Source organism: Arachis hypogaea, chromosome 4, assembly GCF_003086295.3.
Source record: "Arachis hypogaea cultivar Tifrunner chromosome 4, arahy.Tifrunner.gnm2.J5K5, whole genome shotgun sequence".
Classification (NCBI taxonomy): Eukaryota; Viridiplantae; Streptophyta; class Magnoliopsida; order Fabales; family Fabaceae; genus Arachis; species Arachis hypogaea.
The window spans coordinates 79,946,235-80,018,323 of NC_092039.1; the positions used below are offsets into that span (position 1 = coordinate 79,946,235).

Here is a 72,089-nt window from a genome sequence, read left to right on the forward strand (position 1 = left end):
TTATTTGGTAATGAGACTTGGGAGGATGAACCCCCTTTGCTCACCAAAGAATTGGATGACTTGACTAGGCAGAGATTACCTCAAAAGAGACAGGATCCTAGGAAGTTCTCAATACCTTGTACCATAGGCACCATGACCTTTAAGAAGGCTCTGTGTGACCTAGGGTCAAGCATAAACCTCATACCTCTCTCTGTAATGGAGAAGCTAGGGATCTTTGAGGTGCAAGCTGTAAGAATCTCACTAGAGATGGCAGACAATTCAAGAAAACAAGCTTATGGACTTGTAGAGGATGTTCTGGTAAAGATTGAAGACCATTACATCCCTGCTGATTTCATAGTCCTAGAGACTAGGAAGTGCATGGATGAATCCATCATCCTTGGCAGACCCTTCCTAGCCACAGCAAAGGCTGTGATTGATGTTGACAGAGGAGAATTGATCATTCAAGTGAATGAAGAATCCCTTGTGTTTAAGGCTCAAGGATATCCCTCTGTAACCATGGAGAGGAAGCATGAAGAGCTTCTCTCAAAACAGAGTCAAATAGAGCCCCCACAGTCAAACTCTAAGTTTGGTGTTGGGAGGCCACAACCAAATTTTAAGTTTGGTGTTGAACCCCCACAGTCAAACTCTAAGTTTGGTGTTGGGAGGTTCCAACATTGCTCTGAGTATCTGTGAGGCTCCATGAGAGCCCACTGTCAAGCTACTGACATTAAAGAAGCGCTTGTTGGGAGGCAACCCAATGTTATATTTATCTATTTTCCATTGTTATTTTATGTTTTCTATAGGATGATGATCATGGAAAGTCACAAAATCAATTGAAAAAGTGAAAATAGAATGAAAAACAAAAGAAAAATAGCACACCCTGGAGGAAAATTTGCTGGCGTTTAAACGCCAGTGAAGATAGCAAAATGGGCGTTTAACGCCCAGTCTAGCACCATTCTAGGAGTTTAACGCCAGAAAGGGGCACCAGACTGGCGTTTAACGCAAGGAATGGGCAAGAAGCTGGCGTTAAACGCCAGAAATGGGCACCAGCCCGGCGTTTAACGCCAGGATTGGCAGAATGAGCAGTTTTGCTCGCCGCTTGGTGCAGGGATGAATTATCCTTGACACCTCAGGATCTGTGGACCCCATAGGATCCCCACCTATCCCACCAATCTCTCTCTTCTTCACCCATTCACCAATCACCTCACCACCTCTTTCCCAAAAACCCCTCACCTATCAAATCCCACCATTCTCTTCACCACTCACATCTATCCTTCATAAAACCCCACCTACCTCACCATTCAAATTCAAACCACTTTTCCTCCCAAACCCACCCATATTGGCCGAACCCTATCCCTCTCTCCACCCCTATATAAACCCATCTTCACCCCTTCATTTTCACACAACCTACACACTACTTCTCCCCCTTGGCCGAAAAATAAAGCCACTTCTATCTCCTCTATTTCTTCTTCTTCTACTCCCTTCTTTCTTCTTTTGCTCGAGGACGAGCAAACCTTCTAAGTTTGGTGTGGTAAAAGCATTGCTTTTTATTTTTCCATAACCATTTATGGTATCTAAGGCCGGAGAAACATCTAGAAAGAGGAAAGGGAAGGAAAAAGCTTCCACCTTCGAGTCATGGGAGATGGAGAGATTCATCTCAAGGGTGCATCAAGACCACTTCTATGAAGTTGTGGCCATGAAGAAGGTGATCCCCGAGGTCCCTTTCAAACTCAAAAAGAGTGAATATCGGGAGATCCGACATGAGATCCAAAGAAGAGGTTGGGAAGTTCTTACCAACCCCATTTAACAAGTCAGAATCTTAATGGTTCAAGAGTTCTATGCCAATGCATGGATCACCAAGAACCATGATCAAAGTGTGAACCCGGACCCAAAGAATTGGCTTACAATGGTTTAGGGGAAATGCTTAGATTTTAGTCTGGAAAATGTAAGGTTGGCATTCAACTTGCCCATGATGCAAGGAGATGAACACCCCCACACTAGAAGGGTCAACTTTGATCAAAGGTTGGACCAAGTCCTCATAGACATTTGTGAAGAGGGCGCTCAATAGAATAGAGATTCAAGAGGGAAGCCGGTTCAACTGAGAAGGCATGACCTCAAGCCTGTGGCTAGGGGATGGTTAGAGTTTATCCAACGCTCAATCATTCCCACTAGCAACCGGTCCGAAGTTACTATAGATCGGGCTATCATGATTCATAGCATCATGATTGGAGAGGAAGTAGAAGTTCATGAGGTTATATCCCAAGAACTTTATAAGGTGGCGGACAAGTCCTCTACCTTTTGTTAGCCTTCCCTCATCTCATTTGTCACCTCTGTAATTCAGTTGGAGTTAACATAGAAGGAGACATCCTCATTGATGAGGACAAGCCCATCTCTAAGAAAAGGATAGAGCAAACAAGAGATCCCACTCATCATGAAATCCCTGAGATGCCTCAAGGGATGCACTTTCCTCCACAAAACTATTGGGAGCAAATCAACACCACCCTATGAGAATTAAGTTCCAACATGGGACAACTAAGGGTGGAGCACCAAGAACATTCCATTCTCCTCCATGAAATTAGAGAAGATCAAAGAATCATGAGAGAGGAGCAACAAAGGCAAGGAAGAGACATTGAGGAGCTCAAGCACTTTATAAGATCTTCAAGAGGAAGAACAAGCCGCCATCACTAAGGTGGACCCGTTCTTTAATCTCCTTGTCCTTTATTTTTCTATTTTTCGAAATTTTTATGCTTATGTTTATCTATGTTTGTGTCTTATGATCATTAGTGTCTTAGTGTCTATGCCTTAAAGTTATGAATGTCCTATGAATTCATCACCTTTCTTAAATGAAAAATGTTCTTAATTGAAAAAGAGAAGAATTGCATGAATTTCGAATTTTATAACAGATTAATTATTTTGATGTGGTGGCAATACTTTGACTTCTGAATGTATGCTTGAACAGTGCATATGTCTTTTGAATTTGTTGTTCATGAATGTTGGCTCTTGAAAGAATGATAAAAAAGGAGACATGTTACTGAGGATCTGAAAAATCATAAAAGTGATTCTTGAAACAAGAAAAAGCAGTGAATTCAAAAAAAAAAGAGATTGTGTGCGAAAAAAAAAGAGAGAAAGCAAGTAAGAAAAAGGCAATAGCCCTTTAAACCAAAAGGCAAGGGTAAAAATAAAGTCGTGATCCAAGGCAAAAAGAGTGTGCTTAAGAACCATGGACACCTCTAATTGGGGACTCTAGCAAAGCTGAGTCACAATCAGAAAAGGTTCACCCAGTTATGTGTCTGTGGCATGTATGTATCCGGTGGTAATACTGGAAGACAGAGTGCTTTGGGCCACGGCCAAGACTCATAAAGTAGCTGTGTTCAAGAATCATCATACTTAACTAGGAGAATCAATAACACTATCTGGATTCTGAGTTCCTATAGAAGCCAATCATTCTGAATTTTAAAGGATAAAGTGAGATGCCAAAACTGTTCAGAGGCAAAAAGCTAAAAGCCCCGCTCATCTAATTAATACTGATCTTCATAGATGTTTTTGGAATTCATTGTATATTCTCTTCTTTTTATCTTATTTGATTTTCAGTTGCTTGGGGACAAGCAACAATTTAAGTTTGGTCTTGTGATGAGCGGATAATTTATACGCTTTTTGGCATTGTTTTTAGTATGTTTTTAGTATGTTTTAGTTAGTTTTTATTATATTTTTATTAGTTTTATTTAAAATTCACTTTTCTGGACTTTACTATGAGTTTGTGTGTTTTTTCTATGATTTCAGGTATTTTCTGGCTGAAATTGAGGGACCTGAGCAAAAATCTGATTCAGAGGCTAAAAAGGACTGCAGATGCTGCTGGATTCTGACCTCTCTGCACTCGAAGTGGATTTTCTGGAGCTACAGAAGCCCAATTGGCGCGCTCTCAATTGCGTTGAAAAGTAGACATCATGGGCTTTCCAGCAATATATAATAGTCCATACTTTGCCCGATATTTGATGGCTCAAATCGGCGTTTCAAACCAGCTCAAGAATTCTGGCGTTTAACGCCGGAACTGGCACAAGAATGGGAGTTAAACGCCCAAACTGGCACAAAAGCTGACGTTTAACTCCAAGAAAAGTCTCTACACATTAAAGCTTCAATGCTCAGTCCAAGCACACACCAAGTGGGCCCGGAAGTGGATTTTTATGTCATTTACTCATCCTTGTAAACCCTAAGCTACTAGTTCTCTATAAATAGGACCTTTTGCTATTGTATTAGACATCTTTTGATCACTTTAGATCTTAGGATCATCTTTGGATGTCTAGTTCTTAGATTATGGGAGGCTGGCCATTCGGCCATGCCTAGACCTTGTTCTTATGTATTTTCAACGGTGGAGTTTCTACACACCATAGATTAAGGTGTGGAGCTTTGTTGTACCTCGAGTATTAATGCAATTACTATTGTTCTTCTATTCAATTCAGCTTATTCTTGTTCTAAGATATTCATTTGCACCCAAGAACATGATGAATGTGATGATTATGTGACGCTCATCATCATTCTCACTCATGAACGCGTGCTTGACAACCACTTCCGTTCTACATGCAAACAAGGCTTGAGTGGATATCTCTTGGATTCCTTAATCAGAATCTTCGTGGTATAAGCTAGAATTGATGGCGGCATTCTTGAGAATCCGGAAGGTCTAAACCTTGTCTGTGGTATTCTGAGTAGGATTCAAGGATTGAATGACTGTGACGAGCTTCAAACTCGCGATTGTGGGGCGTTAGTGACAGACGCAAAAGAATCACTGGATTCTATTCCGATATGATCGAGAACCGACAGATGAATAGCCGTGCTGTGACAGAGCGCGTTAAACATTTTCACTGAGAGGACGAGACTGTAGCCATTGACAACTGTGATGCCCAACATACAACTTGCTATAGAAAGGAGTAAGAAGGATTGGATGAAGACAGTAGGAAAGCAGAGAGACGGAAGGGACAAAGCATCTCCATACGCTTATCTGAAATTCTCACGAATGAATTGCATAAGTATCTCTATCTTTACTTTATGTTTTATTTATCTTTTAATCATTAATCCTCCATAACCATTTGAATCCACCTGACTGAGATTTACAAGATGACCATAGCTTGCTTCATACCAACAATCTCCGTGGGATCGACCCTTACTCGCGTAAGGTTTATTACTTGGACGACCCAGTGCACTTGATGGTTAGTTGTGCGAAGTTGTGATAAAGTTGAGATTGCAATTGAGCGTACCATGTTGATGGCACCATTGATGATCACAATTTCGTGCACCATCTTACAGGTGTAGCTCTTTCTAGCTGATTTATGTTAAGATAAACCTCTGTAAGCAATCTCGTTTTACAGGTGCAGCTTTCTATGACTGATGTATCCCTGGAAAGTAATTTTTTTAGAGGAATTACCACCATATCTCTGCTCGTTCTCAGTAGCAAACAATCATCTCAGCCTGCTCTCAGCGACAAACTTCTCTGCTCATTTTCTTTTTGTTTCCATTTTTTCTCTTTCTTCAATCTTTTGCTTTAATATTCTTAATATATCAAAAAATGTTTGCACTATTCACTTACCTTTTTCCTAAATATTTTATGAAAAAAAAATTATAAAAATAATTCTACAAAAAATAATGGCTTATTATTTTACTTTTCTTTCCTCACTTAATAAAAATAATGACTTTAATAAAAATATGTTACCTAAATAGGTATAAACACAATAATATTAAAGAAGCATTAATATTCTCATATATCTATTTTTAATATCCAAAAACTAATTTTGTTAAAGTTTTAGTCTTAAACTTTTAGAAATTTATACTTTAAACGTCAAACTTTTAAATATTTTATTCTTAACCCAATATTTTTTAGAAAATTACTAATATATAATATTTTAAAATACATAAATAATAATCATAATACTAGTAATAGTATTGTTTTTTTCATTGTCCAAAACTTATTAATTTAAACTTTAAATAATCTTATTACTCAAAATTTTATAAACTTAAGCTTTATTATCAAACCTTTATAAATTATTCTGTATCTTTGAGTGTTTTAAAAACATTTATATTTTTATCCAACATAGTTTATAAATTACTAAAATATTCTTACATATAATATAATTACCAAAATAACCTTGCACCTTTTATAAAATACCCAAAAACCCAAAATTTATATAATTACAAAACTAACTTTAATTTTTATTAAATTACTATTTAAATCTCAAAAATAAATTTTATTTCCATGATTATAGTTTCACCAAAGGATCGAACCCCATTCCCAAAATGTTTCAAGTTTTCTGCTTAATTTTAAATCTATTTTTGAGCTTTATGTTTACTGATTTTTTTACCGCTTTTAATTTAATTTTTTAGTCACCAAACCTCATCAATTCTTATCAATTAATTTCATCACAACAGCCCTAAAAATCATCAAAATACTCCAGCTGGATTGTTCTTACCTGACTGAACTAAAATCTCAAGCAAACAACAATAATTCAACATAAACTCAGTCAAACTCAAACAATAATAAACCAAACCAATATTAACATAGCATATTCACATTTAATCGCTAGAAAATTACCAACCCCTACCTCTAGCTTGCTGTCCTCACAACCGAAATACCAAAAAAACTTTCTGATTGAGAAATCTGAGAAGAAAACGTCAAAGATCGGCTACTCTGCTTCTGGGCTCACTACACCAAACATGCAAGGTGTAAGAACCGCAACTAATTAACCGATAGTTAAGTGATTATATTGTCCAAATTAGATTTTGAAAAGTTAGAGTAAGAATTTGAGGATTTAAATATGATTTTTGGACTCAGTAGGTCTTGAGAAAATGTGTTTTCTACGAAAAAACCGTGAAAAATTATGAACCGGCAGTAGAACCAGTTAAACTGGTTCAAGTCTGCCCAGTACTGTGCGAGAAAAAGTGAAAATAGCCAAAACCCTTAGATAAATATTAGAAATGGAAAATCGGGCGTTAATTTTAAAGGTTTGGCCCAAAGTTGGACCAAACGGGCTAAAAATGCTAACGGATTGGACCAGGCCTAAGTTGGGCCCAAGCCCAACATATATAAGGTTCATTTAATGAACCAATCAGCACAAACCACACTGAAACACACACACACCCAGCTGAAAGAGAAGGGGAAGAAGAGAACCCTTGAGCACTATTCATCATCTTCTTCCCAAGCTCATATCTTGAGCTATAGAGCTCCGATCGCTGCATCATTTACGGCTACACGTTCCTTGTGAAGAGCTCTACAAAATTCATCCAAGAAACTGGTAAGGAAAGCTCGAATCCCTCTTAGTTCTTTTCTTCAAAATTTTGAGTTCCTACGGCTGGGGATTAAGTGAGTTTTTGTGATTTTGGATGTTTAGGTTCACTCTAATCCTTGCTTAGCATTGTGTTTTGGCTTGCAAAGCTATTGGGAAAGGTAAGAGCTATTGAACCTTTGTGATATTATGTTTATGTTGAGACCTAGGTTGATTTGTGATGATTTATGTATATATAGCTTGATTATTGTGAGTTTGGGAGCTATTGGAACTTTTTGGTGGCTTGGATTGTGTTGGAAAGCTTGTTGGGGATTATAGTTGTGCTCATTTTGGGTTAAGGGAATATTGGGAATCGGCCAAGGTATGGTTTCGGTTTACTCTATGTAGTATATAATATTCATGGACACTTAGGCTAGTAACCTATAGGATAGGTTTGAATTATAATGGTTTATGAGTTGTGAATATTGATGTATGACAATTTATTATGAATTGATGATGATTGATTGTGTGAATTTGAAAAGTGAATTGTGATAATATATGTGATGTTGAGATTGATGAAATGGTAATGTGGTTGGAAAAAATGTGAAAGAAGATTGATTAGAATGTGATATATGTGATATATTGATGTTGAGATGGAGGAGGATGAAATGTGAAGGAAAATATGGTAAGATTGGTGTAATATGACACAAAGGGTAGATTTTGATGAGAAATGGAGTTTGAAATGGTTTGGTATGGCTTTGGTTATGTTTTACAAGAAATTGTGGAAATTGTGAAATTGGGTAAAAGTTGGTTTTTGGTGAACTTTGTCTGATCATAACTTTTGCATCGGTTTTCAAAATTGGTTTAAATTTGTTTAGAATTAAAGTTCATTGAAAACACTTTAAATCGAGCACTATATCTCGGGGGTTCCCTTATGATGATTTCAAAGGGCGACATTTCCATGGAGGTGTGTCGGGTTGGCAGTTGAACCGACAATGTGATATCACAGTCAGTAGGACAGGCATTTATCATGTGCATTTTTTATCTATTTGTATGCTTTGCCGACTTAATATTGTTTGCCTATATGTATAACATGTCTAATTACTACTCAAGTTACTTGCTTTATATGCTTCTACTTGTGATTTACTTGCATTGTATATACTTATGATTTCTACTGTGATTGAGGAGGTTTGGAAGGCGATGGCGATGGGATCACATGGAGGATAGGTTGGTGAAGGCTGTGGGACAGCAGTGTTTGGTTAGAATAGAAATTCCTTAAGATAGAGTACCCTATTTAGTTATGTTAAGGTTTTCTATAGTTATGCTTATTTGATTTAAAATGCTTTAAGTTTGAGTTCTTGTAATGGATATGGAGTCTAGGATTGCCTTTGGTGTCCCGGGGTCTTATATCCTACATCACTGGGCACTATTACCGTACTGAGAACCTCCGGTTCTCATACTATATTTCTGTTGTATTTTTCAGATGCAGGTCACAACCTACCTCGGTGAGTTGTCTAGTTGGTGACAGAAGCGGAGGATCCGGATACTTATTTATTTTGTATATGTCTCTCACTTTTGTATTTTGTTTTGCCTAGAGGCTTGTATTTGAGAGAACAAAACTTGTATGAGCTGTTTTTACTATCTGGTTTCATGTATGGTCTGTATATGGCTAGCCGGCTTAAACTCCGTGAGTCATGGCTAGTTTCTTATGATATTATATACTTATCTTTTGTTATCTTATACCTGTTTCTTGTGTCTTAAGTTAGAAGCTTCGTTAGTACGTTTTGCGCTTTTAAATCATATTTTTGAGCTATATCCTTCATCGAGCTTCTAGATTATATCAATTCTTTCTATATATTGCATGTATGAGCTTAGAACTGTTGTAATCCTTGATTAAGCTTTGCTTTACGACGTGAGGTAAAGCTTAGGCTAATTAGGGTGTTACATTTAGTGGTATCAGAGCGGTTCATCTTTGTGAGCCTGTGAAATGGACTGATTGTGCTTCATTGCATACTCTATGTGTCTTTTCTTTGATGCTATTAGGTTATCTGGTTGATATTACATAGCATGCTTGTTTGTGAGTGCCTGTTTGAGATAATTGAAGCACTAGGCTTTTGGTATTGAGACTGATCACCTTGATATCGATTGTTTGGTGTATAAAGGAACCTTACATGACCACTCGTGGGCGAGGTCGAGCACGTTCACGAGAAAGTAGGAATGAGCAACCTGCTGATAATCATGCCGAATTCATGGCTGCAATGGCAAATCCCGCTTATACCATGAAGGCTAATGCTGTTGCGACTCTTCAAGCAATGCAGAGATTAGGCCAACTGGCCGAAAACAGAAACATGAATGGCAAAGGGAATGCTCATGATAATGCTAAGGGAAATGGCGATAATACGGGAGGTGTTCCGATGACCTTGGTGACGTTCCACAAGGTTCATCCGCCAATTTTCCGAAGGTCAACTAACCCTACAGAAGCGGACAACTGGTTTCAGGCTATGGAGCGTGCTTTATAGGCACAGCATGTTCCAAATAATCAATATGTCGAGTTTGCCGTTTATCAGCTTGCGAGGGAGGCCCAGCACTGGTGGCAGGCAGAGTGTCGCTTGCTACAGCTCCAAAATGCCGATGTTCTGTGGGACGTATTCCAGACGGCCTTTTACAAGAAATATTTCCCTGAGTTTGCAAGAGAAGCAAAGGAAATGGAATTGATGTAGTTAAAGCAAGGTTCCTTGTCAGTGGCAGACTATACTAGCAAGTTTGAGGAGCTTTGTAGGTTCTCTAGGGTGTGTCAAGGTGCCCCGGAGACCTACGAGAGCTGGAAGCGTATCAAGTACCAGAGGGGGTTGAAGGACAACATAATGATTGCTGTGGCTCCTATGGAGATTCATACCTTCTCCGATTTGGTAAACAAGGTGAGGGTGGTTGAGGAGTATGCCAAGATAGTAGCAGCATCTAAGGACACTCATGGAGGGAACACTAGTAAGGGCCGTGGCAAATATTTCCATCTTAGAGGTCAGAGTTTCAAGAGAGGAGCATATGCATCCCAAAGGCAAGGAGGCTTCAGGAGGATCAGTTTTAGCGTGGCAAAGGAAGAGGAAATCAGAGTAAGAATTCTTCGGATTTGACTTGTGTGCATTGTGGACATTTTCATCCATATGACTCTTGCAAGATTGGTTTAGGTAGATGTTTCAACTGTGGCTTGCCTGGTCATATTGCGAGGGATTGCACTTGTGGGAGGAACCTGAATACGGGTCAAGGTCAGCATCAAGGTCGAGTCTTTGTTGTGAACGCCAAGGATGCTTCCAAGGTGGATTCGTTGATGAGAGGTATTTGTTTAATTGGTGATAAGACCTTAATTGCATTATATGATACTGGAGCATCACATTCGTTTATTTCGTTTGCTAAAGTTGAGGAACTAGGCTTGAAAGTGTAAGAGTTAGCTTTTGATCTACATGTACATACTTTGCATCAGACGGTTATGATTAGGTCAGAGTGTAGGCAAGTAGGTTTCAAGCTTGAGGGTAGAGACTTCATGCATGATTTGATCTGTTTACCAATGGTTGGGTTGGAGATGATTTTGGGGTTTAATTGGTTGTCGAAGAATTAGGTTTTGTTGGATTGCTTTAAATGGACAATTTGGTTTATGCCGGAAGGAGAAAGTGGGATAGTGATAGCTGAAGGTTATTATCTGAACTCTATAATGGTGCACTGTAGTGGGAAAGAGTGTTAGGGTTACATCTTGCTAACTGCTAATGCTTCGGGGGATGCCTAGAACTTGTATTAGATTCCGGTGGTTAGAGATTTTTCGGAGGTATTCCTGGAGGATATTCCTAAATTCCCACCTTAAAGAGAGATTGAATTTACAATTGAATTGGTGCCGGGAGCCAGACCAGTGTCAATGGCGCCTTATAAGATGGCTTCGATAGAGCTGGCCGAGTTAAAGGCTTAGTTGGAGGAGCTTCTGAACAAGAGGTTCATTCGACCGAGTGTATCCCCGTGGGGAGCGCCAATTTTATTGGTGAAGAAGAATGATAGAGGAATTCGATTGTGTGTGGATTACCGACAATTGAATAAAGTGACGGTAAAGAACAAGTACCCGCTGCCAAGGATAGATAATTTGATGGATCAGTTGCAAGGAGCTGGAGTGCTTTCCAAGATCGATTTGAGATCCAGTTACCCTCAGATAAGGGTGAAGGAGGATGATATCCCTAAGACAGCGTTTAGGACGCACTAAGGACACTACGAGTTTGCGGTGATATCCTTTGGGTTAATGAATGCACCTGCTGTTTTCATGGATTACATGAATAGAGTGTTTTATCCCTTTTTGGACAAATTCATGGTGGTTTTCATAAATGACATCTTGGTTTATTCTAAGACGGCAAAGGAACATGAGGAACACTTAAGGACTGTGTTGCAAATCCTAAAGGAGCGAAAGTTGTATGCTAAGCTGTCGAAGTGTGAGTTCTGGAAGGAGGAAGTGAAGTTCTTCGGTCACGTGGTGAGCAAAGGAGGAATAGCCGTAGATCCTCGGTGATGGAATGGTAAGGACTGACGACGGTAACGGAAGTTAGGAGCTTCTTGGGTTTAGCCAGATATTACTGGAGATTTATTGAAGGATTCTCTCGGATTGCGCTACCGATGACTAAATTGACAAGGAAAGAAGCGTCTTTTGTTTGGACGTCAGAGTGTGAAGAGAATTTTCAGAATTTGAAGCACAAGTTAACTTCAGCACCTGTTTTAATCTTACCGGAACCGCATGAACCATTTGAAGTGTACTGTGATACTTCCTTGAAGGGTTTGGATTGTGTGTTGATGCAACACCGGAATGTGGTGGCTTATGCATCACATCAGCTGAGACCACATGAGGCAAATTACCCAACTCATGACTTGGAATTAGTAGCGATTGTGTTTGCATTGAAGATTTGGAGACATCACTTGTACGGAGTAAGGTTTAGTGTCTTTTATGATCATAAGAGTCTCAAGTATATCTTTGATCATAAGGAGCTTAATATGCGTCAGAGGAGATGGATGTAGTTGCTTAAGGACTACAATTTTGAACTGAGTTATCACCCTGGAAAGGTGAATGTAGTAGTAGACGCATTGAGTCGAAAATCCTTAATAATATCTTGGATGAAAATCAAGGAAGAGGAGCTAGTGGAAAAGTTTGTGGATCTTAAGTTGGATATTGGTGAAGTTTCCGGAAGAGCTTGCCTAAATAAGTTACAGATCTCAAGTGACTTTAAATCCGAACTCCTAAAGGCTCATCAAAACGATGATGTGTTACCTAAGGTGTTGCCATTTATCAAGCAAGGGAAGCAATGGAGAGTGTCATGGGATCAAGATGGATTGTGGAGATTCAAGGGTAGGATCATTGTGCCGGATGTTGGAAATTTGCGGCAAGATATATTGAAAGAAGCGCACAAGAGCGGATTTTCTATTCACCCTGGGAGTACTAAGATGTACCATGATCTGAAGGCTATATTCTGGTGACCTGGTATGAAGAAAAATGTGGCAGAACATGTCTCAAAGTGCTTGACGTGTCAGAAGGTGAAGATAGAACATCAGAAATCGTCAGGAATGCTACAGCCACTTTAAACTCCTCAGTGGAAGGAGGAAGGAATTGCGATGGATTTTGTGACCGGGTTACCGAGGACTAGGTCGGGATTTGATGCGATTTGGGTGATCGTGGAACGCTTAACCAAATCTGCTCATTTTCTGCCTATCCGAATAAGTTGCTCAATGGATGAGCTAGCAAGGTTGTATATAAAGGAGATAGTAAGGTTGCATGGTGTGCCGTCGAGCATAGTATCAGACCGTGATCCCCGATTCACTTCAAGGTTTTGGGGAGCTTTCCAAAGATCTTTCGGTACGAAGCTATGTCTCAGTACTGCATATCATCCACAGACAGATGGACAGTCGGAGAGGACTATTCAGACATTGAAAGATATGCTGAGAGCATGTGTATTGGATCAACTCGGAAGGGGGACTGCTACATGCCATTGGTGGAGTTTGCGTACAACAACAGCTTTCATGCGAGCATAGGGATGGCTCCGTATGAGGCCTTGTATGGACGAAAGTGCCAGTCTCCACTTTGTTCATATGAATCTGGTGAAGCAAGTGTTTTGGGTCCAGATTTAGTAGCAGAGACTGCTGAGAACATTAAGAAGATTCGTGCAAGGATGTTAACTGCTCAGAGTCGACAGAAGAGTTATGCGGACCAGAGAAGGAAACCATTAGAGTTTGAAGTGGGAGAACATGTATTTCTGCGGGTTACACTGACAACTGGGATTAGAAGAGCGATTAAGACCAAGAAATTGAATCTGAGGTATATAGGACCATTTGAAATTTTGAGGCGATTCGGGCCAGTGGCATATCAAGTAGCTTTGCCACTTCATCTGTCTAACTTGCATGACATATTCCACGTGTCACAACTTCGTAAGTACACGTCGGATGTGGCTCATGTGTTGGAGCCTGAGTTGGTTGAGTTGAGGGAAAACTTAACTTTCCAATTAACGCAAGTGAGGATCGATGACACTAGTGTGAAGAAGCTGCGAGGAAAGGAAGTCTCATTGGTTAAAGTTACTTGTGAGCGAGCAGGAGTTGAAGAGCATACTTGGGAATTGGAGTCTGAGATGCGAAAGGATTACCCCGAGCTCTTCTCAGGTAATTCAAATTTTGAGGACAAAATTTCTTATTTGGTGGGGAGAATGTAAGAACCACAACTAATCAACCGGTTAATTAAGTGATTATATTGCCCAAATTAGATTCCAAAAAGTTAGAGTGAGAATTTGAGGATTTAAATATAATTTTTGGACTCATCAGGTCTTTCTGAGTCAGAAAATGTGTTTTCTGTGAAAAACTGTGAAAAACCACAAACCGACAGTTGAACCGGTTCAAGTCTGTCCGGTACTATGCGAGAAAAAGTGAAAACAGCCAAAAACCTTAGAAAAATATTATAAATGGAAAACCGGGCATTAATTTTAAAGTTTTGGCCCAAAGTTGAGCCAAACAGGCTAAAAATGCTAACGGGTTGGACCGGGCCCAAGTTGGGCCCAAGCCCAACATATATAAGGTTCATTTAATGAACTAATCAGCACAAACCACACTCAAACACACACACACCCAGCTGAAAGAGAAGGGGAAGAAGAGAACCCTTGAGCACTATTCATCATCTTCTTTCCAAGCTTATATCTTGAGCTACAGAGCTCCGATCGCCGCACCGTTTACGGCTACACATTCCTTGTGAAGAGCTTTACAAAAACCACCCAAGAAACTGGTAAGGAAAGCTCGATTCCCTCTCAGTTCTTCTCTTTAAAATTTTGAGTTCCTAGGGCTTGGGATTAAGTGAGTTTTTGTGATTTTGGATGTTTAGGTTCACTCTCATCTTTGCTTAGCATTGGGTCTTGGCTTCCAAAGCTATTGGGAAAGGTAAGAGCTCTTGAACCTTTGTGAGATTATATTTATGTTGAGCCCTAGGTTGATTTGTGATTATTTATGTATATATAGCTTGATTATTGTGAGTTTTGGAGCTATTGGAACTTGTTGGTGGCTTGGATTGTGTTGGAAAGCTTGTTGGGGATTATAGTTGTGCTCATTTTGGGTTAAGGGCATATTGAAAATCGGTCAATGTATGGTTTTGATTTTCTCTATGTAGTATATAATATTCATGGACACTTAGGCTAGTGACCTATAGGCTAAGTTTGAATTATAATGGTTGATGAGTTATGAATATTGATGTATGATGATTTATAATGAATTGATGATGATATGGTGATGATGATTGATTGTGTGAATTTGAAAAGTGTATTGTGATAATATGTGTGATGTTGAGATTGATGAAATGGTAATGTGGTTGGAAAAAAATGTGAAAGAAGATTGATTAGAATGTGATATATGTGATATATTGATGTTGAGATGGAGGAGGATGAATTGTGAAGGAAAATGTGGTAAGATTGGTGTAATATGACACAAAGGGTAGATTTTAATGAGAAATGGAGTTTGAAATGGTTTGGTATAGCTTTGGTTGTGTTTACAAGAAATTGTGGAAATTGTGAAATTGGGTAAAGTTGGTTTTTGGTGAACTTTGTCTGATCATAACTTTTTCCTCGATTTTCAAAATTGGTTGAAATTTATTTAGAATTAAAGTTCATTGAAAACCCTTTAAATCGATATAAAGTTTACAAAATTTAGAATTTTGTAGAGGAAGTTATGATCATTCAAAATTGGTGTTGAAAATCTGAAATTCTACAAAGTTGTAGAATTTTGTGATTTCTGGTATGTGCGCACACCTCTGCGAAAATTTCAACCTGTGCGTACGCACACACAGAGGCAGGCAGTCTGCTTGCAATGCTAGCACAGCTTGTGCACGCACACACCAATGAGAAATTGCAACCTGTGCGTACGCACGGCCTTGTGCGCACACACACGTTGGGAAGGCTAGTCTGTTGAGGGCGCTGACACAGGTTGTGTGAGCGAACAGACGTTGTGAATTTTGGCACCTGTGCGTACGCACACGCCCTGTTTCTCAAATTTTCTTTTGTTTTCAACTATTCTACCTTCCTAACAAGGTTGTAAGCTTCCATAACACTATTTTAAGACTCTTGAGCCTTGTTTTGGATATTTAAAACAAGAGAAAGAATTTTAGGGTTTTAAATGATATTATTCGGAGAAATTAGAAAACAGAGGCCTATGTTTCTGTTGTACTGAGGATGGTTCGATGGTTTGTGATGAATGGTTGATGTATGAGATGAGAATTGAGGAACTGTTGAGTTCGAAATAAAAATGTGAATTGAAAGTGGTTGAGTTGAGTCGAGGACTCGAATGTGTAATGAGGAATCACTGATGTATTGCAACTGTTTTCTGAAAAACCACTGAACTACTATTTTATGTTAGGATTATGAGACACTATCCGCCTGGCAGGCACAATGGTTGGATCCCGCCTGTCGAGGTAGCGGCGGCGTGATGAGCGGATAATTTATACGCTTTTTGGCATCGTTTTTATAGAGTTTTTAGTATGATTTAGTTAGTTTTTTGTATATTTTTATTAGTTTTTAAGCAAAATTCACATTTCTGGACTTTACTATGAGTTTGTGTGTTTTTCTTTGATTTCAAGTATTTTCTGGCTGAAATTGAGGGACCTGAGCAAAAATCTTATTCAGAGGCAGAAAAAGGATTGATGATGCTGTTGGATTCTGACCTCCCTACACTCGAAAATGAATTTTTCGGGCTACAGAAGTCCAAATGGCGCGATCTCAATTGCGTTGGAAAGTAGACATCCAGAGCTTTTCAGCAATATATAATAGTCCATATTTTTCCCGAGTTTAGATGACGCAAACGGGTGTTTAATGCCAGCTTTCTACCCTATTCTGGCGTTAAACGCCAGAAACAAGTTGCAAAGCAGAGTTAAACGCCAGAAACAAGTTACAAACTGGCGTTTAACTCCAAGGAAGACCTCTACACATGAAAGCTTCAATGCTCAGCCCAAGCACAGTCCAAGTGGGCTCGGAAGTGGATTTCTGCATCATTTACTCATTTCTGTAACCCTAGTAACTAGTTTAGTATAAATAGAACTTTCTATTATTGTACTAGGGGTCTTTTTCCCTATTTTCAAATTCATATGCCATTTGGGGAGGATGGCCATTTGGCCATGCCTAGACCTTGTTCTTTTGTATTTTCAACGGTAGAGTTTCTACATACCATAGATTAAGGTGTGGAGCTCTGCTGTTCCTCGAGTATTAATGCAATTACTACTGTTTTCTATTCAATTCATGCTTATTCTTATTCTAAGATATTCATTCTCACACAAGAACATGATGAATGTGATGATTATGTGACACTCATCACTATTCTCACTTATGAATGCGTGATCGACAACCACTTCTGTTCTATATGAAGACAAGCTTGAATGTATATCTCTTGGGTTTCTAATCAACGATTCACATCAACTCCCTTCTGACAATGGGGCATCTGAATCTGAGATTGGAACCTCCGTGGTATAAGCTAGAATCAATTGGCAGCATTCTTGAGATCCAGAAAGTCTAAACCTGTCTGTGGTATTCCGAGTAGGATCTGGGAAGGGATTACTGTGACGAGCTTCAAACTCGCAACTGTAGGGCATGGTGACAGACGCAAAAGTATAGTAAATCCTATACCTACACGATCGAGAACCAACAGGTAATTAGCCATACGATATCTGTGCATGGTATTTTTCATCCGAGACGAGAAATCTGACAGTTGATTAGCCATACAGAAACCGTAGAGGACCATTTTCACTGAGAGGACGGGAGGTAGCCATTGACAATGGTGACACCCAAAATACAGCTTGCCATAGAAAGGAGTATAAAGGATTGGATGAAGGCAGTAGGAAAGTAGAGATTCAGAAGGGATGAGACATCTCCATACACTAATCTGAAATTCCCACGAATAAATTACATAAGTATCTCTATCTTTATTTTACGTTTTATTTATATTTTAATTATTAAAACTCCCATAACCATTTGAATCCGCCTGACTGAGATTTATAAGATGACCATAGCTTGCTTCAAGTCGACAATCTCCGTGGGATTGACCCTTACTCACGTAAGGTTTATTACTTGGACGACCCAGTGGACTTGCTGGTTAGTTGTGCGAAGTTGTGAAAAAGAGTGATATTACAATTGTGCGTACCAAGTTGTTGGCGCCATTAAGATCACAATTTCGTGCACTAAGTTTTTGGCGCCGTTGTCGGGAATTGTTTGAGTTTGGACAACTGACAGTTCATCTTGTTGCTCAGATTAGGTAATTTTCTTTTCAAAAAGTTTTCAAAAATCTTTCAAAATTTTTCTTCTTTTTCGTTTTTCCAAAATTATTTTCGAAAAATCCAAAAAATTAGTAAAATCATAAAATCAAAAATATTTTGTGTTTCTTGTTTGAGTCTAGAGTCAATTTGTAAGTTTGGTGTCAATTGCATCTTTTTAATTTTCAAAATTTTTTTTTCAAAAATAAGTTCTTGATGTTTATCATGATCTTCAAAGTGTTCTTGGTGTTCATCTTGACATTCATAGTGTTCTTGCATGCATCATTCGTTTTAATCCAAAATTTTTATGTCTTGAGTCATTTTGTTGTTTTTCTCTTTCCACATTAAAATTCAAAAAATCAAAAAAATATCTTTTCCTTATTTTACTCATAAATTTCGAAATCTTTGGGTTGACTTTGTCAAAAATTTTTAAAATTAGTTGTTTCTTGTTAGTCAAGTCAAGATTTCAATTTTAAAAATCTTATCTTTTCAAAACTTTTTCAAAAATCAATTTTTTCAGTTTTCTTTTATATTTCCAAAAATTTTTTAAAATTGATTTTTAAAATCTTTTTCTTATTTTATTTCAAATTTTCGAAAAACTTTACTAACAATTAATATGATTGATTCAAAAATTTAAAGGTTGTTACTTTCTTGTTAAGAAAGGTTCAATCTTTAAATTCTAGAATCTTATCTTTTAGTTTCTTGTTAGTCAAGTAATCAATTTTAATTTTAAAAATCAAATCTTTTTAATTTGCTTTTCAAATCTTTTTCAAAATAAATTTCAATCATATCTTTTCAATCATATCTTTTTCAAATTATATCTTTTTCAAACTTTAATTTCAAAATATCTTTTCTAACTTCTTATCTTTTCAAAATTGATTTTTAAATCTTTTTCAACTAACTAATTGACTTTTGTTTGATTTTTAAAATTCTTATCTTTTTCAAAACTACCTAACTAATTTTCTCTCTCTAATTTTTGAAAATTCCTCACCCTTTTTCAAAATTCTTTTTTTATCAACTAATTATTTTAAATTTTAATTTTAATTTTATTCCTTCTCCCAATTTTTGAATTCTAACTATATTTTAAAATAAAAAACAAAAATATTTTCTTTTTCCTTTTAATTATTTTCGAAAACTCCTCTCTCTCATCTCCTTCTATTTATTTATTTATTTACTAACACTTCTCTTCTACTCATACTTCGAACCCTCTTCTCTTCTCTCTCTGTGTTCGAATTTTTCCTCTTCTATTATTCTTCTCTTCTACTCACATAAAGGAATCTCTATACTGTGACATAGAGGATTCTTCTTCTTTTCTGTTCTCTTCTTTTTCATATGAGCAGGAGCAAGGAAAAGGATATTCTTGTTGAAGCAGACCCTGAACCTGAAAGGACTTTGAAGAAGAAGCTAAAGCACAACAATCCAGAGAAAACTTTACAGAGAATCTCAAAAAAGAAGGAGACATGGCCGAACCCAACAACAATGCAAGGAAGATGCTTGGTGACTTTACTGCACTAAATTCCAACTTCCATGGAAGAAGCATCTCAATCCCTGCCATTGGAGCAAACAATTTTTAGCTAAAGCCTCAATTAGTTTCTCTGATGCAACAGAATTACAAGTTTCATGGACTTCTATCAGAAGATCCTTTTTAGTTCTTAACTGAATTCTTGCAAATCTGTGATACTATTAAGACCAATGGGGTTGATCTCGAGGTCTACAGGCTTATGCTTTCCCTTTTGCTGTAAGAGACAGAGGTAGAATATGGTTGGACTTTTAACCTAAAGATAGCCTGAACTCTTGGGATAAGCTGGTCACGGCTTTCTTGGTTAAGTTCTTTCCTCCTCAAAAGCTTAGCAAGCTTAGAGTGGATGTTCAAACCTTCAGACAGAAAGATGGTAAATCCCTCTATGAAGCTTGGGAAAGATACAAGTAACTGACCAAAAAGTGTCCTTCTGACATGCTTTCAGAATGGACCATCCTGGATATATTCTATGATGGTCTGTCTGAATTGTCTAAGATGTCATTGGACCATTCCGTAGGTAGATTTATTCACCTAAAGAAGACACCTGCAGAAGCTTAGAAACTCATTAAAATGGTTGCAAATAACCAGTTCATGTACACTTCTGAAAGGAATCCTGTGAGTAATGTGATGCCTAAGAGGAAGGGAGTTCTTGAAATTGATGCTCTGAATACCATATTGGCTCAGAACAAAATGTTGACTCAGCAAGTCAATATGATTTCTCAGAGTCTGAATGGATTGCAAAAAGTATCCAATAGCACTAAAGAGGCATCTTCTGAAGAAGAAGCCTATGATCCTGAGAACCTTGTAATGGCAGAGGTGAATTACATCGGTGAAGCCTATGGAAACACCTATAATCCCTCATAGAGAAATCATCTAAATTTCTCATGGAAGGATCAACAAAAGCCTCAACAAGGCTTTAATAATGATGGAAGAAACAGGTTTAGCAATAACAAGCGTTTTCTATCATCCTCTCAACAACAGACAGAGAATTCTGAGCAGAGCCCCTCTAGCTTAGCAAACATAGTCTCTGATCTATCTAAGGCCACTCTAAGTTTCATGAATGAAACACGGTCCTCCATTAGAAATTTAGAGGCACAAGTGGGCCAGCTGAGTAAAAGAGTCACTGAAACTCTTCCTAGTACTCTCCCAAGCAATACAGAAGAGAATCCAACAAGAGAGTGCAAGGCCATAACCTTACTTGGTGTGGCCGAACCTAGAGAAGAGGAGGAGGACGTGAATCCTAGTGAGGAAGACCTCATGGGACGTCCTCTGGATAAAAAGGGGTTCCCATTTGAGGAACTTAAGGAATCTGAGGCTCATCTAGAGACCATAGAGATTCTATTGAACCTACTTCTGCCATTCATGAGCTCTGATGAATATTCTTCCTCTGAAGAGGATGAAGATATCACTGGAGAGCAAGTTGCTAAATACCTTGGAATAATCATGAAGCTAAATGCCAAGTTATTTGGTAATGAGATTTGGGAGGATGAACCTCCATTGCTCATTAATGAACTGAATGACTTGGTTAGGCAAACATTACCTCAAAAGAAACAGGATCCTAGTAAATTTCTAATTCCCTGTACCATAGGCACCATGACCTTTGAAAAGACTCTGTGTGACTTGGGGTCATGCATAAACTTAATGTGGCTCTCTGTAATGGAGAAACTGGGAATCTTTGAGGTACAGGCTGCCAAATTCTCATTAGAGATAGCAGACAAATCCATGAAAAAGGCTTATGGACAGGTAGAGGATGTGCTAGTAAAGGTCAAAGGCCTTTACATCCCTACTGATTTCATAATCCTAGACACTGGGAAGGATGAGGACGAATCCATTATCCTTAGAAGACCCTTCCTAGCCACAGCAAAAATTGTGATTGATGTGGACAGAGGAGAGTTGATCCTTCAATTGAACGAGGACCACCTTGTGTTTAAAACTCAAGGATCTCCCTCTGTAACCATGGAGAGGAAGCAAGAAAAGCTTCTCTCAATGCAGAGTCAAAAAAGCCCCCACAGTCAAACTCTATGTTTGGTGTTGGGAGGCCACAACTAAACTCTAAGTTTGGTATTGAATCCCCACATCCAAACTCTAAGTTTGGTGTTGGGAGGTCCCAACAATGCTTTGAATATCTGTGAGGCTCCATGAGAGCCCACTGTCAAGCTATTGACATTAAAGAAGTGCTTATTGGGAGGCAACCCAATTTGTATTTATCTATGTTATTTCATGTTATTTTCTTTTTTTAGGTTGATGATCATGTGGAGTCACAAAAACAACTACAAAAATTTAAGAAAAATAAAAAATAGCATTAAAAATAGCACACCTTGGAGGAGAGACTTACTGGCGTTTAAACGCCAGTAAGGATAGCAGAATGGGCGTTTAACGCCCAGTTTAGCAGCATTCTGGGCATTAAACGCCAGAAACAAGCACCAGACTGGCGTTAAACGCCAGAAACAGGCTACAATCTGGCGTTAAATGCCAGAAACAGGTTGCAGCCTGGCGTTTAACGCCAAGAAAGGAATAAAAGCTGGCGTTTAACGCCAGAAACAAGCAGCAATCTGGCGTTAAACGCCAGGATTGCACTGTAAGGGTGTTTACACGCCTAATAGGAGCAGGGATGATAAATCCTTGACCCCTCAGGATCTGTGGACCCCACAGGATCCCTACCTATCCTCCCACAACACTCTTCCCCATCACCTCTTCACCAATCACCTCCAAATTTCTTCCCCAAAACCCCACCTACCTCACTTTCAAATTCAAACACTTTTCTCTCCCAAACCCAACCCTAATGACTGAATCCTAACCCTCCCCTCACCCCTATATAAACCCCTCACTACTCCTTCATATTCACACAACACATCCACCTTTCCACTTTCTTGGCCGAATTCACTTCTCCTTCCATCTCCTCTATTTTCTTCTTCTTCTCCTTCTTTCTTTCTTCTTTTGCTCGAGGACGAGCAAACCTTTTAAGTTTAGTGTGGTAAAAGCATTACTTTTTGTTTTTTCATAACCATTTATGGCACCTAAGGCCAGAGAAACCTCTAGAAAGAGGAAAGGGAAGGCAAAAGCTTCCACCCCCGAGTCATGGGAGATGGAGATATTCATCTCAAAGGTCCATCAAGACCACTTCTATGAAGTTGCGGCCAAGAAGAAGGTAATCCCTGAGGTCCTTTTCATGCTCAAGAAAAATGAGTATCCAGAGATCCGACATGAGATCCGAAGAAGAGGTTAGGAAGTTCTTACCAATCCCATTCAACAAGTCGGAATCTTAATGGTTCAAGAGTTTTATGCCAATGCATGGATCACTAGGAACCATGATCAAAGTATGAACCCGAATCCAAAGAATTGGCTTACAATGGTTTGGGGAAAATACTTAGATTTCAGTCCGAAAAATGTAAGGTTGGCGTTCTACTTGCCAATAATACAAGAAAACGCACGCCCCTACACTAGAAGTGTCAACTTTGATCAAAGGTTGGACCAAGTCCTCATGGACATATGTGTAGAAGGAGCTCAATGGAAAAGAGACTCAAGAGGCAATCCGGTTCAATTGAGAAGACCGGACCTTAAGCCTGTGGCTAGAGGATGGTTGGAGTTCATCCAACGCTCCATCATTCCTACTAGCAACCGATCTGAAGTGACTGTGGATCGGGCCATCATGATCCATAGTATCATGATTGGGGAGGAAGTGGAAGTTCATGAGATCATACCTCTAGAACTCTACAAGGTGGCTGACAAGTCATCCTCCTTGGCAAGGTTAGCCTTTCCTCATTTCATTTGTCATCTATGCAATTTAGCTGGGATTGACATAGAAGAAGACATCCTCATTGAAGAGGACAAGCCCATCACTAAGAAAAGGATGGAGCAAATAAGAGAGCCCATTCATGGACCTCAACAAGAGCATGAGGAAGATCCTCATCAAGAATTCCCTGAGATGCCTCAAAGGATGCAATTTTCTCCACACAACTATTGGGAGCAACTCAACACATCTTTGGAAGGCTTGAGTTACAACATGGACCAACTAAGGGTGGAGCACTAAGAGCACTCTATCATTCTCCATGAGATTAGAGAAGATCAAAGAGCTATGAGGGAGGAGCAACAAAGACAAGGAAGAGACATAGAGGAGCTTAGGCGTTCCATTGGTTCTTCAAGAGGAAGACGCTACCCTCACTAAGGTGGACTCATTCCTTAATCTCCTTGTCTATTTATTTTTTTTGTTTTTGGTTTTATGCTTATTGTGTCATCTACGTTTGTGTCTTCATTACATGATCATTAGTGTCTAGTGTCTATGTCTTAAAGCTATGAATAACTCCATGAATCCTTCACCTCTCTTAAATGAAAAATGTGCTTAATTACAAAAGAACAAGAAGTACTTGGATTTTAAATTTTATCTTGAAATTAGTTTAATTATTTTGATGTGGTGGCAATACTTTTTGTTTTCTAAATGAATGCTTGAACAGTGCATATTTTTTATAGTGAAGTTTATGAATGTTAAAATTTTTGGCTCTTGAAAGAATGACGAACAAAGAGAAATGTTATTGATAATCTGAAAAATCATGAAATTGATTCTTGAAGCAAGAAAAAGCAGTGAAAAAAATAGAGAAAGAAAGAAAAAAAAGCAAGCAGAAAAAGTCAATAGCCCTTTAAACCAAAAGGCAAGGGTAAAAAGGATCCAAGGCTTTGAGCATTAATGGATATGAGGGCCCAAGAAAATAAAATCCAGGCCTAAGTGGCTCAATCAAGCTGTCCTTAACCATGTGCTTGTGGCATGCAGGTCCAAGTGAAAAGCTTGAGACTGAGCGGTTAAAGTCATTATCCAAAGCAAAAAGAGTGTGTTTAAGAACACTGGACACCTCTAACTGGGACTAAGTTTCATTGATATTGTGAGATTCATTGTATATTCTCTTCTTTTTATCCTATTTTGTTTTCATTTGCTTGGGGACAAGCAACAATTTAAGTTTGGTGTTGTGATGAGCGAATAATTTATACGCTTTTTGGCATCGTTTTTATATAGTTTTTAGTATGATTTAGTTAGTTTTTAGTATATTTTTATTAGTTTTTAAGAAAAATTCACATTTCTAGACTTTACTATGAGTTTGTGTGTTTTTCTGTGATTTCAGGTATTTTCTGGCTAAAATTGAGGAACTTGAGCAAAAATCTGATTCAGAGGCAGAAAAAGGACTGCTGATGCTGTTGGATTCTAACCTCCCTGCACTCAAAATAGAATTTTTAGAGATACAGGAGTTCAAATGGCGCGCTCTCAATTGCGTTAAAAAGTAGACATTTAGGGCTTTCCAGAAATATATAATAGTTCATACTTTGCCCAAGTTTAGATGACGCAAACTGGCATTTAACGCCAACTTTTTGCCCTATTCTGGCGTTAAACTCCAGAAACAAGTTGCAAAGCAGAGTTAAACGCCAGAAACAAGTTACAAACCAAGTGAGCCCAGAAGTGGATTTCTGCATTATTTACTCATTTCTGTAACCCTAGTAACTAGTTTAGTATAAATAGAACTTTTTACTATTGTACTAAGGGTCTTTTTTCCCTATTTTCAAATTCATATGCCATTTGGGGAAGCTGGCCATTTGGCCATGCCTAGACATTGTTCTTATGTATTTTCAACGGTGGAGTTTCTACACACCATAGATTAAGGTGTAGAGCTCTGCTGTTCCTCGAGTATTAATACAATTACTACTATTTTCTATTCAATTCATGCTTATTCTTATTCTAAGATATTCATTCGCACACAAGAACATGATGAATTTGATGATTATGTGACACTCATTACCATTCTCACTTATGAATGCGTGATTGACAACCACTTCCATTCTACATGAAGACAAGCTTAAATGTATATCTCTTGGGTTTCTAATCAACGATTCACATTGACTCCCCTCTGACAATGGGGCATCTGAATCTGAGATTGGAACCTCCGTGGTATAAGCTAGAATCAATTGGCAGCATTCTTGAGATCCAGAAAGTCTAAACCTTGTCTGTGGTATTCCGAGTAGGATCTGGGAAGGGAAGACTGTGACGAACTTCAAACTCGCGACTGTAGGGCGTGATGACAGACACAAAAGGATAGTAAATCCTATTCCTACACGATCGAGAACCAACAACTGATTAGCCAAACGATATCTGTGCATGGTATTTTTCATCCGAGACGAGAAATCCGACAGTTGATTAGTCGTACAAAAACTGTAGAGGACCATTTTCAGTGAGAGGACGGGAAGTAGCCATTGACAACGGTGACACCCAACATACAGCTTGCCATAGCAAGGAGTATAAAGGATTGGATGAGGGCAGTAGGAAAGCAGAGATTCAGAAGGGATGAGGCATCTCCATACACTTATCTAAAATTCCCACCAATGAATTACATAAGTATCTCAATCTTTATTTTACGTTTTATTTATATTTTAATTATTAAAACTCCATAACCATTTGAATCCGTCTGACTGAGATTTATGGTGGACGAAATTGTGATCACTACAACTTCACACAACTAACCAGCAAGTGTACTGGGTCGTCCAAGTAATAAACCTTACGCGAGTAAGGGTCGATCCCACAGAGATTGTTGGTATGAAGCAAGCTATGGTCACCTTGTAAATCTTAGTCAGGCAAACTCAAATGGATAATGGTGATATACGAATAAAACATAAAGATAAAGATAGAGATACTTATGTAATTCATTGGTAGGAATTTTAGATAAGCGTATGAAGATGCTTGTCCCTTCCGTCTCTCTGCTTTCCTACTGTCTTCATCCAATCCTTCTTACTCCTTTCCATGGCAAGCTTATGCAAGGGTTTCACCGTTGTCAGTGGCTACCTCCCATCCTCTCAGTGGAAATGTTCAACGCACCCTGTCACGGCACGGCTATCCATCTGTCGGTTCTCAATCAAGCCGGAATAGAATCCAGTGATTCTTTTGCGTCTGTCACTAACGCCCCGCCCTCAGGAGTTTGAAGCTCGTCACAGTCATTCAATCATTGAATCCTACTCAGAATACCACAGACAAGGTTAGACCTTCCGGATTCTCTTGAATGCCGCCATCAGTTCTAGCCTATACCACGAAGACTCTGATCTCACGGAATGGCTGGCTCGGTTGTCAGGTGAGCACTCGGTTGTCAGGCGATCAACCATGCATCGTGTATCAGGAATCCAAGAGATATTCACCCAATCTAAGGTAGAACGGAGGTGGTTGTCAGGCACACGTTCATAGGTGAGAATGATGATGAGTGTCACGGATCATCACATTCATCAAGTTGAAGAACAAGTGATATCTTGGAACAAGAACAAGCAGAATTGAATAGAAGAACAATAGTAATTGTATTAATACTCGAGGTACAGCAGAGCTCCACACCTTAATCTATGGTGTGTAGAAACTCCACTGTTGAAAATACATAAGAACAAGGTCTAGGCATGGCCGAATGGCCAGCCTCCCAAAGAGAGTTCAATCATAAAAACATGATCAAAAGCTCTCCAAGATTTTTAAAGATACAATAGTAAAAGGTCCTACTTATAGAGAACTAGTAGCCTAGGGTTTACAGAGATGAGTAAATGACATAAAAATCCACTTCCGGGCCCACTTGGTGTGTGCTTGGGCTGAGCATTGAAGCATTTTCGTGTAGAGACTCTTCTTGGAGTTAAACGCCAGCTTTTATGCCAGTTTGGGCGTTTAACTCCCACTTTGGTGCCAGTTCCGGCGTTTAACACTGGGAATTCTGAGGGTGACTTTGAACGCCGGTTTGGGCCATCAAATCTTGGGCAAAGTATGGACTATCATATATTTCTGGAAAGCCCAGGATGTCTACTTTCCAACGCCGTTGAGAGCGCGCCAATTGGGCTTCTGTAGCTCCAGAAAATCCACTTCGAGTGCAGGGAGGTCAGAATCCAACAGCATCTGCAGTCCTTTTTAGTCTCTGAATCAGATTTTTGCTCAGGTCCCTCAATTTCAGCCAAAAAATACCTGAAATCACAGAAAAACACACAAACTCATGGTAAAGTCCAGAAAAGTGAATTTTAACTAAAAACTAATAAAAATATACTAAAAACTAACTAGATCATACTAAAAACAATGCCAAAAAGCGTACAAATTATCTGCTCATCACAACACCAAACTTAAATTGTTGCTTGTCCTCAAGCAACTGAAAATCAAACAAGATAAAAAGAAGAGAATATGTAATGAATTCCAAAAACATCTATGAAGATCAGTATTAATTAGATGAGCGGGGCTTTTAGCTTTTTGCCTCTGAATAGTTTTGGCATCTCACTCTATCCTTTGAAATTCAGAATGGTTGGCTTCTTTAGGAACTCAGAGTCCAGATAGTGTCATTGATTCTCCTAGTTAAGTATGATGATTCTTGAACACAGCTACTTATTGAGTCTTGACCGTGGCCCAAAGCACTCTGTCTTCCAGTATTACCACCGGATACATACATGCCACAGACACATAATTGGGTGAACCCTTTCAGATTGTGACTCAGCTTTGCTAGAGTCCCCAATTAGAGGTGTCCCGGGTTCTTAAGCACACTCCTTTTGCCTTGGATCAAAACTTTATTTCTTTCTTTTTCTTTCTTTTTCTTTTTCTTTCTTTTTCTTTTTCTTTCTTTCTCCTTTTTTTTCGAAATTTTTTTTTTGTATTCACTGCTTTTTTTCTTGCTCCAAGAATCATTTTTATAATTTTTCAGATCCTCAGTAACATGTCTCCTTTTTCATCATTCTTTCAAGATCCAACATTCATGAACCACAAATTCAAAAGACATATGCACTGTTTAAGCATACATTCAGAAAACAAAAATATTGCCACCACATCAAAATAATCAAACTGTTATGAAATTCAAAATTCATGTAATTCTTTTCTTTTTCAATTAAGAACATTTTTCATTCAAGAAAGGTGATGGATTCATAGGACATTCATAACTTTAAGGCATAGACACTAAGACACTAATGATCACAAGACACAAACATAGATAAACATAAGTACTAAAATTCGAAAAACAGAAAAATAAAGAACAAGGAAATTAAAGAACGGGTCCACCTTAGTGATGGCGGCTCTTTCTTCCTCTTGAAGATCCTATGGAGTGCTTGAGCTCCTCAATGTCTCTTCCTTGTCTTTGTTGTTCCTCTCTCATGATTCTTTGATCTTCTCTAATTTCATGGAGGAGGACGGAGTGTTCTTGATGCTCCACCCTTAGTTGTCCCATGTTGGAACTCAATTCTCCTAGGGAGGTGTTTAGTTGCTCCCAATAGTTTTGTGGAGGAAAGTGCATCCCTTGAGGCATCTCAGGAATTTTATGAGGAGGAATTTCCTCATGCTTGCTCCATCCTTTTCTTAGTGATGGGCTTAAGGTCATGCCTTCTCAGTTGAACCGGCTTCCTTCTTGAGTTTCTCTTCCATTGAGCGCCCTCTTCACAAATGTTTATGAGGACTTGGTCCAACCTTTGATCAAAGTTGACCCTTTTTTTTGAGTTTGAAAGGGATCTCGGGGATCACCTTCTTTAAGGCCATAACTTCATAGAAGTGGTCTTGATGCACCCTTGAGATGAATCTCTCCATCTCCCATGACTCGGAGGTGAAAGCTTTTGCCTTCCCTTTCCTCTTTCTAGAGGTTTCTCCGGCCTTGGATGCCATAAATGGTTATGGAAAAACAAAAAGCAATGCTTTTACCACACCAAACTTAGAAGGTTTGCTCGTCCTCGAGCAAAAGAAGAAAGAAGAGAGTAGAAGAAGAAGAAATGAGAAAGAAGGGAATGGCTTTGTGTTCGGCCAAAAAGGGGGAGAAGTGGTGTTTAGGTTGTGTGAAAATGAAGGAGTGAAGAAGGGTTTATATAAGAGTGGGGGGGCTCATGGTTCGGTCATGTATGGGTGGGTTTGGGAGGGAAAGTGGTTTGAATTTGAAGGGTGAGGTAAGTGGGGTTTTATGAGGGATGGATGTGAGTGGTGAAGAGAAAGATGGGATTTGATAGGTGAAAGGTTTTTGGGGAAGAGGTGTTGAGGTGATTGGTGAATGGGTGAAGAAGAGAGAGAGTGGTAGGGTAGGTGGGGATCCTGTGGGGTCCACAGATCCTGAGGTGTCAAGGAAAAGTCATCCCTGCACCAAATGGCATGTAGAAATACATTTTGAGCCAATTCTGGCGTTAAACGCCGGGCTGGTGCCCATTTCTGGCGTTTAACGCCAAGAGCTTGCCCATTTCTGGCGTTTAACGCCAGTCTGGTGCCCATTTCTGGCGTTAAACGCCCAGAATGGTGCCAGACTGGGCGTTAAACGCCCATCTGCTAGCCTCACTGGCGTTTAAACACCAGCAGGTTCTTCCTCCAGGGTGTGCTGTTTTTCTTTCTGTTTTTCATTCTGTTTTTGCTTTTTTTATTGATTTTGTGACTTCTCATGATCATCAACCTACAGAAAACATAAAATAACAAAAGAGAATAGATAAAATATAACATTGGGTTGCCTCCCAACAAGCGCTTCTTTAATGTTAGTAGCTTGACAGAGGACTCTCATGGAGCCTCACAGGTGCTCAGAGCAATGTTGGAACCTCCCAACACCAAACTTAGAGTTTGAATGTGGGGGTTCAACACCAAACTTAGAGTTTGGTTGTGGCCTCCCAACACCAAACTTAGAGTTTGACTGTGGGGGCTCTGTTTGGCTCTGTTTTAAGAGAAGCTCTTCATGCTTCCTCTCCATGGTGACAGAAGGATATCCTTGAGCCTTAAACACCAAGGATTCTTCATTCACTTGAATGATCAACTCTCCTTTATCAACATCAATCACAGCCCTTGCTATTGCTAGGAAGGGTCTGCCAAGGATGATGGATTCATCCATGCACTTCCCAGTCTCTAGAACTATAAAATCAGCAGGGATGTAATGGTCTTCAACTTTTACCAGAACATCCTCTACAAGTCCATAGGCTTGTTTTCTTGAATTGTCTGCCATCTCTAGTGAGATTTTTGTAGCTTGCACCTCAAAGATCCCTAACTTCTCCATTACAGAGAGAGGCATGAGGTTTACACTTGACCCTAAGTCACACAAGGCCTTCTTGAAGGTCATGGTGCCTATGGTACAAGGTAATGAAAACTTCCCAGGATCCTGTCTCTTTTGAGGTAATTTCTGCCTAGACAAGTCATCCAGTTCTTTGGTGAGCAAAGGGGATTCATCCTCCCAAGTCTCACTTCCAAATAACTTGTCATTTAGCTTCATGATTGCTCCAAGGTATTTAGCAACTTGCTCTTCAGTGACATACTCATCCTCTTCAGAGGAAGAATCCTCATCAGAGCTCATAAATGGCAGAAGTAAGTCCAATGGAATCTCTATGGTCTCATTTTGAGCCTCAGATTCCCATGGTTCCTCATTGGGGAACTCATTGGAGGCCAGTGGACGTCCATTGAGGTCTTCCTCAGTGGCATTCACTGCCTCTTCCTCCTCTCCAAATTCGGCCATGTTGATGGCTTTGCACTCTCCTTTTGGATTTTCTTCTGTATTGCTTGGAAGAGTACTAGGAGGGAGTTTAGTAATTTTCTTGCTCAGCTGACCCACTTGTGCCTCCAGGTTTCTTATGGAGGACCTTGTTTCAGTCATGAAACTTTGAGTGGTTTTGATTAGATCAGAGACCATGGTTGCTAAGTCAGAGGTGTTCTGCTTAGAACTCTCTATCTGTTGCTGAGAAGATGATGGAAAAGGCTTGCTATTGCTAAACCTGTTTCTTCCACCATTATTATTGTTGAAACCTTGTTGAGGTCTCTGTTGATCCTTCCATGAAAGATTTGGATGATTTCTCCATGAAGGATTATAGGTGTTTCCATAGGGTTCTCCCATGTAATTCACCTCTTCCATTGAAGGGTTCTCAAGATCATAAGCTTCTTCTTCAGATGAAGCTTCCTTAGTACTGCTTGGTGCATTTTGCATTCCAGACAGACTTTGAGAAATCATATTGACTTGTTGAGTCAATATTTTATTCTGAGCCAGTATGGCATTCAGAGTGTCAATCTCAAGAACTCCTTTCTTCTGATTGGTCCTATTGTTCACAGAATTCCTTTCAGAAGTGTACATGAATTGGTTATTTGTAACCATTTCAATCAGCTCTTGAGCTTCTGTAGGCGTCTTCTTCAGATGAAGAGATCCTCCAGCAGAGCTATCCAAAGACATCTTGGATAGTTCAGAGAGACCATCATAGAAAATACCTATGATGCTCCATTCAGAAAGCATATCAGAGGGACACTTTCTGATTAATTGTTTGTATCTTTCCCAAGCTTCATAGAGGGATTCTCCTTCCTTCTGTCTGAAGGTTTGGACTTCCACTCTAAGCTTACTCAATTTTTGAGGTGGAAAGAACTTTGCCAAGAAGGCATTGACTAGCTTTTCCCAAGAGTTCAGGCTTTCTTTAGGTTGTGAATCAAACCATGTTCTAGCTCTGTCTCTTACAGCTAAAGGGAATAGCATAAGTCTGTAGACCTCAGGGTCAACCCCATTAGTCTTGACAGTGTCACAGATTTGCAAGAACTCAGCTAAAAACTGATGAGGATCTTCCAATGGAAGTCCATGGAACTTGCAATTCTGTTGCATTAGAGAAACTAATTGAGGCTTAAGCTCAAAGTTGTTTGCTCCAATGGCAGGGATAGAGATGCTTCTCCCATAGAAGTCGGGAGTAGGTACAGTAAAGTCACCCAGCACCTTCCTTGCATTGTTGGCATTGTTGTTGTTTTCGGCTGCCATGGGTTCTTCTTCTTTGAAGATTTCTGTTAGGTCCTCTACAGAGAGTTGTGCCTTGGCTTCTCTTAGCTTTCGCTTCAAGGTCCTTTCAGGTTCAGGATCAGCCTCAACAAGAATGCTTTTGTCCTTGCTCCTGCTCATAAGAAAGAGAAGAGAACAAGAAAATGTGGAATCCTCTATGTCACAGTATAGAGATTCCTTGAGGTGTCAGAGGAAAAGAAAAATAGAAGGCAGAAGTAGAAAATTCGAACTTATCAAAGAAGATGGAGTTTGAATTTTGCATTAAGGAATAGTGTTAGTCCATAGAAGGATGTGAGAAGAGGGGAAGTAATTTTCGAAAATCAAGTAAAAGATTTTGAAAACATTTTGAAAAACACTAATTGATTTTCGAAAATAAAAGTGGGAAAGAAATCAAGTGATTTTTGAAAAAGAATTTGAAATTAGAAATCAAAAAGATTTGATTGAAAGTTATTTTGAAAAAGATGTGGTTAAGAAGATATGATTGGTTTTAAAAAGATGTGATTGAGAAGATATGATTTGAAAACATTTAAAAGATTTGATTTTGAAAATTAATGACTTGGCTATCAAGAAAAGATATGATTCAAACATTAAACCTTTCTCAACAGAAAAGGTAACATACTTGATATGTTGAATCAAGTCATCAATTTATAGCAAGTATCCTTGAAAATAGAAAGAAATTGAATTTGAAAAAGATTTGATTGAAAAGATTTGAATTGAAAAAGATTTGATTTTGAAAAATTTTGAAAACTTGAAAAAAATTTGCATTGAAAACAAAATCTTCCCTCTTGTGCCATCCTGGCGTTAAACGCCCAGAATGGTGCACATTCTGGCGTTTAACGCCCAAAACTCTACCCTTTTGGGCGTTAAACGCCCAGCCAGGCACCCTGGCTGGCGTTTAAACGCCAGTCTGTCTCCTTCACTGGGCGTTTTGAACGCCCAGCTTTTTCTGTATAATTCCTCTGCAGTATGTTCTGAATCTTCAATTCTCTGTATTATTGACTTGAAAAGACACAAATTGAAAATATTTTTGGATTTTTTTAATCATGAGGAATAATCAAAATGCAACTAAAGTCAAATAACAATGCATGCAAGACACCAAACTTAGCAGTTTGTATACTACTGACACTATATGAGACACATAAACACTCAAGTCAAGAGAATTCAAAGATCAGAGCAATGAAATCATCAAGAACAACTTGAAGATTAATGAAGACACATGCATGAATGCAACAAGAACAGAAACATGAAATTGATACCAAACTTAAAATGAGACTCTAGACTCAAACAAGAAATTTTTGGATTTTATGATTTTCTAAATTTTTTTTTGTGCTTTTTCGAAAATTAAGTGGAAAAAGAAAATGAAGGTATCAAAATTCTTAATGAGAATTCCAGGAATCATGCAATGTTAGTCTAAAGCTTTAGTCTAAAGAAATTAGACATGGCTGAACAAGCTTCAGCAGGACATTGCATTCAAGAGCTAAATTGATGAAAATCAATCAGCTTTGGTGATGATAAGAACATCACCTTGAAACACTAGAATTCATTCTTAAGAACTCTGAAGAAAAAAATACCTAATCTAAGCAACAAGATGAACCGTCAGTTGTCCATACTCGAACAATCCCCGGCAACGGCGCCAAAAACTTGGTGGACGAAATTGTGATCACTACAACTTCGCACAACTAACCAGCAAGTGTACTGGGTCGTCCAAGTAATAAACCTTACGCGAGTAAGGGTCGATCCCACAGAGATTGTTGGTATGAAGCAAGCTATGGTCACCTTGTAAATCTTAGTCAGGCAAACTCAAATGGATAATGGTGATATACGAATAAAACATAAAGATAAAGATAGAGATACTTATGTAATTCATTGGTAGGAATTTCAGATAAGCGTATGAAGATGCTTGTCCCTTCCGTCTCTCTGCTTTCCTACTGTCTTCATCCAATCCTTCTTACTCCTTTCCATGGCAAGCTTATGCAAGGGTTTCACCGTTGTCAGTGGCTACCTCCCATCCTCTCAGTGGAAATGTTCAACGCACCCTGTCACGGCACGGCTATCCATCTGTCGGTTCTCAATCAGGCCGGAATAGAATCCAGTGATTCTTTTGCGTCTGTCACTAACGCCCCGCCCTCAGGAGTTTGAAGCTCGTCACAGTCATTCAATCATTGAATCCTACTCAGAATACCACAGACAAGGTTAGACCTTCCGGATTCTCTTGAATGCCGCCATCAGTTCTAGCCTATACCACGAAGACTCTGATCTCATGGAATGGCTGGCTCGGTTGTCAGGTGAGCACTCGGTTGTCAGGCGATCAACCATGCATCGTGTATCAGGAATCCAAGAGATATTCACCCAATCTAAGGTAGAACGGAGGTGGTTGTCAGGCACACGTTCATAGGTGAGAATGATGATGAGTGTCACGGATCATCACATTCATCAAGTTGAAGAACAAGTGATATCTTGGAACAAGAACAAGCAGAATTGAATAGGAGAACAATAGTAATTGCATTAATACTCGAGGTACAGCAGAGCTCCACACCTTAATCTATGGTGTGTAGAAACTCCACTGTTGAAAATACATAAGAACAAGGTCTAGGCATGGCCGAATGGCCAGCCTCCCAAAGAGGGTTCAATCATAAAAACATGATCAAAAGCTCTCCAAGATTTTTAAAGATACAATAGTAAAAGGTCCTACTTATAGAGAACTAGTAGCCTAGGGTTTACAGAGATGAGTAAATGACATAAAAATCCACTTCCGGGCCCACTTGGTGTGTGCTTGGGCTGAGCATTGAAGCATTTTCGTGTAGAGACTCTTCTTGGAGTTAAACGCCAGCTTTTATGCCAGTTTGGGCGTTTAACTCCCACTTTGGTGCCAGTTCCGGCGTTTAACGCTAGGAATTCTGAGGGTGACTTTGAACGCCGGTTTGGGCCATCAAATCTTGGGCAAAGTATGGACTATCATATATTGCTGGAAAGCCCAGGATGTCTACTTTCCAACGCCGTTGAGAGCGCGCCAATTGGGCTTCTGTAGCTCCAGAAAATTCACTTCGAGTGCAGGGAGGTCAGAATCCAACAGCATCTGCAGTCCTTTTTAGTCTCTGAATCAGATTTTTGCTCAGGTCCCTCAATTTCAGCCAGAAAATACCTGAAATCACAGAAAAACACACAAACTCATAGTAAAGTCCAGAAAAGTGAATTTTAACTAAAAACTAATAAAAATATACTAAAAACTAACTAGATCATACTAAAAACATACTAAAAACAATGCCAAAAAGCGTACAAATTATCCGCTCGTCAATTTACAACATGACCATAGCTTGCTTCAAGCCGACAATCTTCGTGGGATCGACCCTTACTCATGTAAGGTTTATTACTTGGACGACCCAGTGTACTTGCTGGTTAGTTGTGCGAAGTTGTGAAAAAGAGTGATATTAAATTGTGCGTACCAAGTTGTTGGCGCCATTGAGATCACAATTTCGTGGACCACGGCGTAAGAGCGGTGGTTCGTCCCGCTTGCATTGAGATGTGAGGTCTGTGGCAAGAGTATCCCGCTCACATCCCTTCAGATCAATAGAGCGTGTAGGCACAAAATCCTGGACAGTGATCCGAGCACTATATCTCGGGGGTTCCCATATGATGATTCCGAAGGGCGACATCTCCATGGAGGTGTGTCGGGTTGGCAGTTGAACCGACAATGTGACATCACAGCCAGTACAATAGGCATTCATTATGTGCATTTTCTATTTGTTTGTATGCTTTGCCGACTTGATATTGTTTGTCTATTTGTATAACATGTCTAATTGCTACTCGAGTTTCTTGCTTTATATGCTTCTACTTGTGATTTACTTGCATTGTATATACTTGTGATTTCTACTGGGATTGAGGAGGTTCGAAAGGCGGTGGCGATGGGATCGCATGAAGGATAGGTTGGTAAAAGCTGTGGGACAATGGTGTTTGGTTAGAATAGAAATTCCTTAAGATAGAGTACCCTATTTAGTTATGTTAAGGTTTTATATAGCTATGCTTATTTGTTTTAGAATGCTTTAAGTTTGAGTTCTTGTAATGGATATGGAGTCTAGGATTGCCTTTGGCGTCCCGGGTATTATATCCTACATCACTGGGCACTGTTACCATACTGAGAACCTCCGATTTTCATACCATATTTCTCTTGTGTTTTTCAAATGTAGGTCGCAACCCTCCTCGGTGAGTTGTCTGGTTGGTGACAAAAGTGGAGGATCTGGATACTTCTTTTTGAGTCTTTTGATTTATTTTGTATATGTCTCTCACTTTTGTATTTTGTTTTGCCTAGAGGCTTGTATTTGAGAGAACAAAACTTGTATAAGCTGTTTTTACTATCTGGTTTCATGTATGGTCTGTATATGGCTAGCCGGCTTAGACCTCACGAGTCGTGGCTAGTTTCTTATGATATTATATACTTAACTTTTGTTATCTTTTACCTGTTTATTGTGTCTTAAGTTAGAAGCTTCGTTAGTACGTTTTGCGCTTTTAAATCCTGTTTTTGAGCTATATCCTTCATCGTGCTTCTAGATTATATCAATTCTTTATATATATTGTATGTATGAGCTTAGAACTGTCGTAATCATTGATTAACCTTTGCTTTACGATGCGAGGTAAAGTTTAGGCTAATTAGGGTGTTACACATGGAGGGGCATCAACTTCACTATTGATTTTTCCCAAACAAAAGTGATGTCAATATGAAGAGGAGGAAGATACAAACACTTTAATCAATTTAATTTTTTTTATCAGAGTTACGAAGCTCAAGAAATCGAAAGCATTCCATGAATGCTCTCTCTCTCTCTAAGTTTTGGCTGAAATGAAATAAGAATGATGATGATTAAGGGTGATAATGATGATTATGTTAGTTTGGTAACACAAAGGGGGTTAAGTGTCATGCATATGGGTTGCTGAGTTAGCAATTCAAATTATAAATATTTTAAACGGATAATTATGAATGTTGAATATATTATAACACAAGCAATAATATATATTGGGATAAATAGGTATGAGTTACTAATATAAATGACATTAGTAATATAATAATAAAAGATATACAATGAAGCATTAGCAAAAACTAAATTCACAGAAGAGTACCAATATTTACTCACATCGGCAGATTTTGAACTTGAAATATTAATTGCTAAAATTAAATTATAAAATATTCATTATTAATAAATTACTAAAATTATAATTTCAATTATGTAAAATATCTTATTTTAGCAAAATTATATAATAATCTTAATTCATGTAAACTCAAGGTATCATAAAAATTAATCTAAATATCTTTAACAAAATAGTTTTTAAAATAAAAGCTCCAATAAAATAAGTCATAAATTATTCATAATTAATAATTGAAAATATTATTTTTATCACTTAATTTAAATGATATAATTTTTACCATTCATAAATTATCGAAATTCTAGTTTCAATTGTGGAAAATATCACATTTAATAAAATTATATATAATAATTCTAGTCAATTTAAATTTAAATAATCATAAAATCAATTTAATTATATCTAATAAAATATTTTCCAAATAAATAGTTCAAATTAATAAAATAGGTCATAAATAATTTATAAAAGAAGTTTCAAAAATACGGGTTATTACATTGCCTATTCTCAAAGGGATCATTGTTTTGTATTAAAAGTTATGCTTTTGGATACTAGAATATGTTACACTTTTAAAGTGATGCACTTGAGAATAAAAGGCTACGCTTTTCATGACTCATGCTTACCAGAAATCAATAGAATAGGCTACACATGTAATACCCTTACTATCAGGATGTCATGCTTTCGGGTGCACAACTCTAATGGCGGAGGCATTACGATGACTCTCATATGGTAAATAATAAGTTCTGAACCTTTATGCGTAAATATATCGGTGGTTTTACTAAAAACTTAAAACTTTTCCAACAAGAACAACAACACATATTCACATACTTAATATTAATAAAATATTATAGTATTACATACAAAAGCAATTACAAAACTTACCCCTCTAAATAAAACTCTAACTAACAAGGCGAGGGGAAAATAAATTTTAACTCAACTCAACTCGTAAACATAATCTTCTATACTCCTGTAGCTCCACACTAAACCTTCGCACTTATAGCTGAAAGGGGTGAAAAATAGGGAGTAAGAACTGGAGAGTTCTTCGTAGGGTCGGAGTGTATAGTTATATTCAATTTATTACCATAGCCAACAACATTGAGCAATAGAATACATTTAGACTTAACAAATAAATATCACAGAAATCAAACAATCATATATATAACACACCCATAATCACAGAAAAATACACTCACAAACAAATATGTGCAAACAAGTATGATGCATGTCTGTCTTATGGCTAATAAGCTCATTTTTCAGTTATATAGCCAAACCCGACATGTCCGGTAGCTAATCCCGGCATCGTCCTCTTGAAAAATGGTGAGCGGTACAGTACCATAATCTTCATTTGGTGAGTGGTAAACCACCTCGATTCCCACTATCTGCGGGCGATAAACCACCTCGATCCCTACAGACGTTTTCAATTAGAAAGCAGCACACCCGTGGTCGGTAAATAACCATGATCCCCACGTCCATCCCGACACTGGATAAGTGATACATCACCACAATCCTTACCAAGTCATAGCTCAAATTCAAAACTACAATCTTTTAAAATCTTGACTTTGAGTTAGTAGGACTAAGCCACAACCCTTGCATACTGTCCAGGTTTTTTTCCAAATATCAAAATCTCTCTTTAAAAATAATTCAAATCCATCTCTCTTTCATTAAACTCCTTTTCACCAAAATAAAAGTCTAAAATCAACTTCAACAATCCATTTTTTAATTTCGTTTAAAATAAAAAAATCCAAAATACATAACTCTCAAGCAGACAACAATAATTCAACATAAACTTAATCAAACTCAAACAATAATCAATCAAACCAACATTCACTTATCAGATTCACATTTAATTATTATAAAAATTACTAAAACCCTATGTCTATAAGAAATCACAATAATCGAACCTCCAGAAAAAGCTCCTAAACGAGAAATTGAAGAAGAAAACGTTAAAGTCGACTACTCCACCTCTGGAGCTCCCAATTGGCCGAACCTTGCATGAAGAGATAGCGGTGCCACTGTTAATTTCTCCCAAACAAAAAGTGACGTCAATATGAAGAGGAGGAAGATATGAACACTTTAATCGGATTAGATTTTTTATTGGAGTTACGGAACTCAAAAAATCAAACGTCAAAGGTCAAGGTTCCATGGTTTCCTTTCTCTTCTCTCTCACGACCTTTCTTTCTTTTTTCTTTCCTAATGAATCCGCTGATGATGATGATGACTAATGAGAATTTAGCATGCTTAAAGTTTAAACGACATATGGGGGCTACGTGTCACTCATTTAAGTTGCTTAATCAGTGATTCAAGTTATAAATATCCTAAACGGATAATTATGAAAATTGGATATATTAAAATACAAGTAATAATATATATGATCTTCTAATACAAATGAAATTAGTAACTTAAGGATGAAAGATATACGATGAAGCATTAGCAAAGCTAAGTTCACCGAAGAGTACCGATATTTACTTATATCGGCGGAAATCGAGCTCGATAATAATATCATTAACTAAAGTCTATTTTTAAATTAAAAATATCAATTACTCAAATTAAAATATACATATAATTTTCATTACTTATAAATTACTATAATTATAGTTTTAATTATGTAAAATATTTTATCATATATATATATATATATATATATATATATATATATATAAGAATATGAATTTGATTGAATTTAAATAGTTATAAAATTAATTTAATTACTTATAATAAAATAATTTTAAAAAATAAGAAACTCCAATTTATAAAATAAATTATAATTTATTTATATTATATACAAATTTTAAAAAAATAAAGAACATAAGGCTACAGTAATATAAAGTAGTCATATGTATAAAATACTGCTACATTTTAAAAGTGATGCAATAATAAAGATAAGTGTTGTAACGGCCCACATTTATATATATATATATAATCTTCTTTCCTAAAACCTAATATTTAGTAATATGATTATATGTATAATCTTGCATTTTTAATTAAATTACTCAAATATTATAAAATAAAAAAAATACATAAGGATACTATACTTACAATATTTTTTAAATAATAAAAATTATCCTTAAACAAAGTATATTCATAATGAACCAAAAATATTGGGATGATCATAATTTTGAATATTCATACATCTCACACTAAAATAAACATATCCATAGCAAAATATGCATAAGATCACTTAGAGTTTACTACTAATAAACTACAAAAAATAAAAATACTTTATCCAACATAATATGTATCTTCTAATCAAAGTCTTTGACAATAAACTATAATGATAAGCATCTTAATCTTCATTAATATCTCCAAAATTATCCTGCATAATTATATAAAAAATAATTAGAAAAATAATTATAATGATATGTAATAAACAAGCATGATTAAAATTAATCCATATATAACATAATATTTAGAGATTTAATTAGATGTTGCTTGCCTCAATCCGTTTATCCTTGTGAATACGATATCCATTCACTGTAATATTATTTAAACGATTTGGTACACTTGTCAATATCCAAGCACACTAATTTTTCGCTTATCAATAGTGTCTTAAGCTATTGAACAATGAAATACAACCTATAACCCCAGTCAACTGTCAGCTAACTTATAACGATATGACTATACTACATATACACTAAAATTAGCCACCAAAAACTAGTATAAAATACATATTGAAATAGAAATACACATTGAAAATAAATTAAACCATACGTATATTTATATACAAATATATTAGTGGCTGATTTTGGTATACAAATAGCATTTTTGATAACAATATAAATATATAATTCGCCCTCAACAAATTCGTTTTTCAAAAATCTTATAATATTTTAAAAATTTGCATAAAAAAATTGGCATTCCAAAAATAAAAATTCATGAATAATTGTCATTTTTTAGAATATTATTGTAACTCAAATAATGGCTAATTTTTTTCCATATGAAAATAATTATGGTGTAACGCAATGAAATGGACGTGAATCAAATATTTGCGCTGTTTTTTCACCTTGTTTTTATTTTTATTTTTTTTGTTTATGAAACAACTCAAATGCAGCTTGCATTTTATGAATGTCAGGTTTTACAAATTTTTTTATTTTTGTTTTAAGCCCGAAACGCAAGTTGCGTTTATGAAAATGGGCATTTTTTATTTTTTTTTTCAAATTTCAAAAACGTAGGTTGTGTTTTAAATGGGTAGAATTTTTTTTGCAAGCTGCAAAACGCAGCCTGCATTTTGTACAAAAAATAATTAATCGAAAGCCTTGCCTATAAATACGAAACTCAATTCAACCTAAGTTGTACCTCATTTCTACTTCCATTCCTCTTTTTTTGCATATATTTCATAGTTGTGAGTTTTTTGGCAATTAGTTGTGTCAAAAAAGTCAGGTTAGGAAGTTGAGATTATAGAAGATATTGCAAATTTGTAAGTGTATTATAACGGTGAGATTATCCCAAACACACACGAAGGAGTGACTTTTGTTTGTGAATGTCCGTTTTCATTTGTTATTCCATGCATCATGAGTTTTTTAGAGTTGCAAAATGGTCTTTGTGAGAACATACAAAGTCACATTTCGAAAAGGGTGAGCAACATTTTGTACAGGAATCCTGTACAAGTATTTGGTGGACTGATATAATTTCAAATAATGTTCATCACTGACGACACATGTATGCACTAGATATTTCATATTTATCAACAAACCTGATTTCACGTGCCGATGATAGAGCTATACGTTAAGTTTGAACAACATACGAAACTGGACGCGGTTGGCGATGAGGTTAATGTTGATGAGCTCAGAGATATAGATTGGGAATAAGATAACAACGACTATGAAGAGAATTTCGAAGCCAACTATGAAGTCGACAACAAAAATGATAGCAGAGACCTTGCAGGCAATTCGGCGCTACAAAATGAAACGCATGTGATTGTAAACTAGCACCCTTTTGGTGTTTCATCTTTTATGCAGACTCTGGATCTCGAAGCCATGCATGCCCCTAAATTTTCGGAGCATGTGAATATAGGTATGTTATGGTTATTAATTAAAGTTATCGCTACCATTTATTTTATTTGTCTTGTTCGACTAACGGTGATTCACATGTCGTAGGTGAAGGTAATGTTGTGGCAGAAGATGTTGAGATTAGTGTCAGAATAGAATTTGGTTTTAGAGAGTCGGTGATATCTACAATCAAAAGCTACACTATCTCTAGATGAGTTGATTACATTGTGTATGAGTCTGAGTCGCAGTCATTCTATGCAAAAGGCAAGGGTTATAGTGCAGGGTGTGATTCGCTTATCCAAGCTAGTTTGATTTGAAAGAAAGGTTGTTGGGAGATCAGGATATACAATGACAAATACACGTGCACCATGGGGACGATTTCACAAAATCATGCCAAGTTGGACTCAGACACAATTGCAGATGCTATTAGGCCATTGGTTAAAGCAGACCCGTTGATAAAGGTGAAGTCTATTATTGCAGAAGTTCAATCCAGGTTCAACTACACTGTAAGTTACTGGAAGGCTTGGTTGGCAAAGTAGAAATCTGTCGCAAAAGTTTTTAGTGAATGGAAAGTTTCTTATCAGATTCTGCCAGTATGGTTGAAAGCAATGACTGCGAAGATGTCAAGGTCTCGTGTTTAAATAAAAATGCTCCCCATTTACTGTGAGAGTGAGGAGATTCAAGGTGTAAATGTAAGACCCCAAATTTTGAAAATTAAATAATAAATTATTTATGATTTATTTTATTTATTTGAGAGCATATTTTCAGAAATTTTTGTATTAATTGAGTACTTTCTTATTATTGATAAAGTTTTAGTGATTTAAAAACAATGAGGATTTTATATGCGCTAATTTGAATAATTAGATTTTAAACTTTATTTTATAATTTTGAAGAAAATGAATTTGATTATTTCTAATTATTGAATTAGATTATTTATTTGAAAAATAAATTGTAAGTTGATAATTAAATAGTATTTTCATAGGTATTATTATTTGATTAAATTTGATTTCAAATTATTACTTTATTACCTTAATTTTATTAAAAATACCTATATTAGCCCTAACTCTTTTTTCCAATTCTAAACCCTAATTCCTAATTTACTAATGCTAACCCTAATTTCTAAAACACACACATGTATACCCCCCACCACCTGTCATCCTTCCTCACCGCCACTCACTGACCCACCGCCAACCCTTCACCCAATGCACTTACACTCAATAATAATCACACACACAGCAAAGAGGAATAGAGTTGAGAAACGAGAGATTCAGAGAGTGAGGAGAGAGCACGAGAAGAGATCCGAGAGAGGGAGGGTGCCGCGCCATCACCCCGCCACCGTCGCGCATCACCGCCGCGCTACTAAGGCCACCGCATCACCACGCCTTGCCGTCGAGCCCGTCCCGCTGCTGCCACCAACAGTAGAGGGGAGAAAGAGACACTAAGAGGGAGAAGGTTTCGTGCCACTGCTACTGTTCGTGTAGTCACCGCTGAGAGAAGGCAGCACCACCATCACATCACCATCGTTGTACTGGGCATCGTCGCCGTCACCGTCAAGCCGCGTCAGAGAGGAAGCGCTGCCACCATACCTCCATTGCCACTAAAGATGCTAGCTGTCCCTGTTGCTTGCGAGAGGGAAGCGTGTGAAGCGGTGCTGTGAAGACGGTTGTTTCTGCCACCAATGGAGCTTCGCTGCCGCTACACCTTTGGCCACCGAGATTGGTTCTGTGGCCACTGAGACTTCTGCCAAAGCTTCTGTCGTTTGGTTCAGTCAATATTTCTTAGTTACAGTAAGTATCTCTATCTTAAAACTTGCCCCTTTCATATCCCGTTATGCGTTTTGAGATTTTTGCGATATTAATGTTTTTAGGATTAGGTTTTCCAGGCCACATGTTGCGAGTAAGGCCTGTTTTTGCTACTGTGGAAGTGAGCGAAGCTACGTTTGAAGCTGCCATAGTTTCGAATAGAGAGAAAGGTTCCGTTGACGCGTTTGGGTTATGATTTTCCTATGGTAGGGGTTTTTATTTTAAAATTAATCGTTTTAATTTATGAATGCCGTTGAAGTTTAGTGAATAAGTGCAAATAATTTATAAATATCTCGTGCGACTAGTTTAGTTGTTGTGAGTGGTTAATTGGTGAAATTAAATTGCGACTGGTTGAGTTGAGGCTGACTCATATTGGTTTTCTGATTTTGATGAAATTGTTTAAAATTCTGATTTATGTGATTGTGCTGAATTGGTTGGTTGTGGCTGTATTCTGATTATTGAGAATAAGTATTTGCTATTGATTTTAGTTATTTGATGTATCAGAGTGGCCGTGGAACTAACTTGCAACTGGTTGGATTTGGTTTTAATGGTTGTTAATGTTAATTCATGAATAATTAGAATTAAGTCTGAAAACTATTAAAATATTGAAGTTTAATTATTGAATTATTTTCTTAGAATCTGACTTTTAAAATAAAATAGTAACTTTGCTAAAAAGAAAATGACTTTAAAATAACTAGAACTAGGGAAGGCTGATTTCTGGGTTACTAGTTGAATTTTGGAAAGGATTCTATGATATACGGAAAGTAATTATGAATTATTGGAGTTAAATTGATGGATTACATGGAAATTGTGGAGTATGATTGGTTTGTTAAATTGTGAATGACTGATTGATTGAGAAACATCTGTTTGATCATTATTGAGAAAGAGGGAACTCATAAGGGGTGGCTAAGCCTGAGTTTTAGGTGAAGTGCTGTCGAAATTTTTATAAAATTTGGGACTTTATTTAAAATGATATTTTAAAGGTTGTGGTTTTGGAAAGTTTAATTATTTGAGACTTATTTAGTTGGGAAAAGATTTATTTTATTTTGAATTCGATTTGTTAAGAAAATTATAATGATTTATATTCTATCTTTTGAAAAGGGAGTTTGTTTTAAGTAATGATTTTAGTTCGGTTTATTAAGAAAAGGAATCTCTGCCACCAGAGAGCAGAGAACAAAGATTAAAAGAATATATTAACAAAAAGGATCTTTGCCACAGGAGAGCAGAGGCCAAGGATAAAGAAAAAGTTTGAAGAGATTGTCTGCCACAGGAGAGCAGATGCGACTTTGTTTGGGCCTTAGTGCTAAATGTATAGTGGGGACGCCCACACACTGAGAACTATTTTCCAGATGTAAGCACATTGAAAGTCACACTGTATGCGGCCTAGTCGTAAGACTTATAAGCACACAGTATGCATTTGGAAAGCCATATTTGGGACTCGTACCCGGGTAATGTCAGGAGCGGATAGGCAACCGACATATGAGCTTGTGGCCTACGTTAGGGATAGACATGCATCATGTTATTTGCACATTTGCATTTGATTGTGTTTGCTTATCTTGTTTCTCTATGATTGTGCTATTTGTCTTATTGCAATTTGTTTGTGTGTTGATCTGCTTCTTGTGCTATTAGTTGGTGTATTGAGGTGACTGAGAATCGACTCCCATGTCGCCACGTTCTTGCATGTTGCACTAACTAGCGTATTGATTGGCAAGTATATGTACAGACGTGTACATGATGTCTGAAATTTGTAACGTCTACAGAGACGAGTTTGTTCTAATGGGTGACCCATCTACGTGGGCTAGATATGAAGGAGCGAAGGTGATCGCCAATTGGACATTGAGGCGTGCAACAAAAGAAAGATCGAAGTCAACTTGCTACTTGAATGATATGTGTGGTCCTCACTGATGTACTATATATGGATGGGAGTGACATAGCCATAGCCAATGTCCTCAGCGCGTAAGTTCAAGCTCTGCCGGAGGTCAATAATGGTTAAGCATCTTACGTGTTTACACATTTTAAGCTAGTGTGTAACTTTTTATGTAACTTTGTGACCTATGTAACTTTTTATGTAATTTTTGTATAACTTCATGAATTTTGTAACTTTTTATGTAACTTTTCATGTAACTTCATTACCTATTTTAAACTAGCTTGTAAGCTTTTTATGTATTTGCACAATTTATTTATGTATACGTTAACTAAAAGCATAAACCCTACTTACAATTATAAATATGAGAACAAATAGAAACATCTAAATATACAATACGAGATACAACACAGAATACGAGATACAACACAGAATACGAGATACAACACTGAATACAAAGCTAAACTCAAACAGTATAAGATAAATTATAACAGGCTACATCCTCGACACCTTCTTTGAATATTGAGATGAAGTGTATTTATCCGAAGGCAGTCTGTGTCCGTAAATTATACAAATGATCCTGAGACATACCAGCATCCAGACCACCACCACCGTCAGAAGCACTGACATCTGGCATGCTGGCACTGCCAGTGTCATACAAACTGAAACCACTCATGCCCGGAGCAATCGCTCCACCATAATCATACTTGTGCTAATACTCATGTTCCACAAATCCCTCTTTCTGCTGCCGGGAACAATACCGTCGTGCAGTTGGAACACCAACATCGATGAGCTCATTGCGAGGAATTGGTGCTAGGAACGGCATACGCTCCCACGCCCATCCATTTTTTTACAGTTGTATCATGATGCACGACACAATGATTTGTACAGATGTACCAAACTGGCTGTCCCCAACTGTATAGCGAATTTCGTTGAAAATTTCGTAGTAGAGGCAAAAACTTCAAATACAAAGAAGTAGTAGATTCATCTAGAAACACAACAATTCTGAGCATGTAAAAAATGTAATTCGAACGTACCGCTCGATGGACTCCTGTATGTCACACGGTTCGGTGTCTCTGCACCGCCGGACCCATGAAAAATTTACCTTACTCACGACGTGATCATTCGGACCGAGCTGTCGACCAAAACAAGCGAAGGAGTTCCCCACCAAAAACTGGTGACTGCTGTCCGTTCTACCTGTGACGGACTCCCCATTAACTGGGAGGCCAAGTATGTGTCACGTCTTTTAGTGTCACAGTCACTTTGCCGACTGGAAGGTGAAACATGTGGGTTTCAGACCTCCTTCATTCCACCAAGGCATTCAGGACTGCAGAATAACCTCTCATTTTGCATACTCGCAAAACGTGGTGAAACCCAATAAATGCTAGTGTCACTGCAGCTGGCCTCTGGCAGATCAAGTTTTTTGGACAACAAATTCTTGATTGCCTTCAAAAGGAAAAATAATAATTATTAATATTACTTGATAACTATAATTAGTGTTAACAATAACATTAATAAAAATATTAATAATTAACCAAACACAGTTTGCATTTTGCAGCTATTTTTTTCCATGCAAAACGTGACCTGCGTTTTGCACGTCTCTGCATGTACAGATCCACATATGTAAATAATACGCCATGCACCAATATTATTGGAGAACACACTTCTTTTCTCTATTTGTAAATTAATTTCTGTTAACTAATATATGAAAAATGCTATTTGTATACTACTTTTCAGCCATCCTCACTAAAATACAGTAGAAAATACGTTACGTATAAGGAAGCTAATACAACACGCTGGTGCTGGGAGTTTCTTCATCGCGCTAAAATCTCTCGCGATTTCTTCTCTTCTCGCATAGAGGGTTCCATTGCATGCACCTCTCTTCTCTTCTCTTTGATCCCGTCAACCTCACTCCTTACTTCTCTTCGATCCTGCCAACCTCACTCCTCGCTTTCTTCTCTTCTCCACGCTTTCCTCTGCTTTGCTTCGCGCCATTTTTTATTCTTGTTATCTCAGAATTTTGATTATAACTTTTAATTCAATGGAATCCACAAGCTCGAATGATAAGATTTGTATTTAATTTACTTCATATGTTAATTTTTTATTCTTGATTTGATTTTAATTTTTTGATTATCCATATTTTATTCCTAATTTGATTTTAATTTTGTTGATTATCTAGTTATGCAAATACTTCTGATTTGGCTTATGCTTCTGATATGTGGCTTCATTATGTACATTTATAAGTGTTAAAACTATTCGAGTGGAATATTACGAGTAACTCAGAACATAAAAATGGATTTGCATGTAGTGTGATGAGTTAGGTGAATTCTCCTTTGAGTGCAGAAGCAGCTGGTTGAATGGCTCTTGCAACCCTTTAGATTTCATGTTAAATTGATGCTAATCTTTCTCTTTCACTCGTTGCCTTTGATGATCCCTGTGTTATTGAATCAGAAATCCCAAGGAAAAAATCTAGCTTGCTTTCTTGGTCCCTTGGAAGCCCAAACACCTATAAGAAACATTCATGTACGTTGCGTAATGAGAAAAATATTTAGCTCTTGGATTGGAGTTAAATTGGTAGTTTACATGTTTAAAATTTCTGCATTTGCTTATTATTTTTAAATTTTTAAAATTTTAAATTATAAATAAAAAAATATTCAATAATGTTAAAATTAGGTAAAAATCTTAATTTATTTTAAATTTAATTTATCAAAACTTACTTTAATTATCTTTAATAAAATAATTTTTGAAATCCAAATCTCTAATAAATAAATAAATTAAAATTAGTTCATAATAAGAATTTTTAACAATAATTTATTTGTTATTTATTTATAACAATAATTTTTTAGTATTCTACTAATTTAATATTTACAGAAAACTATTTTTACATGTATCTTTTAATTTGTATAATTATTTAAATATTAAAAAATTGTTGCTTAATAAAAAAGTTATTGTAATAGTTACAAAACCGTTCATTCAAATAGTCTAAGAAAACGGTTTTATTTTATTGCTATAACTTAATGAAAAATTAAACTTTAACAGCAACTTTATAAAAACCGTTGCCTCAAATGTCATGCTCAAAGAGGTGCAAAGTTGGAGCCAAAGTTGGCCTCCAACTTTGCCTCAAACGTTGGCCAAGAAGGGTGCATAGTTGGAGCCATAGTTGGACTCCAACTATGCCTCAAACTATAGACAAGAAGGGAACTTTTGAGCCCAAAGTTAGACCTCAAACACTACCTCAAACGTTGGCCATGAGGAAGGTGCATAGTGGGAGTGATGAGCGGATAATTTGTATGCTTTTTGGCATTGTTTTAAGTATGTTTTTAGTATGATTTAGTTAGTTTTTAGTATATTTTTATTAGTTTTTAGTTAAAATTCACTTTTCTGGACTTTACTATGAGTTTGTGTGTTTTTCTGTGATTTCAGGTATTTTCTGGCTGAAATTGAGGATCCTGAGCAAAAATCTGATTCCGAGACCAAAAAGGACTGCAGATGCTGTTGGATTCTGACCTCCCTGCACTCGAAGCGGATTTTCTGGAGCTACAGAAGCCCAATTGGCGCGCTCTCAACGGCGTTGGAAAGTAGACATCCTGGGCTTTCCAGCAATATATAATAGTCCATACTTTGCCCAAGATTTGATGGCCCAAACCGGCGCTCAAAGTCACCTACAGAAATTCCAGCGTTAAACACCGGAACTGGCATAAAATTTGGAGTTAAACGCCCAAACTGGCATGAGAACTGGCGTTTAACTCCAGAAAAGGTCTCTACACGAAATTCCTTCATTGCTCAGCCCAAGCACACACCAAGTGGGGCCCGGAAGTGGATTTTTCTGTCATTTACTCATTTCTGTAAACCTTAGGACACTAGTTTACTATTTATAGGATCTTTTGACATTGTATCAGTACCCTATGCAACCTTTTGATGACCTTATGACATTTTTACACGTTTTCTTCCACAGCATGAGTCTCTAAACCCCATGGTTGGGGGTGAGGAGCTCTGCTGTGTCTTGATGGATTAATGCAATTACTACTGTTTCTCATTCAATCATGCTTGCTTCCATTCTAAGATAATACTTGTTCTTAATCCGGATGAATGTGATGATCCGTGACAATCATCATCATTCTCAATCATGAACGTGTGACTGACAACCACCTCCGTTCTACCTTAGATTAAGTAGTTATCTCTTGGACTCTTTAACCGGAATCTTCGTGGTATAAGCTAGACTGATGGCGGCATTCAAGAGAATCCGGAAGGTCTAAACCTTGTCTGTGGTATTCTGAGTAGGATTCAATGATTGAATGACTGTGACGTGCTTCAATCTCCTGAAGGCGGGGCGTTAGTGACAGACGCAAAAGAATCACTGGATTCTATTCCGGCCTGATTGAGAACCGACAGATGGAATGCCGTGCCGTGACAGGGCATTAGGAATCGTTCCAATGAGAGGATGGGAGGTAGCCATTGACAACGGTGAAACCCTACATACAGCTTGCCATGGAAGGAGACTTGCGTGTTTGAAGAAGAAGACAGTAGGAAAGCAGAGATTCAGAAGATGGAGCATCTCCAAACCTCAACCTATTCTCCATTACTGCAAAACAAGTAATCATTTCATGTTCTTTTGCTTTTCACAATCAATCCTGATAATTTCTGATATCCTGACTAAGATTTACAAGATAACCATAGCTTGCTTCAAGCCACAATCTCTGTGGGATCGACCCTTGCTCACGCAAGGTATTACTTGGACGACCCAGTACACTTGCTGGTTAGTTGTGCGGGATTGCAAAAGTGTGATTGCAATTTCGTGCACCAAGTTTTTGGCGCCGTTGCCGGGGATTGTTGAGTTTGGACAACTGACGGCTTATCTTGTTGCTTAGATTAGGACTGTTTTATTTTTGTTGGTTTAGAGTCTTTTAGTTGAGTCTAGTTTCATATTCTAAGTTTGGTGTCAATTGCATGCTTTTATTTTTCTTTTAATTTTCGATTTTTGCATGTTCTTAGTCCCTTTTTGATTCATAAAAATTCTAAGTTTGGTGTCCTCTTTGTGTTTTTCCCTTAAAAATTTTCGAAAATTTTGTGTTTGATTTTCAAAAATTTTAAGTTTGGTGTCTTTTTGTGTTTTTCTCTTTCCTCTTTTTAAAAAATCAAATCTTTTTCATAAAAATTTTTCAATCATATCTTTCTAATTGCTGTTTTCAAAATCTTTTTAATTAACTAATTGATTCAGTTTTCAATTTGCTTTGATTTTATTTTCTTTTTGATTTTCGAATTTTTACTTTAATTTTCCTTTGTTTTATTTTATTTTTTCGTTTATTCAAAAAAAAAAAAACAAAATTTATCTCTTTGCAATCATTATCATTTCCCTTTTGTCCATCATGGACTTAAGTGGGATCAATCAGTCCAAAAGGACTCTGGGGTCATATGCTAACCCCATTACAGCTGCATATGGGAGTAGCATCTGTACACCTCCCATCAAAGCAAGCAGCTTTGAACTAAATCCTCAACTCATTATCATAGTGCAGCAAAATTGCCAGTATTCTGGTTTTCCACAGGAAGAGCCTACTGAGTTTCTGGCACAGTTTTTACAAATTGCTGACACAGTACATGATAAAGAGGTAGATCAGGATGTCTACAGACTATTACTGTTTCCATTTGCTGTAAAAGATCAAGCTAAAAGGTGGTTAAATAACCAACCTACAGCAAGCATAAAGACATGGAAACAGTTGTCAGACAAATTCCTGAATCATTTTTACCCTCCAAAGAGGATGACACAGCTAAGGCTGGACATCCAAGGCTTTAAACAAGAGGATAATGAATCCCTTTACAATGCCTGGGAGAGGTATAGAGGTATGCTAAGGAAATGTCCCTCTGAAATGTTTTCAGAGTGGGTACAGTTAGACATTTTCTACTCTGGGCTTACAGAAAAAGCTCAGATGTCTTTAGACCACTCAGCTGGTGGATCTATACACATGAGGAAGAAAATTGAAGAAGCTCAAGAGCTTATAGACACTGTTGCTAGAAACCAATATTTGTACTCTAGCAATGAGTTCTCTCCAAAAGAGGAAGTCATGGCAGTAGTCACTGACCCTAGTCCTCAAGAACAGATAAATGAGCTTAATCAACAATTGCTCCTGATGACAGAACAGTTAGCAGACTTTAAAGAGATGCTCTATGAAACTAAAGTTGCTAACAAGAGCATAGAACTGCAGTTGAATCAAGCAAAACAGCAAATATCTAAACAGATAACAGAGGAATGTCAAGCAGTTCAATTGAGGAGTGGGAAGACCCTGAGTAACACTGCTCAAAAGAGTAAAAAGCCAAACAAGGAACAATTGACAGAGGACAACCACACCACTGTTCAAAATCCCTCTGAGGACAGTAAGAGCCCAGAGAGGAATGCTATTGGCGTTCAAACGCCAGAAAGGGAAGGAAAGCTGGCGTTAAACGCCCATTCCTTGCCCAGTTCTGGCGTTCAAACGCCAGAAAAGGGAGAGAAGTTGGCGTTTAACGCCCAAACTTCACCCATTCCTGGCGTTCAAACGCCAAGGGAAGATCAGACACCTGAGAGTGCTGACAGTAATCCCTCTAACAAGGCTTCTTCAACCACTTCTGTAAGGAATAAACCTGCAGCATCTAAGGTTGAAGAATATAAAGCCAAGATGCCTTATCCTCAAAAACTCCGCCAAGCGGAGCAGGATAAGCAATTTGCCCGCTTTGCAGACTATCTAAGGACTCTTGAAATAAAGATTCCGTTTGCAGAGGCACTTGAGCAAATACCTTCTTATGCTAAGTTCATGAAAGAAATCTTAAGTCATAAGAAGGATTGGAGAGAAACTGAAAAAGTGTTTCTCACTGAAGAATGCAGTGCAGTCATATTAAAGAGCTTACCAGAAAAGCTTCAAGATCCAAGAAGCTTTATGATACCATGCACATTAGAAGGTGCTTGCACTAAGACAGCCCTATGTGATCTTGGAGCAAGCATCAATCTAATACCTGCATCCACTATCAGAAAGCTTGGGTTGACTGGAGAAGTCAAACCAACCCGGATATGCCTCCAACTTGCTGATGGCTCTATTAAATACCCATCAGGCATAATTGAGGACATGATTGTCAAGGTTGGGCCATTTGCCTTTCCAACTGACTTTGTGGTGCTGGAAATGGAGGAGCACAAGAGTGCAACTCTCATTCTAGGAAGACCCTTCCTAGCAACTGGACGAACTCTCATTGATGTACAAAAAGGGGAAGTAACCTTGAGGGTCAATGAGGATGAGTTCAAGTTGAATGCTGTAAAAGCCATGCAGCATCCAGACACACCAAATGACTGCATGGGCGCTGACATTATTGACTCTCTGGTAGAAGAGATCAATATGGCTGAAAGCCTAGAATCAGAGCTTGAGGACATCTTCAAAGATGCTCAGCCTGATCAGGAAGAACTAGAGGAGGCAAAGGAATTTTCGAAAATTCCTCAGGAGGAGGATAAGCCTCCCAAGCCTGAACTCAAACCACTACCACCATCCCTGAAATATGCATTTCTGGGAGAGGGTGACACTTTTCCAGTGATTATAAGCTCTGCTTTAAATTCGCAGGAAGAGGAAGCACTGATTCAAGTGCTAACGACACACAAGACAGCTCTTGGGTGGTCCATAAGTGATCTTAAGGGCATTAGCCCAGCTAGATGCATGCACAAGATCCTGTTGGAGGATAATGCCAAACCAGTGGTCCAACCACAGAGGAGGCTAAATCCTGCCATGAAGGAGGTGGTGCAGAAAGAGGTCACTAAATTACTAGAGGCTGGGATTATTTATCCTATTTCTGATAGCCCCTGGGTGAGCCCTGTCCAAGTTGTTCCCAAAAAGGGAGGCATGACAGTGGTTCATAATGAAAAAAATGAACTGGTTCCCACAAGGACAGTCACAGGGTGGCGCATGTGTATTGACTACAGAAGGCTCAATACAGCCACCAGAAAGGATCATTTTCCTTTACCATTCATAGACCAAATGCTAGAAAGACTAGCTGGCCATGATTATTACTGCTTTTTGGATGGCTATTCAGGCTACAACCAAATTGCAGTAGACCCCCAGGACCAAGAGAAAACAGCATTCACCTGCCCTTCAGGCGTGTTTGCCTATAGGAGAATGCCTTTTGGTCTGTGCAATGCACCTGCAACCTTTCAGAGGTGCATGCTCTCTATCTTCTCAGATATGGTAGAGAAATTTCTGGAAGTCTTCATGGATGACTTTTCAGTATATGGAGACTCATTTAGCTCCTGTCTTAATCACCTAGCACTTGTCTTGAAAAGGTGCCAAGAGACTAACCTGGTTTTAAACTGGGAGAAATGTCACTTTATGGTGACTGAAGGAATTGTCCTTGGACACAAAATTTCAAGCAAGGGAATAGAGGTGGATAAGGCAAAGGTGGAGGTAATTGAAAAATTACCACCACCTGCCAATGTTAAGGCAATCAGAAGCTTTCTTGGGCATGCAGGATTCTACAGAAGGTTTATAAAGGATTTTTCGAAAATTGCAAAACCTCTGAGTAACCTGCTAGCTGCTGACACACCATTTGTGTTTGACACACAGTGTCTGCAGGCATTTGAGACCCTAAAAGCTAAGTTGGTCATAGCACCAGTTATCTCTGCACCAGATTGGACATTGCCATTTGAACTAATGTGTGATGCCAGTGACCATGCCATTGGTGCAGTGTTGGGACAGAGGCATAACAAGCTTCTGCACGTCATTTACTATGCCAGCCGTGTTCTAAATGACGCACAGAAGAACTACACAACAACAGAAAAAGAGTTACTTGCAGTGGTTTATGCCATTGACAAGTTTAGATCCTATTTAGTGGGATCCAAAGTGGTTGTGTACACTGACCATGCTGCTCTTAAATATCTACTCACAAAGCAGGATTCAAAACCCAGGCTCATTAGATGGGTGTTGCTTCTGCAAGAGTTTGATATAGAAATAAGAGACAGAAAAGGGACAGAGAACCAAGTAGCAGATCATCTGTCCCGAATAGAACCAGTAGCTGGGGCGTCCCTCCCTTCTACTGAGATCTCAGAGACTTTCCCAGATGAGCAACTATTTGCCATTCAGGAAGCTCCATGGTTTGCAGATATTGCAAATTTTAAAGCCGTGAGGTTCATACCCAAAGAGTACAGTTACATGCAGAGAAAGAAATTAATTTCAGATGCCAAGTACTACCTCTGGGATGAACCATATCTCTTTAAGAGATGTGCTGACGGAGTGATCCGCAGGTGTGTACCCAGAGAAGAAGCACAAAGGATCCTATGGCACTGCCATGGATCACAGTATGGAGGACATTTTGGAAGTGAGCGAACAGCCACTAAAGTCCTCCAATGTGGCTTCTACTGGCCTACTCTCTATAAAGATTCCCGAGAGTTTGTGCGTAACTGTGACAGTTGCCAAAGAGCTGGTAACCTGCCTCATGGATATGCCATGCCTCAACAAGGGATATTAGAGATAGAGTTGTTTGATGTATGGGGAATTGACTTCATGGGGCCATTCCCACCATCATGCTCAAACACTTACATTCTTGTGGCAGTGGACTATGTATCTAAGTGGGTAGAAGCGATTGCTACACCCACCAATGATACTAAGACCGTACTGAAATTCCTCCAGAAAAATATTTTCAGCAGATTTGGCGTTCCCAGAGTGCTAATCAGTGATGGGGGCACTCATTTCTGCAATAAACAGCTACACCTTGCTATGGTTAGATATGGAATTAGCCACAAAGTGGCAACTCTGTATCATCCACAGACAAATGGACAAGCTGAGGTCTCTAACAGAGAGCTAAAGAGAATCCTGGAACGGACTGTGATGGCCCGAAGAAAGGATTGGGCAAAGAGCTTGGATGATGCTCTGTGGGCATACAGAACAGCATTCAAGACTCCTATAGGAACCTCTCCATACCAACTGGTGTATGGGAAGGCCTGCCATTTGCCTGTGGAACTGGAACATAAAGCCTACTGGGCAACCAGATTCCTAAACATGGATGCACAGTTAGCTGGTGAAAAAAGACTGCTCCAGCTAAATGAGCTAGAGGAGTTCAGACTCAATGCCTTTGAAAATGCAAAAATTTATAAGGAAAAGGCAAAGAAATGGCATGACAAGAAGTTGTCAACCAGAGTCTTTGAGCCAGGACAAAAAGTTCTGCTCTTCAACTCTAGGCTCAAACTGTTTCCAGGAAAACTCAAATCCCGTTGGAGGGGTCCGTATGTGATTACGGGAGTGTCACCATATGGATATGTTGAGCTTCAGGATATTGATTCTGACAAGAAGTTCATTGTTAATGGACAGAGAATCAAGCACTATCTTGAAGGAAATTTTGAGCAGGAATGCTCAAAACTGAGACTTGAGTGATTCTCAGTGAAAGTCCAGCTAAAGACAGTAAAGAAGCGCTTGCTGGGAGGCAACCCAGTCATTAGGAGGTTATATGATTAGTTCCTACAGAGGCAAATATCAAAAATGAAGGAATTCACAGAGTTACAGAAGGATTCAGCTCAAAAAGCAGAGAAAATGAGCTTACTGGCGAAAAAACGCCAGTAAGGGGCATTTTGGGCGTTAAACGCTAGAATGGGTACCATTCTGGGCGTTTAACGCCAGGAATGGTGCCATTTTGGGCGTTAAACGCCAGAACGGGCACCATTCTGGGCGTTTAACGCCAGGTGTGCAGCATCACTGGGCGTTCAGAAAAACGCCCAGTGAGGAAGGTTTTCTGGCATTTAACGCCAGCCAGGGCACCTGGCTGGGCATTAAACGCCCAAAAGGGGTGCCATATGGGCGTTAAACGCCAGAATGGGTGCCATTCTGGGCGTTTAACGCCAGAAAGGTGGGGGGACCACATTTTTGTTTTAAACTCAAATTTTTTCAAACTTTCCTCTTTTTACCCATACTCTTCCACATAAATGCACTTCAACCCTTCATCATTCACTTTCAAATCTTCACAAATCAAAACCATTCTTCAAATCTATTTCAAAATAATCCCAAATCTTCTTCAAAAACTCACCCTTTTCTCAATTTCTTTCCATATCTTTTCAAATTTCCTTTCAAATCTCTCTCTTGTTTTCGAAATTCTCCTCCCCCCACTCTATAAATGAACGTTCCTCACCCCTCCTTCCTCACACCATTCGTATTTCCTCTTCCTCTCTCTCTCTCTCTTCTCTTCTTTCTTTTCTTTTTGCTTGAGGACAAGCAAAACCTCTAAGTTTGGTGTGCTTTTCCGTGATCACTAAGCCAAGATTCATCAAGATCATGGCTCCCAAGGGAAAACAAACCAACTCAAGAGGAAAGAAAGAGACTAATCCAAAGAATCTTTGGAATCAAGAGAAGTTCTTAACCAAAGAACATGAAGACCATTATCACAAAATAATGGGTCTGAGGTCAGTGATCCCGGAAGTTAAATTTGATCTGAAAGAAGATGAATATCCGGAGATCCAAGAGCAAATTCGAAACAGAGGATGGGAAGTTCTAACCAATCCTGAAATAAAGGTTGGAAGGAACATGGTTTAGGAATTCTACTCAAATCTGTGGTTAACAGATAAGCAGAGAATGACTGGAACTGCTTACCATACCTACAGAACCATGGTCAGAGGGCAAGTTATGTACTTCCATCTGGACAAAATAAGAGAAATCTTCAAACTACCTCAACTGCAAGATGATCCTGATTCCTTCAATAGGAGGATGGTGAGAGTAGATAAAGGGTTGGATCAAGTTCTAGAGGACATATGCCTCCCTGGGACTAAGTGGATAACCAATTCAAAGGGTGTCCCAAACCAACTCAAGAGGGGAGACCTCAAGCCAATTGCAAGAGGTTGGCTAGACTTTATTGGGCGTTCCATATTGCCCACTAGCAACCGTTCTGAGGTCACCATCAAGAGAGCAGTGATGATTCATTGCATTATGCTTGGAAAAGAAGTGGAGATTCATCATGTGATTGCCTGTGAGATCTACACCATTGCAAATAAGAATTCCACTGAGGCCAAACTGGCTTACCCAAGCTTGATTTCCTTGCTCTGTAAAGAGGCTGGGGTGAAGATGGGAGTAGATGAGTTCATACCCATTGAACACCCAATCACCAAGAAGTCAATGGAAGGACAAGTGCAAGACAACTCTATCAAGAGGAGGGCGCAGGAATTCCTCCCTGAGTTCCCAAGAATTGACTACTGGACCAGCCTAGAAGCATCTATTAACAAGCTGCAAGAGACTATGGAGCAACTGAAGGAAGAACAGCAGAATCAGAACTGCATGCTCTGCAAATTGCTGAAGGAGCAAGAGAAGCAGGGGCGTGAAATCCAAGAATTGAAACGCCAAAAGTTCTCCTCTCAAGCTGAGGGAGCATCTACTTCTCAAAATCAAGGTTGTTGAGTCCTAACTCTGTGAAAACCTCTATCATTAGGAGCCTATGTTTGCGTTTTTTTTTCCTTTGTTTTGTTTTCTATTTTTATTTTTAGTTTCATCCTATATCTATTTTTTGAGCCTTGTTTTAATCCATAATTAATAAAATTAAAAATTTTATGCCTTAAAGATATGAATGTCCTATGAATCTATCACCTCTCTTAAATGAAAAATGCTTTAATCACAAAAGAACAAGAAGTACAGGATTTCAAAATTTATCATTGAAACTAGCTGAACTAGCTTGATGTGGTGACAATACTTTTTGCTTTCTGAATGAATGCTTGAACAGTGCATATGTCTCTTGAAATTGTTGTTTTGAGAATGTTAAAAAGTGTTGGCTCTTGAAAGAATGAGAAAAAAAGAGAACTGTTATTGAGGATCTAAAAATAATTAGATTGATTCTTGAAGCAAGAAAAAGCAGTGGATACAAAAAAAAAAAGAGATTTCGAAAAAAAAATATTCGAAAAAATAAAGAACAAAAAAAAAAAGAAGAAGAAAGAAATAAAGTTATGATCCAAGGCAACAAGAGTGTGCTTAAGAACCCTGGACACCTCTAATTGGGGACTTTAGCAAAGCTAAGTCACAATCTGAAAAGGTTCACCCAATTATGTGTCTGTGGCATGTTTGTATCCGGTGGTAATACTGGAAGACAGAGTGCTTTGGGCCACAGCCAAGACTCATACACTGGCTATGTTCAAGAATCATTATGCTTAACTAAGAGAATCAATAACACTATCTGAGTTCTGAGTTCTTATAGATGCCAATCATTCTGAACTTCAAGGGATAGAGTGAGATGCCAAAACTGTTCGGAGGCAAAAAGCTACTAGTCCCGCTCATCTAGTTGGAGCTATGTTTCCTTGATATTTTGGAGTCTATAGTATATTCTCTTCTTTTTATCCTATTTTGATTTTCAGTTGCTTGGGGACAAGCAACAATTTAAGTTTGGTGTTGTGATGAGCGGATAATTTGTATGCTTTTTGGCATTGTTTTAAGTATGTTTTTAGTATGATTTAGTTAGTTTTTAGTATATTTTTATTAGTTTTTAGTTAAAATTCACTTTTCTGGACTTTACTATGAGTTTGTGTGTTTTTCTGTGATTTCAGGTATTTTCTGGCTGAAATTGAGGATCCTGAGCAAAAATCTGATTCCGAGACCAAAAAGGACTGCAGATGCTGTTGGATTCTGATCTCTCTGCACTCGAAGCGGATTTTATGGAGCTACAGAAGCCCAATTGGCGCGCTCTTAACGGCGTTGGAAAGTAGACATCCTGGGCTTTCCAGCAATATATAATAGTCCATACTTTGCCCAAGATTTGATAGCCCAAACCGGCGCTCAAAGTCACCTACAGAAATTCCAGCGTTAAACGCCGGAACTGGCATAAAATTTGGAGTTAAACGCCCAAACTGGCATGAGAACTGGCGTTTAACTCCAGAAAAGGTCTCTACACGAAATTCCTTCATTGCTCAGCCCAAGCACACACCAAGTGGGCCCGGAAGTGGATTTTTCTGTCATTTACTCATTTCTGTAAACCTTAGGACACTAGTTTACTATTTATAGGATCTTTTGACATTGTATCAGTACCCTATGCAACCTTTTGATGACCTTATGACATTTTTACACGTTTTCTTCCACAGCATGAGTCTCTAAACCCCATGGTTGGGGGTGAGGAGCTCTGCTGTGTCTTGATGGATTAATGCAATTACTACTGTTTCTCATTCAATCATGCTTGCTTCCATTCTAAGATAATACTTGTTCTTAATCCGGATGAATGTGATGATCCGTGACAATCATCATCATTCTCAATCATGAACGTGTGACTGACAACCACCTCCGTTCTACCTTAGATTAAGTAGTTATCTCTTGGACTCTTTAACCGGAATCTTCGTGGTATAAGCTAGACTGATGGCGGCATTCAAGAGAATCCGGAAGGTCTAAACCTTGTCTGTGGTATTCTGAGTAGGATTCAATGATTGAATGACTGTGACGTGCTTCAATCTCCTGAAGGCGGGGCGTTAGTGACAGACGCAAAAGAATCACTGGATTCTATTCCGGCCTGATTGAGAACCGACAGATGGAATGCCGTGCCGTGACAGGGCATTAGGAATCGTTCCAATGAGAGGATGGGAGGTAGCCATTGACAACGGTGAAACCCTACATACAGCTTGCCATGGAAGGAGACTTGCGTGTTTGAAGAAGAAGACAGTAGGAAAGCAGAGATTCAGAAGATGGAGCATCTCCAAACCTCAACCTATTCTCCATTACTGCAAAACAAGTAATCATTTCATGTTCTTTTGCTTTTCACAATCAATCCTGATAATTTCTGATATCCTGACTAAGATTTACAAGATAACCATAGCTTGCTTCAAGCCGACAATCTCTGTGGGATCGACCCTTGCTCACGCAAGGTATTACTTGGACGACCCAGTACACTTGCTGGTTAGTTGTGCGGGATTGCAAAAGTGTGATTGCAATTTCGTGCACCAGGGAGCCAAAGTTGGAATCCAACTATGCCTCAAACTTCAATTCAAGAGACCATAGTTGGAGCCAAAGTTGGACTCAAACTATGGCTCAAACTACTCCCATGGTGCAACGTTGGAGCCAAAGTTGGTGCTCCAACGTTGCTGGCAACGTTGAGGTGAAGAGGTGTCAACGTTGGAGAGAACATTGGTGGTCTAATGTTACCTCCAACGTGCTGGACAATTTTCAAGTTTTGGAGTTGGAAAATCGTGCACTGAGTGGGCCACGCGTACGCGTGGATGAGCAAACATTGATGCTCAAATGTTGGGTCCAACGTTGGGTCAAACTAAAGGGCCAACGTCCCAGCCTTATTTGGCAAAGTTTGACCCAACGTTTGTGCTCAAACGTTGAACTCCAACGTCAATTCCAACTCCAATACAAAATGGTACCCATGCAGAGTATCAACGTTAACTTTCAAACGCCCTCATCAACGTCACTAAAGGCCGCTCCCAAATAGCTTCAACGGAGGCCAAAGCCCACATCCAAAGACTTCAAGACTCAATGAAAAAAGTGTATAAATAGATAGAATCGAAGTTTGTTTAGGAACTTTTTACTGCACTTTTGCTTTTACACTTTTGGGAAGACTGAAAAGGGAAACCCTGAGCCACGTTTCTCTGTACTTTTCTTTCTAGTTTATGTACTTTCTTACCTTTTTCATTTTCTGTTTGAATTGAGCTATGAATAACTAAATCCCTTTTCATTGGGTTAGGGAGCTCTATTGTAATAAAATTGATCAATTATAGTTTTCATTCATCTTCTTATTTCCTTTCTCTTTGATTTACTTGAAAGCTTTCTATCTTCATTCAATTAAGTAGTTTTCTTAGGAAAGAAGCTATTCATACTTGGATTTCCTTTGAGCTTTAGAAAAGGGATAAAGAAATCATGCTAGAAATGCTTTCTCATGTAGGACCAGATTAGGGGTTGGATGGATATAGTGACATGTAATCCTACCAATACTTTGATTTGGAAATACATGTGGTATAATCAGTGGCCATACTTCATCTCTTTCCATGAGCAATTAGATCAAGGAATTGGGTAATTGTTCAAGCTAAGAGAGATTGGATTGCCAAGGAATTGGAATTCAAACACCTAAGATTGCCTAGAGATCAATGAGTTGCATGGATTGAACTAGAGAGGAGAATGAACTTGATCCGGAGAATACAATATTTCCTAAGCCTAATGAACTCCCCATCTCTGATCTTCCCATTCTCTTTACTTTCTGTTATTTACTTTTATGCTTAATCACCGCATTCCCATTTATTTTTTTGCACTTTAATTTCTGCTCTTTACATTCTGTAATTTAATTCAGTTATTTACCTTCCTTGCAATTTACTTTTTTTCACCATTTAATTTTCTGTAATTCCACATTCAAATATTTTTAGTTCAACTAGAACACCCCTCCCATTAAAATTGCTCAGCCAATCAATTCCTGTGGGATTCGACCTCATTCTATTGTGAGTTTTTACTTGACGACAATTCAGTATACTTGCCAAGTGGAAATTTGTTGAGAGACAAGTTTTCGTGCATCACTAAGGTTTCCGTCCCAACACCTGTTATAGACTAACTTGGTTGGCTCCCAGTTTTCTTTGTTTTGGTGCTTTTGCCTCCTTCAGGGTATCCAAAGCATTCTTTTCTTTTTTTTTCTTGCTTTCCTTTTTATTGGCAATCTTTGGGAATTGATAACCCTTTGCTAGCTTCAAAATATTAGTTCGGCAATTATTTTGTGAGCATAGGAGCATTTGCATGATGATATTCTTCCTTAATTTATGGAAATCATCCTGTTATTCAAATCAAACCATACACACCAAACAAATTCAACAACCAATTTCAGCAAGCAAAATCCAATGAAATTTACCAAACAATGCATATGTTTTAGAAAGAAACTTACATTAGTCTATTATGGCATGGCTTTGGATGGTTTTCACAGTTCCATCCATTTCATTACAAACAAACTACAATGATGCAAATTTGGTTATTTGAGTACGTCCAGATATTCAACTATTGGAGTTGAGGAGGTTTGAACACACATGCAGGATCCGCAATTGCTAACATGTTGTCAAGATAACTTACCTATTAAAAAATGTCATGAAATTGTCAAAGTTTTATGATAATCAAATATCAAGACCTTAATAAAAGTTGCTATAACAAAATAAACTTACAATATATTGATTTATTTCATCCTATTTAGCAGTCTCAAACATCTACAACGGGTAAAGGACGTAAAATTTGTTATTACAGACATCTAATGCATATAACCACTAATGACAGTTATGGCAAAAAGGTAATAAAACAAGTTTTCTTCCTCGCATCCTAATTTTATCAAAATTAGGGATCCTAGATATGTCAGCTGATGTAGAGCTCTTCCCACCTTACCCATCTTTATAAAAACTCAACAACTGTAATTAAAATCAAATTGGTCATAAATTAGAATAGAACAAAATCTGTCAAATAAAAAAAATGAAGAGATATATAATAAAATTTCTTACCACTGGATCTGAATTCATGCAATATATAACTTTCTTGAATCTTGTTTGTAGTAACTCATTAAGCATGCATGAATAATAGTTGACCACCTTGATATAAGCAAAGCAAACAATTAATAATCAAATAATTTAAGAATAAAATAAATACTTTATACTAAACAAAATATTTTGTGTTACTAACCCAATTATCTATTTCATTTCGCGGCTTTATTGTCTGCACATTAGTCCTTTTAAGGAAGACATTTCGTTGACCACTAAATATTGCCACAATCTCCTCTTCATATTTCCCTTCGTCCATCACCCACTTATATAATTTTTCAGTCATATTAGCATCCAACACTAATTCCTCAACAATTGGTTCTGACACCTCTATTGGCACATCTGTTGTTTATTTAGAGATGGTGTCTTTGAACCCAACACTTGTTAGGTTGGAACATCAATTGAATCCAAGGTCATAGTTGTTGGAAGTGTTGGAGATGCTGGAGGTGTTGGAGGAAATTCAACTCCAAGGTCAAAGCTAGGCATTAATGGTGAGTGTGTTTTCTTTTCATTCCGGTTGTGGATAATGCACGAAAAAGCAATGATGTAATCAAACTAGAAACATATTTGCAATCTACATTTCATGAAGATTTAGATTGTACTAATGGAAGGATAATCAAACTCGTTAGTCATATATAATCAAACTCAGTAAACATGTATAATCAAACACAGTAGTCAAATTAGCATTTAACCTAGGCATAATCAAACTTAGTAAATACATATAATCAAACTCAGCAGTCAAATATAGCACTGAAGCTGAATATAATCAAACTCGGTAAACATGTATAATCAAACTCAGTAGTCAAATATAGCATTAAACCTGAGTATAATCAAACTCAGAGTATAATCAAAGGAAGCGAGTAATTATTAATTTTTAACAGCATGTACGAACGTGAATATGGTATACATGAGTGCTGAAAAGTCAAAACAGAAAATGGTGAAAATGCCAAACTAACTTACTTTTCATTGGAGCTTGTGTTGCTCTTCCTTCTTGCTTCTTTTCTCTCTTTAATTTTGTAGAGTCTTCTTGCCTCAATTTCTTTTTGTCCTTGTTAAGACTATCTACCACTTTTCTCTTTTTACTTTGTTGTTTTTCCACTTTGGTTGATTTTCTAGAATCTTCTTGCCTCAACTTTTTTATCCTTTTCTGTCTACCACTTTTGTCTTTTCACTTTGCTATTTTTTCATTTTAGTAGCCTCTTTCACAATTTTTTCTTTGGTCGAACTGGCCATTTAGGCACAGGTTGCTCTTCCTTTGACTTAACCAGCCCCTACAACACATGCATAATTAGTGAAATTTCATTCATTATGGATAGAAAATGAAATTTTAGAGAGCGAACAATGTAAGTACCGATAAACTTTTTCTTTCTAATGCTATTTGGACAGAAATGAGTTCTTTTGTCCAATGGGAAAGCCAAGGCAGTTGTGGTTCTTTTTCAAAATCAAAGGGTCCATATTTTTACTTATGGAAGTATAAAATCTGAATTCAATTAATTACAGTTATATTATAATTAAATATGCTTTAAAGCCAAAAAAAATAGTTTAAATGAAAAATATCTAAAGCACATATTTGCACCCATTTAAACTTGACATCATTTCTTCTTTAAAGTTGTTAACTCCATCAGCAAGGCCATCAACAATGCATCTAATCCAATTGTACTTCATTAGATTATCAATATCAATCACAAATGAAAACATTTTATCCCGAGTCATTGTTGTATTTATTGGTAACAAAAATGTTATCAATGCATACAACAAGAAAACTCTCTTAAATTTGTGACCCCCTCTTAGATTTTCTAACATGATTTGTCTCAAAGCATTTGGAATTTTTTTTTCTTGAACTCTAAAAGCATGGGCTCATGCTCTTTAGTTACCTCCTTGAATGGGTCACATATTTTAAAGAAAATAATGAGAGAAATATGATTATAATCAAACTCATTCAAAATGATAATCAAACTCAGCATAGCACGATATTTTTAACATCAATAGCTTCAATATGTAAAAAGTTCAGCAAGTCATCAGTAATGCAAGATTCAGACTCAATATATAGTTATACTCCTATACCAATCAAGTGATATTAAAAATCAAATTTAATAACAATATAATGAAGGATCTTAAAACATGTTATATTGCATGTTTAATTTTATACGGTCAATCCTAATTAATAAAAACAAAGGATCTTAAAAAATTTTAATTATTTCCATATGCACGCAATCCCAAGACCACTGCAACGGAATCCTAAGTGACATCTACTTTTTCTATTGGGGTGAGAAGATGAAATTTGGAGGGATTATAGGTGTTTGCAAGGGCAAAAATCAAATCATGGTTTAAATTCCTCTTGGGAATACCTAAGAGGGATCCAAAACCCATTGCTCAGACCTCGTTGCCTTGTGCATCATTCAAATAGTCAGAAGAAAGTGTCGCTAACAAGTTTGGTGAGCATCTCGTGTCAACATAGCACTACATTAATGAATATACTAATCATATTCAAATAAAATCATAGATATAAAGTAGTAGCGTGCTCAGTTTCAATTCAAATTACCAACTTGCAATTAGTTAAAATAATAAATATTTCAGTAAGGCAATAATGTAACATTTATATAACTAACATTGTAATCAAACTTAAGATAAGTAATTGTGTTGGAAATACTGATCAAACTTATTATAATTGTAACTGATGGCTTGTTTTTGTTCATGAAAACTATAATTAGAACTTGGATCTCTGATTATAGGTAGTGACTCCAGATACATAAATATTTTCAGCTGATAATTTATGGCATGAATATAAGTCATTAACCTAATATCTCTAAGCAGGGGTCTGCAAGTTACCAACTCTATGACCTCAAAAGGCGTTACTGTTTAACTATTTTAATTACTATTGTTCACCTGGTAACTATTGTTAACCTTTGAAGAACATGCTGATTTAGTTTTAGTATAGTAATCTATGCTTCTTACATTGCTGGGTTTGATTTATCTATGATAATGAATACTAACAAAATTTAATAATCATAAGTAATAAAATAAAGAAGGAAACAACTCATAAAGGGGTCACTGACCAGTTTCATGCATTAGCATAAATATTCTACAAATATATTAAACAAAACTATAGTGAGAAAGTTGCAATAATCTGTGTGTGATTTTTGTTATGTACATCTTTCTTGCTTCTTTGCAAAGGAATATAAAGAAAGCTGACCAAATAAGGCAATAATGTAACATCTATATGACTAACATTGTAATCAAACTATGTAGTTGCTATATAGAATGAGAATAGTAGAATATTGAATCCCCACTTTTTCCTTCTTATTAATTATCATTACTGCATTGATAGGGAAAAAAAGATCAGATCAGAGTTCCTATTAGTGGCATATTTTCTAGGAAAAACAAAAGAATCAGAACCACTGTCATCCATGACAACAAAGACATTTACAAACTAAATGGTTTTTAGAAACCAAATGTTTAAAATAATATATACAAAAAAATTAAAGAGAGGGGTTAGTAGTCGAAATAATTTGATTTATTATTGTATTTTTAAGAACTAATTTGAAGTATTTAATCTTTTCAATAGTTAAATTGATAAAAACTTAATTTTTAGACCATGTTGACTATATATAACAAGAAGGAATGCTGTTTCTTGAATTGTGACAACCTAATTGATGATGAACTGGTCTCCAACTAAAAAGACTTGCAGATTCTTCGTGTCTCTTTATTAACTGATTAATTAATTTTCTAAACTTTAATCATTAATTATTAATAAGCGCTTAGCTTGTGAACTAGTGTTAATAATCAACCAGACCTATGTAAGACTAGTGTTGGAGGTTACTTGAATAATGTTTTTACTTACTTAGTGCAATGCAGCTAGAAATATGTAAAATCCGGTTAATTAATGACTAATTAACTCATAAATGAGAATTTATTCTAGAAAGCCAAAAATGTGATTTTTATGGCTTAATATGATAGAGGAGATTGAGACGAGAATTTCGATACCAATTTTATAGAAATCGAACCAAGATTGGATCAAACGGGCCAAACCGAGCCAACCGGACCCATAGTGGGCCCTTGACCCAACCTAACTAAACCTAATACCCTAATTTTCAGCACTCTCTCTTCTCACAACACACAAACACACGCTGAAAATGGAGACACAAGGGGGAAGAACACTCTCTCAAAGTTCTACCCTTGTTTGATCTTCAAACCACCATAACTTTTGATCTAGAGCTCCGATTGTCGCACCGTTTGCGGTCACACGTTCACTGTGGAGAGCTCTACAAAATCCACTGCTTTATTCTTGAGGTAAGCCACGAATCCATTTCAGTTCATCATCCCTAAATTTTGAGTTTTATGGAGAAATGTATTGAAATTTTGGGCTCTTTAATGTTATAGGACCCAACTCTCTTGAAGAAGAAGAGTAATATTGTCTCTTTGAACCTTGGGTGGGATAAGATTCTCAACACTAATATAATTTATTGTTTTATGATGCTTGGGTATTGAGATATTATGTTTGGGTATGATAATTGTGGCTTAGGTAGTGTGCATGTGAATATTGAAGCTTGACTGAGATTTTGGAAAGCTTGGAAGAGAGCTTTGGTGTGCAAAAATTTGTTCTTAGAGGTGTTGAGACCTTTAGAACTTGTGAAAAAGTAGTTTGGAAGTGCTCCGGTTGAGCGTGGAAAATCGGCTAAGGTATGGTCTCGATTTCCTGTATCTAAAATGTAATGTGGTGTAAAAACTTAGGCCTCCTAGCCAATTTCCCGAGAGTTGTACGAGAACTATGCCAATTTTGTGCGTGAGGCACAAACGCACCCACGCGTATGCGTGGCTAACGCGTAGGCGTCGCTTGACTGTTTTTCCATCCACGCATGCACGTGGGTGACGCATACGCGTCGATGAACTTTTTGGCCATCCACGCGTACGCGTGGAGGACACGTAGGCATGACCCTGTTTTCATTCTAAAGTTGATTTTTGAGTTTTTAAAGCCAATTTTCATACTTTTAAGCTTCCGATCTCACCCCTTATGTCTTAAATCATTATGATATGCCTAGAAATGAGAAAGGAGCTGGGGGATGTGGGAACTTGTGAATGAAGCAAAGGGAAAATGTATGATCAATGATGATCAATGATAAGTATATGAGATACGGAGGATGGCAGTAGAAGTGCTTTATTTGCCATGAGCCATAGGGCTGTGTTTGTTAACAAATTGGCTAGTTCTGGATTGAACTGTGAGCCGAATGGCTGAGTTATTGCCGGATTACGGCGGGGCCATTATTGATTTATGGCTGAGTATAATTGTATAAATGCTTATTGAATGAAATGTGAATGTTGCACTTCCACTATCTGAGATACGAGTTTCTCTGGGTGAAAGCAGTGGCTAGCCAGCACGTGCTCCAGGTGGAGACTCGATACTCTGTTGAGCCTATGTCATAAGTATGGTCAGACACTATGAAAGTTTTGGATGAGCTCGCCCCCATGAATATACACCAGTGAGGGTGTTGGATATAGATTATGATTATGATTATGAACATGATAATTATCGAGAATAACTCGAGTTGAGGATGCACGACAGAGAGACAGTCCAATGGTTAGCTACCAGGACTTGTCGGGTTGGCTATATAATTGACAGATGATATCATCAGCCATTAGAACAAGCATACATCATATGCATACTATGTAAATTGTTTGAGATTGCCTATTTGACTGCATATTACTTGTTAATTGTCTTTTGTATATCTCTTGTTTGATATAACTGTGTTTGCCATATTATACTCCTGCTAGTGGTTAGGAGGTCTGAAGGAATTGGAAAGGGAAGTATTAGTTAGACTAACGAATCCTTAATCAGTTGCGTGTTTATAAGCATTGAATTATTTGTTGGAAGTTCTAGGATTACCTTTGGCTTTTCCAAGACATTACATGTCAGATATGTGGGCATTGTTACCATACTGAGAATCTCCGGTTCTCACCCATGCGGATTTCGTAGTTTTCAGAGGCAAGACGTGAGTTTCTCACTGAAACATACTAGAGGCTTCTGGATTTGCGAAGATCCTTTGTTCTCAGGACTCTATTTTGATTTATATGTTTTGCTTAGATACTCTTATCTCCACTAAATAATACAAACTATGATGACTCCTCTTATAGAAGATTTTGGAGAATAGGTTTTCTGTATTTATGTCCCTTTGGGTTTGCTTTGGTGTTTCTTATTTTATTTACATGTATATATTGCTATGCTCAGACCGGTTATCTTCGCAACCGAATTTTGAGTTTTGATATTCCTGTTTTTGACACTCTTTTGTATACATATAATCTCGCTTTAGCTTATTCCTTTATTCGTTACGTTTTCGATCGAAGTGTTACGCTTTCAAGTTACGATTTTTTTACCCCTTTTTCTTCAAAGGCTCCTAGTTATAATCAAATTTTCACACTATTATACGTACTAAATTTTATTTTTTAGAGGTCATAATACCTTGCCATCTCTGAATTATGACTTAAGCATAAGACTCTATATGGTAGGGTGTTACATTATGGTATCAGAGTAGTTCGTTCCTATAGAACCTGAGGGATGGACTGACTATGCTTCTGTGCATTCTCTGTATGTGTGTTTTGTGCTATTAGTATATCTACTTGATATAACTGTCATAAACATTCATGAGCATGCATTTGGGACTTTGAAGCACTAAACTCCCGATATTGAGACTGATGAACTTAATATCGATTATTTGGTGTGTATAGGAACTGGATGGCGCCTCATGGATGTGGTAGAGGCCGTGGGAGAGGTCATACGAATGCTCGTGCACTGGGGATCGACCCGAATAACCCGGTAGATTTTATGGCGGCATTGGAGATAATGGTTGCTGCTATGCAGGCCATTGCAGAGGATCTTGGGCAACAAATGAACAACCATGGCAATGACAGAGGTGGAGCTCAGAGCCCGATGACACTAAAAAACTTTTTGAAGGTTAATCCACCTAAGTTCAAGGGAACAACTAGCTCGACTGAAGCCGATACCTGGTTCCAGGCTATGGAGCGAGCACTGCAAGCGCAAGTGGTACCTGAAGGGCAACATGTTGAGTTTGCTACCTATTTGCTCACTGGAGAAGCATCGCATTGGTGGTAAGGAGTCCGATGTCTCCTGCAGCAGGGTGATGACTATATCACCTGGGATGCCTTTCGGGAGGAGTTCTATAAGAAGTACTTTCCAACTTCTACCCGGACGGCCAAGGAACTTGAGTTGCTGTAGCTGAAGCAGGGTACTGTGTTCGTATCTGAGTATACTAATAAGTTTGAGGAGCTGTTCAGGTTTTCCCATATGTGTCAGGGAACTCCGGGAGACTATGAGGAATGGAAGTGCATTAAGTATGAAGGAGGACTCCAGAGTGATATCTTCAGCTTAGTGGGACCAATGGAGATTAGGACTTTCTCTGAGTTGGTGAGCAAGAGTAGAGTTGCTGAAGAGAGTGTGAAGAAGGCGGCTGCAGATAGGGGAAGTCACAATGGATCATTCCCACAGAACTGAGGGAAAAACTTTGCACCTAGAGGTCCGCCTTTCAAGAGGGGAAGCTATTTTAGGAGGCCCAACAACAACTCCCAAGGGAAAAGGTTTGGGAAACAGCCTCAGAATAAGCAAGCTTGTGCTAGGTGCGGAAGTCACCATCCGGGAGCCCCGTGCAAGGCCAGGTGGGGCTTATGCTATTCTTGTGGTAAGGCAGGATATACGGCCACAAACTGTCCGGAGAAGCAGAAACAAAATGCAGGGAAAGCACAGCAGACTGGTCGGGTGTTCACCACCTCAGCTATAGGTACCGAGGGATCTGAGACATTTATCTGTGGTAACTGTGAAATGGCTAGTCAAACTTTAAATGCTTTATTTAATTCGGAGCAACACATTCATTCATTACATTCGAAAAAGCTAGTGAGTTAGACTTGAAGATTGTAGTTTTAAGTTATGACCTAAAGGTGTATAATGCCACCCATGAAGCCATGATAACTAGGCTAGGATGCCCGCAAGTTTCATTTAGGGTCAAGCAACATGACTTTGTCCATAATTTGATCTGCTTGCCGATGATTGGTCTTGATCTTATCTTGGGATTGGACTGGTTATCTGAGAACCATATCCTGCTTGATTGTTCTGCAAAATCGGTGTACTTTATGTCAGAAGATACAAAAGGACCAGTTGTATTGAATAGTTATCACTTGAATTCGATGATGGTGAATTATTCTGGAGCCGAATGTTAGGGTATCTTGTTGTTAACCACGGTTGTTTCGGGTGATAATCAAAGATTGGAACAAATTCCGGTTGTGTGTGAGTTTCTGAAGGTGTTTCCTGACGATATTGATGAATTTCTACCTAACCGAGAGGTTGAGTTTGCTATTGAGTTGGTGCCTGGGGCTGGACCAATCTCAAGTGCTCCTTATAGAATGTCACCGCTAGAAATGGCCGAGTTAAAGTCTCAGTTAGAGTATCTGTTGGGTAAGAACTTTATCCGACCAAGTGTTTCCCTGTGGGGTGCACCAGTATTACTGTAAAGAAGAAGGACGGGAGTATATGACTCTGTGTGGACTACAGGCAACTGAACAAGGTTACTATAAAGATAAGTACCCATTACCGAGAATTGAGGATCTCATGGATCAGT

At 37.9% G+C, this 72,089-nt stretch overlaps 1 protein-coding gene and 2 non-coding genes across 3 annotated transcripts; 2 read left to right on the forward strand and 1 right to left on the reverse strand.

Annotated features, from left to right (window-relative positions):
* Positions 1 to 12,857: 12,857 nt before the first annotated feature.
* LOC112794958 (uncharacterized) lies at positions 12,858 to 42,571 on the forward strand. Its single transcript, XM_025836917.1, has 5 exons — positions 12,858 to 13,047; positions 13,365 to 13,895; positions 14,605 to 14,660; positions 42,327 to 42,381; positions 42,465 to 42,571. Exons 1-5 carry the CDS (start codon positions 12,858 to 12,860, stop codon positions 42,569 to 42,571), a joined length of 939 nt encoding a protein of 312 aa, XP_025692702.1.
* LOC112798579 (small nucleolar RNA R71) lies at positions 19,859 to 19,966 on the reverse strand. Its single transcript, XR_003200186.1, has one exon. It is a non-coding gene; the product is annotated as a small nucleolar RNA R71 (small nucleolar RNA).
* Positions 31,714 to 31,821, forward strand: LOC112798602 (small nucleolar RNA R71). Its single transcript, XR_003200207.1, has one exon. It is a non-coding gene; the product is annotated as a small nucleolar RNA R71 (small nucleolar RNA).
* Positions 42,572 to 72,089: the final 29,518 nt, after the last annotated feature.

Coding starts and splice junctions, on each gene's coding strand:
- LOC112794958 (XM_025836917.1), top strand. CDS start 12,858: ATGGATTTTGTGACCGGGTTACCGAGGACTAGGTCGGGATTTGATGCG. Junction 13,896..14,604: donor TTACCCCGAGCTCTTCTCAG/GTAATTCAAATT, acceptor TTGGATGTTTAG/GTTCACTCTCATCTTTGCTT. Junction 42,382..42,464: donor TTCGGAGCATGTGAATATAG/GTATGTTATGGT, acceptor CACATGTCGTAG/GTGAAGGTAATGTTGTGGCA.